The sequence below is a fragment of the Ambystoma mexicanum genome, chromosome 2p (genome assembly GCF_040938575.1).
Source record: "Ambystoma mexicanum isolate Mex_15411 chromosome 2p, UKY_AmexF1_1, whole genome shotgun sequence".
NCBI classification, from domain to species: domain Eukaryota; kingdom Metazoa; phylum Chordata; class Amphibia; order Caudata; family Ambystomatidae; genus Ambystoma; species Ambystoma mexicanum.
Window position 1 is genome coordinate 131,440,663 of NC_090923.1, and position 72,089 is coordinate 131,512,751.

Genomic DNA, 72,089 nt, shown 5'->3' on the forward strand with positions numbered 1-72,089 from the left:
TTGGGAAAAAGGCCTAAGTTATGATAGTCTTCTTAAATTAATAGCAATTCTTTGGGATACGCAAATTGGAGGCCTCCTGTCTCCAGCGACATTTGCCTAATTTGGGATGCACAAACCAGGCTGGCAGTGGGGGGGAGTCCTTTGTGAAGTTTGACCGGAGGACCACCATTTTTCCTTGGCTGAAAGGAACTCATATATTGCATGTTCTAACATCAACCTTGACTCTTTGACATACGGTGTGGTTTTAGGGTTCACTTTGATTTTGCACTGAAAGAACAAGGCTGTTTCTTTCAGTCATTAATAAAATACACTTTTAATTATCTGCTGTTCATTTTTCTGCTGAAAAGTGAGTCTGAATTGTCACAGTGCACCACCTTTTGATGGGTGGCAGTTTCAGTGAAAATGTTGCATTCATTTATTCATTTCTAAGCCAGTAGTGTGATGTGCTTTTCAATCTGCACTTGGATTACATTTTTGTTTTACCTTTCTGTGGATTTCCACTGCAGAAAGAACCCACATGGTCTGCCTCAGGCCTACAGTAAATTTTCATTGCAACAAAGTGGGCTTTTCTTTTCATATGTGTTCCGGTATTTTGAATGTGAAGCATAACATACATCACTTTTTGTCAACACACACCATTTCATTTCCCTGACATCTTTTTGTTGGCAGAGGAACGTTTTTCTCTTGTCTTGCTTTAAACTGCAAACACACATGCAAAGCCATTTTCGTGTAAGTGTTAAAAAATCAATTTTTTTCATGTGAAAAGGACCTTTGTATTTCTTCTTCCTTTGTGAATTAAAATGTTGCTTTCCTTTGGTAAAGACAGGTAGGCCTTTTTCACATGGCCCTTCACCTCCGTTGGTTTGAGGCCTTTGATTACACCTCACAAAATGTTGAATCTTGTAGCACATGTAAATACCCCAAATGTTCATGGTGTGGAATGTTTATCTGTTATTCATTGATAATTAGTGCCATTGTGTCTTGCTGTCCGATAGTCTCCCAACTACACTTGGTTACTCTACATTAGACATTGTAGCTCATTTACTATTACAAGGCACACAAACTTGGGAATGCCCAGTTAGCCATTTCTGACTATGTACAACGTTTTGTGTTCACGCACTTCTAAAAGATCTTAAAAAAAGAAAATCAATGAGGACGACAGCCATGATGAGGCAAGTATGGGAGACATCCAGACATAAACCCTCGACCTCTAGGGAAGGAAAGACAGGACCAGAGTATTGTGTACTGGTATAATTATACAAAGCTGAAAGACCCACTACTTTCATCATATGCACTGTGATGGTGGTCTTATGAAGGATCATTGAAACTATTGAGAGTCAGTGCACTAAGTGCAATGGGTGGGTTGTGTGATATCATGTGCACAATGTTATGACAGCAAGGGGCTTCACCTGAACCCTTATACCCTTCCAACAGGACTGAAAAGCTGCCTGCATGACCTTTGGTCCGGATGACTGAACAGAAAATGACATCAGTGATGTAAAGTAGGCAACAATACACTTAATATAAATAAGTCTAAAAACTAAAAGTTACTGAAGCAAGCTAAATGGTATTTTGGTTTACAACCATATATTGCATTGGGTTCCGCCTGGATATACCAGGTGTGGCGCCATAAGTGACGGCCCCAAGTCTACCATCACCCTGTGCAGGCGCTGCCAGCTCACACAATGTATTTGCATTGTAAGTCAAAAATGTCTATTAGTGAGTGGCAGAGGCGAACCACAAATCATGCCACTCCTCTGTCACTTTACATGACGGTATTGTGTAAAGGCCGCTGCCAACTCACACAATGTAGTATGTCATGAGCTGCCGTTGCCCATTTATCTGCAATGCCCCTGTGTGGCCGCACCACTTGATAACCCCTGGAGCCATCTCTTGGAGCCGTGATATCCAAGGGACATCATCATACACCCAGCAAAGCCATCATAGGAACTCTCCTCATATGCCAGCACAGCATTGCCTGGGAAGTCCCTGTCAGTTAAAGCCTTGTAGCCAGGCATGGTGAAAATATGGCAGGCTCATGATTCAAATGACAAGGTGCAGCCATTGTAGGAAAAGTGGAGCCTCAAATTCCTAGATGTCTCCTTGTATATCAGGTATAATCTTAATGCACAATGGGCAGCCTTCTAGGTGTAGGTATTTGTATCTAAGATCCTGCCTGTTGAACTTTTACGTTTAGAGTTCAATATCAAGGGTAATACAGCTGGGTTTACATCCAGGGTAACAATGTGCTACGAAAATGTACTGCCTCTTGATAATGGTACCATTATGGTTAGTTTCCATAGAGTGTTTGTTGGCCTGGATCAATTTGAAAATATGGGTACCTTTGCAAAGTTAGCTTAAGTCCAGGCTACTTGGTTCTCAACCTATATAGGTACAATAGTGAAGACTGGCAGCGATCCCGTAAAGGATGGCTAAAAAACAAATGAAGCTGTTATAGCTATGAGTCCATCCAGCCGGCCAAGTGGCACAGTGAGCGTCCATCCAGCCGGCCAAGTGGCACAGTGAGTAGAGCGCTCGCTTTGTCATCTGTGCAGCGCTTGCTAACACAGGTTCGAATCCCAGCAGGGCCAAACTCAGCCTTTCATCATTCCAAGGTCGATAAATGAGCACCACACACTGTGGGTAATAATAAGCAACTTGTCCAGCTCGCTACCAACGTAAATAGCGGCCCCTTTATACGGTATAGGATGGTGCATGAAACTTTACCAAGATACATGTTTGCTTATCAAGACAGCTATGTCATCAGACAATAACTACTGTTCAAATGTAATGTAGAAATGGCTGGTGCAAGAATTCAGATCCCTAGACCCAGACGTTTCTGCCGCCTCTCTGAGGTAAATGTTGTTGAAACTCTTGAGCACATTCTGACTAATTGTGAAAGCTTAAAGATGTTGAGAAATAGATATGTCACATCTTATAGTATTGAAATAGACTGTTTGGATGAATCATGTATGTGGAATAAGTTTATGGAAGGCAATGATATACATTGTACGTACTTTATGGTTACATTTGATATGAAATGTGAAGAAATGTTACATAATCTATCAAAGGGTATCTTTTACTGATAGTTGTGAAATGTTGTATCTACCTAATGTTTTCACTTTGGGTATTTTAGTGATTTCTTTGTTTATTTCTGTATTGATGAACTACATTAATTGGGATTTTACTACCTCCACAGCCATCCCTTTTTCCAATGTATATATAAAAAGCCATGTTGGCTATGAGTATATAAATAAATAAATAACTTTGCATTATATGTCAAGTCTATCTGCAAGTTCCCAAGCACTGCCATTTTATTCCTGTACAATCCTCATATGCCAGGTGTAAGTGATTTCAACCCAGCACTCCACCTAAGTCAATGCCTAGCGTGTGATGTACAGTTGGAACCCTTAATTATATATTTCTGTCTATAAGTTCTTTTATTTCTGAATGATGTACCCTTATAGAACGCCCCTTTCTTTGAATCCCCCCAGTCTCACTGAACCAGGAAGCAGGCTGTTTTGCAAAGTTAAATGATTTATTTTATGAATTTGAACAATATATATATATATATATCACACTATGAATATTTATACAATGATCACCATTGGGTGATGTGACAACAATCAACAATCTCTTTAAGCAGAAGGAGAATGGATAAGAAAAATAATGCAGCATAGAATAATACTTGGTATGGGTTCAATCAAATGCAATGTCACTATTCCCCCTGCACACTACTCAATTTCCCCCAATATGCAGTATAAAGAGATGGAAGGTGAGAACACAGATTTCAGGAATAAACACTCAACAAATACAGTTTCAATCCCAATTCCCCCCAGCAAGCATAGAGAGAAACAGGAATGATTTCAAAACAGTTCAAATGCTTATGAATGTGGCTTTGAATTGATGGGAAAAACACTGGAAAACAGATTTAATTCTCTAAATTGGATTCAAAACTAGTGAGAGACGCTTTGTATAGTTTCAGGTAAATACTAGCAATGATGATGGCATAACTATCAGATTGAAAACTGAATTATGAGGTCAGATGCAAAGAATAGCTATTTTACACGTGATGAAATTGAGCCAAACGAAAGATTAGTGGCAAACTTTTCTGCGTGTGAGAAACGTGATTTTGGGAAAACTGTAAGGAATGTGGTTGGAAAGCTGAGGATGTTAGATTCAATCTGACACTTAAATTTCATTTCTAGCATGTACGGTACGAAGGTTATGAAGGTTTTATTAGAGGTCGGTTTTCTCAGAAAGAGTCAAGATTTTCAAATGAAAGATGTGCTTTTGAATTACAAACAGGAATTTCTTTACACTAGGGAGGCTATGAAGATACAAGATACCCAACGGAACAGCCACCAGATGAGCGGCGCCTCTGTTCTGACTTTTGCCCGCCGAGACACTTGTCTTTCTTCAGCAGATATATTAGCGCAAAGATGATATTATCACTACAATTATCAAAGGACTATATGGAGGAGGGAAAGATTCAGGAAAACAAGAGATTTTCTACAATGCAGTTCTGGATATGATAGAATGGGTTGGATAGGATTACTTATGGACAATTCTATGCTATAGATACTCACAACTATGGTTTGGAATAGGCCCATCAAAGATCTGGTTAAAGGTTTTGGACTGGAATTCTGCTAGCCCACTGGACAGGATTCAGGGCACCCGGATTCTGCACTTAGCACGGAACTCTGGACACTGCACAGCCTCTGGACTGGATCTGACGGGTTTGTTCTGGGTTGCAGCTATCAGGTTACAGCTCTGCTCTACTGGTTTGGATCTCTGGATTCTAGCAAGAGTTCTTGGCAAGAAAGCAGAAACAGCACAGCCCAGCTGTTATATTTGGTGTTGTTCCCCTTGGAAGTCTGCGGTAAAATCAGGTTTCAAGATTTTAAAAGGCCAGCTGAGAAGGGTTCAGCTTTGGAATTGGGCCTCTCTGCTTTCAAAGTCCTGGTGTCTTGGATCTGGGTTTCTCCTGCAGAACACTTCGCCAGTAAATAAGTTGATGGACGAATCTGTGTGTCTAGGTCCTAAACTGTCCCTATTTATGTATTTCCCTAAGGGGGGGTATGCTAAATTATACTAAGCACATCCTCTAGGAATCCTATTGGTTAGGGTCTGTCCTCTCTCCTGATTTGAGAAGGAACACATGGTTTCATGATGATGCAGTATTTTACAATCCAGGGAGTACCTCCCCTTTGTTTCTGTACAGTATATCTATTTTTCACATAAATCATATTTACCATACTTCCAAATTGCTAACAATACATATTTACATCACAGATTTAGTAGAACACATATCCGTCCGAGTCCCAGGTCAGTGAGAGCTTTAGTTACAATTTTACAGTTTTTCATGCTTCAGTGTCAGATCTGTCCACATTTTTCTACATATATGCGCATGACATCTGGGCATAATCCTGTGAAGTTTCATTTTTCTAGCATTATCACAATTGCTACAATATCAACATTTCGGTAATCCTGTCTCTGAACATCGCACAGAGTAGTTTCAAACTGTGAGCAGAATTTTCATGTTAACAACCTAGAAGTTACAGATTTTTACAAATTTTTCACAGTTCTCTATGAGTCTTTTTCAAAAACATATTTTCTTGGGTTTAAGATACACAAATCTGTCTGGTCCCGCCACCATGGTTTTGCTGGGCCCAGAGCAATCCAGGGCTCTCTTCCTGCTGGCAGTTGTTTCTGTTGACACCTGAATTTGCATTCCATTTCAGTCCAAGAAGCCTATTGTCTCTCCTCAGGGAAGCAGAGCAAAATCCCCTCCTCCTTTCATTAGCATCTAACTGAGAGTTCCTGGGCAGAGAGCAAAAGGGAAGGCACCTTTGTTTGGGGCAAACTGTGGAATGTGCTTTTGAAGTCCTGTTGCCGGCATCAGTTCACTATAAAACACTTTGTTTAAAATTGTCTTTTCTAAATAAACTTTACATTTTCAACAAATATACACACTGATCTCTTAATTCAAGTCTTTTTAAAACATAGAAATTGAATAGTAACAACCTATATTGCTTTTGATGGCAAGTCTCTTCTTTTCCACAATTTGATTTTAAAACACAAGTTTTAAACTGCCAGTATAAGTAAATGGCGCTTTGACACAGGCGTGCAGTGGTACTGCGCCCATATTCTGACATATTTTTCCAGGCAAGCACCTTTTTGAAAGTGGATGTTTTTGTGATGAAATGTGCTTCTCCTCACATTGTGCTTATCGGGATTCCTTAAATAAGGTGATGGTTAACACCCAACAAGGATGTTGGATCTTTTCTGATGTTTGGGGAACCATTATTTTGCAATTTCAACAGCCAAGTAAAAACAGATTTTAAAGCACATCTGGGTTTTTCTGGCAATGGAGCACTGCCTTTTCAGGTAGTTCCATTTCACTCTGTGAGCAGCCCAATGACACGTCTTGGCAGTGTGGTTTCCTGTTTTACCACTGACACAGGCAAAATTGATTGGCGGCCTATTTTCCCAGATTCCCTGCGCACTTCTCAAAGATTTTTTGCGCGCATAGGGCTTTTTGGTGGCCATTTTGATGTTTCTGATGAAATCAGCACACAGTGATGTTGCAGAGCAGAGCATAGTGGGTCAGAACATCCCACAAGCCCCCCCTCGCAATTTGGCTCTGATCGTCCATCAATGGGAAGTCAAGAGACTGGAATGATCAGCTTCTTTTCTTTTGGTTCAAATGGCAAACTTCTTCAACTTCTCCCATCAGGGGTGGATCGACCAGATCTCCTCGCCCAGTCCTGATGTGAGCATGGAGTGATACCCTGGGCCACTTGGATCTTTCCTTCCAGTCCCTGGGTGGTCCTCCTTGGTTTTAAGCTCCATTGTTTCCAATTAACCATAGATGACAAAGCAAAAACATATTTGTAGACATTTCCCCACCACTATTGATGTAGTGGGGCGGACACATACATTTTGACAAATCAGGACACATTTTGCTATTGGCAATTTATTGACTATATAGATGGAATATTTTATTGTGGGAATTCTAGGGAGCTGGAATGACCCCCTCTGGGGTTCCAGGAGAATCCTCCAGTTGCTGCAGAGTTTGCCTAGGATGGTAACACTTCATTTGGTTAATATGGACCCACTTATCTTCCCCCTCTGCCAAACTGCCTTTGGGGATGCAGATTTTGTAGGCGACTGGTGAGATTTTGTCTACCATTTCAAAAGGACCCCTCCAGCTAGGCAAAAATGTGCGCGGTTTAGCCTGGTTCCTTTGGAAATTGTATAAGTAGACCCGGTCTCCTACATTGTATTCTTTTCTAGTAGTCTTTAAGTCATAGTGTGTCTTCATGCTGTCTGCAGATCTTTCTAGATTTAGCTGAGCATAGGCAAAAGCATGTTGAAGGTGTTTTCTCAGATTTTCAACATACTCATGAGTGGTGGAGGCATTGATCAATGTCTGCTCTTGGATTCTGTAGAGCAGATGCTGGAGAAGCACCATCCTGCATCTAGTCATCAGCTCAAACGGTGACATTTTAGTTGCAGATGAAGGGATAGATCTGATGGCCATCAGGACAAGAGGTAATTGAATATCCCAACTTGGCCCAGAATCTGTCACAAACTTTTTAAATATGCTCACAATTGTCTTGTTTTATCTCCCCACAGCAGCACTAGAGGCTAGCCGGTAGGCAATGTGTAATTTCCTTTTGACCCGAAGTATCTCCCACATCTTTTTCATTAGTTCGCTAGTGAAGTGGCTATCTCCGGCTGACTCAATCTTTTGGGGTAGTCCAAAACGCGAGAAGATGTGGTTGATCATCAGGGCAGCTGCTGTTTCTGCCTTGCAATTTGGGGCTGGGAGACATTCCACATATTTAGTGAACAAGCATGTCACGGTCAACATGTACTTTTTCCCTCTAGAGGAGCGAATCATGGGCCTGATAAAATCGACTTGCAAATCTGACCATGGCAGTGTCATCCCCCTCTTTTGGAGAGGCGCACGGTGTGTGAGGGATGTTGGCTGAAATTGTGCACACACAAGACACCCCTTCAAGTATTGTTCGAGGTCCTGCCCCATGTGTGGCCAGTATGCCACCTCTCTTAAGAATTCAAGCATTGTATGAAACCCCTATGACCGGCTGTGGCCGCATCATGGTCGTGACTTAACATCAGGCTTTGGAATGAGGTAGGGACCACCCACTGATCATGGACAGCTAGGGATCTCCTTACCAACAAACCGTCTTGGATTTGGAATTTTTTTTGACATTTCATCAACACTCTGAGGTCCTCTTTCCCTATGTAATCGAAATCCGTCAGGGAAATGAAGTGGGAGAATGGAAGAACAGGCTCCCGCCCTTCCCCTCTCGCACTTGGCCTAGAGGATCACGGCCCAGACACCCGCCACGAGAGGAGTTTGCCCATCTACCAGATGACCAAATACCCTGGTACAGGAACATACGGATGTGCCCACCAGCCTGCCCTGCACATGCCGACACCTGCGGCATGGATGGACTCGACTGAACCATCCAGCACTAAATCAACACGTCGTTAGAGATGACATGACGACCTAGCCAACGGTTAGCACACCTGTGCAAACATGCACACCGGACACTCCCACACCAATCCACACGAAGAACATACTCAGTGCTATGACGTAGGCGACAGACATACCCACGGACGTGCATCTTTATTATTTTCCACATAGGTTCTCAAAATGCAGAAACGCAAGACGCATAATGAACTTATCTAAAAAGGCTTGCTCACGCTTCTTCTAAGAACCATGTACCATAATGAAGAATATAACGGAGACACGATACTGAGGATAGAGCAATATGATACCGTAACTTAAAGCGCTCTGCATCAAACGGTTCCACCTATGCACCAGGCCCAAGTAGGCCGCAAGCAAAAGCAGCCATGAACACTGAATGAGCAAGAGCTCGGTTGCTGACCCTGCAGAATGAGCCCGGCGAAAGCACACCGCCAAGGGCACGATGTTGCAATCTCGCATGCCGCAAGCAGACGCCAAGGTCGCACCTGCAAGATAAACCAGGCACACAGTGGGAAAAACAATATTAATTGGGCTGAATTTTGCCTCAAACACGGTCCCACCTCACGTGACAAAGCTAAACCTGACAGGATGCCAAGCCCAGGAGGAAGGAGACGCCTGAATCCCACGTTTCAAGATACAGGCAGATACAATTAAAAGACTCATTGGACATCTGCAGCAGTGGGAGTAGTCGACCTCCCAACATATGAATAAATCCTCACATTGTTTACACCTACCCATAGTAAAACATTGTTGCAATTGACAGGTGCACCGCGAGCTGGGAACAGCGATAGTCTCAGACTGGGAGGCTCGCGAGCAGACCAATCAGAACATGGGGCTCTTATCACTGACGCCATTAACATTGACCAATCCTCAGAGGTCTTCATGTAACAATTTTCATGTATCAAATTGAAGGGACAGCCCAAGTATACCACCTGACTAACCCTCAACCACTAACACCGTTCTCTATATGTATGCTATACTAACCCTACCACTCGAGTAACCAATCCAGAGTGGAAATAGGTTTTTTGCTAAACTTTCTAAGGTGACGCAAGTAGCGCGTCATACTAAGGTAAAAAGGGCCTGCGAGCCCCACGATTGTGTGTGTGTCAGGACGGACGCGTACGATCCTTGACCCATCCCTGCCGTTTTGTCTAATAAACAGCAGAGTCACCTTGCTTCTTGCGTGTGTCTCATACTCTATCTCTTTTGGGATATACTGGAGGAGTTGGGGCCTCCCTGCCCGGAGGTCTACGGCCGACCCGGCCAGAATTTCCCCCCGACAAGTTGGAGGCACTGCTGAGATCTGTTTAAGATCTGCTTTTTTATTTTTATTTTTTTCCAGGTACTCCCGTTGCGAGGAGGCCCGGCGGCGCGGCCCCCTCTGCCGTTGCCCCCTTCTGAGGACTACAGGACCATTGCGGAACTGCGAGAAGACCGGACAGCGCAATCCGGATATTGGCCTTCGGGAGCCGGTTGAGAAGTATCCCGCCCGCGGTTGGCGAGTGTCCAGACGTGGTCCAGACGAGGGGAGGTGGTGAGCCGCTTGGAGGGGTGCACGCAGTCGAGCGGCCCCGCATCAAGAGAACTTGGTGAGCATGCCACGCACAAAAAGCAATGTGAAATTGTGAGGAAGGGGGGAGGAATTAAATACGGGAGGTGGGAGGTGTTGCACAGGTGCGCGGCGAAGGTTTGACAATTTAGTGTAGGCAATGAAATGAATGGTAGCCGAACGAGTGCGGAAGCAGTCGGCTACGTTACGCGAGAGAAGGAGGTGGAGCACGAAAACATCACGTGCGGCCGCTCGTAGAAACTGATTGGCCTAGTTCGCGACCATGTGTAAGGGTGTGTGTGTGTGGTTTCCTACGATTTGGCAATTATTGATCAATGAGTAGATGAGGTTCCCTATTGTTCGAGCAGGAAACTCGATAGATATATGACGTTTCCCTGTAGGCGGTAGCTAGTTAGTTGCCTAATACGGAAGATAATTGGCTGGTTAAGCCCTCCTGTCGAGGGGCGTATCACACGCGAGGCGACGCAGCGTGCGCAGTCCGATTATATTATTGATTACCTTGTTCCAGGAGAGACAGGAAGACAGCTGTGGGGTTAACGGGGGTAGATTGCAAGTGTATTTTGGCCTTAAAGAATATATGAAGAACTTACCAGTAGTTCGAAGGGATCGGTGACGTCACCAGTAGGGCCTTCATAGGATATCCCGAGCACAAGGCATCTTTCTTTCTGAGAGTGGTGGGGAAGAGAACTGTGGTAAGGGAGTGGAAACGGAGATAAACGGTAATGAGTTGATCGAGGAAAGGCGAAACGGGGGACGTGGCGGCGCACGGAGAACGCCGGCCACGGCAAGTGTAGAAGAAGGAGGTGGAGCAAGTGAAAATAGGACGACTGTATAAGAACGTCACAAGGGGTACGCAGCCGCAGGGGGCTACGTGCGCCTCGGCCGCAGGGGGCCGTAAGGGTGTTGTGTAAAGGAAGAAAGAAAGAAGAAAATATACAAATGTAAATACTATATTTTAATAATTTTCCTTAGCGGACTATCGCAAGTCCCCAAACTTACGGGGCCAGGTAAAGGTATAAGGCTGTGTATTGTAAGTGTTAGTAAGATAATAGCTACCAAGTAGGGGAAGGATAACAAGTGAAGCGCTACAATGTCATACGGGACGGGATCGGGAGGGTGGGGGAACACCCTCACTACCCCACTACAACACATATGTACAACACTGTCACCCCATAGGGAGAAACTGATCAAGTATAGCATAGAATGGACACAGGGGACGGACAACAAAATGATAACACCATGGCCGCCTAATGGTAACTTCGATCCATATACCCAACATTCACTATTAAACCATTTGCATAATACATACAAAGGGAAGAAGTTGACAAACCACGTGGAGGTGTTTAACTTATGGAGGATGTTCCAAGGGTCCCGACCAGGACCAAATGGAATGTTCACTGTGGGGGAAACACCGGAAGAAAAAGAGATTAAGGAGGAAGGAGAGAATGGGTAAAAGGGAAGTGAAGACCCAAAGAACACGGGGAACCGAAAAGAGAGAGGAGAAAAGAATAATAACCCAAAAGAAAATGAAATAAAAAAGGAACAGAGCAACGATACACCCCTAGCAAAGGTAGTGAAAACAGAGGGAGGGGGTTGTACCCTTTAAGAGAATTAGGAGAAATAGAAAGAGGACAGTTAAGGGCAGCTGAGGGGTATTCGAACCCGGCATACAGCCCGCCACCATATGTGGCTCCTAGGAAGATGCCAGCAGGGGAGGGGAGGACTGGAGAAGAACAAACTGTGGAAATAGGACATGATGAGTGGGTAGCTGCGCAGATACTATTAAAATTACGAGGTTCATTAACAGGAGAAGAGAAGGAGGTAGTAAGGAAAATAGATGAGGATAATACCAGGGAGAGTGGAATGAGAGGGGAAGAGCTGTTACGTCAAAAGGAAGAGATTTTGGAGGAACGACTAGCAGAGTTAAGGAATGAGCAGAATGAACTGATCAAACAGCTCTAGAGGGAGGAAAGAGAGAGAGCGAGGGAAAGGAAAGAAGGTAAGAACGAATTGGAAAAAATAAGGGAACGAACTGAGGAGCAAAAGAGAGAAGCTGAAAGGGTAAAAGCAGCAGCAGAAAGGGTATCAAGAGCAGTGCTACGAGAGAGGAAAAGGGAAGAAGAAGAGAAAGAAAAAGAAATGGCAATGTGGAAGAAGAGATTACTATCAGAAACGACTAAGAAATACGAAGAAGGGAGGGTGATAGAGAGTATATTAGAAAGGGAGAGGGTGAGATGGGAAAGGAAGAAAGAGGATGAAAGGATATTGGAAAAGGTGAGTAGTGAAGTAATGGAGGAATTAAAAAGGAAGAGGGAGGAAATTGGTAGAGAGATGGAGGAGAGAAATGAAGGGGAAAGAGAAGATAGGAGAAGGGAAAGTGAAGTAAGGGGGTATGTATATAGAGACACAGAAGTAGCAACAACATCAGCGCAAAGGGGAGCGGTTGACAAAGGAGAAAAGGGAGAACAGGACCTAATAGACTTAAAAACAGTAACAACCAAGGGGAAAAAGACAGAGTGGGGGCTGCCGTTTATGAATGACTTTTGTAGTGAGGAAGAAGAAGGAATGGAGAAGAAAGGAAGAAACAGTGAAAGGGAAAGCCTAGATAAACTATACACCACCCGGACTAATACAGACTCACCATGGATCTGTAGGAGAAAGGACGAACTGGAGAGAAGTGAGGAGGAAGAGCAAGGAATAGCGGAAAGACAGACACATGAAGCCACACCGTCACCATCACACCCTCTCCCATCCCACCCTACATGCTCAACCACCTCACGCTCATTACGTACAATCAAACTTGCGCCCTTCACAAATGAACTGACACCCTATGCAGGTCGGCTTAGAGACCTCCCTAGACGCAGGCAGGAAGGACGAATACACACGCCCACATTAAATACAGGAAATGATGGAAGAAGGGGAAAAGATGGAGAAGAAAGAGTTACGAGCAGGAGAAATACGGACGAAATTGACGATGTAGGAGAGAGGGAAGAAGAGGAGGGGTGTGAGGACTCGATTTTATGGAACTCAAGGGGTAAAACAAGACACAACTTAATGCCACTTCTGGAGAGGGGAGGGGTTAGACCACAGTACGTCCCTTGGAAGTATACAGACAAAGAGAATATAAAGTGCAGGCTCCCATCATTAAGTGGAGGTGCGGGTAAATGGATATATGAAATGGAAAAGCACACTGCAGGACAGAAACTGGCAGTGGGAGATGTAAAGGGCCTTCTAATATCGATATTAGGGGATGCAGCGGATGACATTTGGAAGAGAGCGGGATTCCCTGGGGTAACAATAGCAAACACATCGCATGATGGGGCACCATTCGCAAACTGCAGACATGCACTATGGCAGGCATTGAGGGTACAGTACCCAGACACATCAGACATAGGAGCAATTACCTCACGCAAGATGCGTGAGAACGAAGATCCTGTTGATTATATCCAGGAAATCCAAGAGAAGTGGCGCATGGAAACTAGAGAACAATGGGACAAAACACCAGCAATATTTTATCATATACTAGTACAAGGGCTCCCAGAAGGAGTTCAGAAACAACTGAAGAAAGTAGTGGGAATGGAAGCAAAAGCATGGCCAGAAATACAACTGACAATAGTGCATCACTGTAGGGCATGGCAAGGAAAAATGAAACAAAAGGAAGAGGACAGGAAAACGGAAGAGGCTAAACTAGTACAGAAAAAACTTACTAAATACACAATGGAAGGGGCACTAATAACTGCACCTACAACAATGACCCAAAGCCCCACACAAGTAGTGGCTGCACAAGATCCCTCCCAAATACCACCCTCACAGACTATAACACAACAGGTGCCGCCACTCCAACCATACACGACCAACATGGGAGGAGGATACTCAATGCCAGGAGCTGGGTATTATAATTACAACAGGGAAAGAGGAGGAATTATGAGAGGGAGAGGATACGGATATAACACACAACAGCAGGTGGGAGGACTTAGAAATTCCTACCCCACCGGGCAACCAGTATACCAGGACAACACAGGAAGCTTTCCATGGCAGAGTAGGGAACCATCGGTGTGTTGGAGTTGTGGATTAGTAGGGCACATGTCACGCAAGTGTAGAGTAAGACCAGGTACACCATCATGGAGCGAACAGGGACAACCAAGGCCCACACCGGAACAGCAGGGCATACAGCAACAGCAGACGTTGCAACAGGGAAATGAACAGCAACAACTAATAACACAACAACAGCCACAGACATATTCACTGCCACAACACCAGGTAGCGATAACACAACAACCCCAAGCACAACAAACACAACTGGGTAGGGTGACGGTCCCGGGACACAACCCTTACACAGGAAATGGTCAATCGTTGTACCCTCAATAGGACAGCCCACAGACGGCCTTGGTGTGTCCCATTCTGTCGGTAACACCTAATAGTGCGGAGGAACCACGCATAGAGGTAACGATAGGTGACAAAAAATTATCATTCCTTGTTGACACCGGGGCGACCCGGTCTTGCATAAGGGAAGGTAAATTTAAGATGTCGGGCGAAGCCATGAACACCCAAGGATTCTCTGGGGCTAGAGGGTTGGTTCCTTTTACTGATAACATTCCCTTATCTATAGGAGATTATGACATGTCAGTCCCACTTTTATATTATAGTGCCTCACCAGTAAATATACTGGGGAGAGACATCATGAACAGGTTGAATATGACGATCTCCTTTACGGAGATTTGCTCTACTCCAGGAATTAACATGCTCAAAGCACGACAGATTATGCAAGCATACTGCGGACAGACAGCGATTAGGGCTGAGCCAGTAGATGGCGAACTCTTCCAGTACGGGACAGACATGGCATTTGCATGGATGCCAGGGATAGAGGGAAAGATCTGGAGGAGGCCAGCAGCCTATTTGTTCAGACCAGAAACACCAGTCAATGAACCAGAAGGAAAGGTGGTTCCAGTGGACATTGAGAGCATTATAGCAACAGCTGATTACATTGCTGTACATGCCCAAGACAGAGAAGGAAGAGCATGGAGGGCAGTGATAGCACTAGCAGAAGGATGTAGACTCACCCAGGTGTCAGATGAGGAGCTGTTCCCAGAAGAAAAGGAGGAAGGTGAAATGGTGTTTATGATGAGTGTGGAAATATGGCTAAGAGTGGCGTACAAACAAGTGGCACAGAAAATGGCAATGGCACTTGAGGCACCCACATCCACCCCAGTTCCCTTCTTTGAGGAGGATATGACAAAAGTACCCACATCATTATGGACTACTAGCCCCTATGACGTGGGGTGCATAAAAAGTATAGGGGGGGTAAGGATAAAATTGAAAAAAGGTGCAATACTCCCCAGAGTGAAACAGTACCCACTATCAAAAGAGGCAGATGAGGGCATATATGAAACCATAACGGCCCTTATAGATAATGGCATATTGGTCCCCTCAGAATCACCATGTAACATGGCTGTATACCCAGTGCGCAAGGCTAGAGGGGGGTCTTGGCGCTTCATACAGGATCTCAGGCCCTTGAACAACATAGTAGAAGCAGAATACCCCATAGCCGCAAACCCGGCCACAATATTGTGTGGCATTCCAGCAGAAGCATCACGATTTACAGTGATCGACCTTAAAAATGCTTTTTTCTCAATACCATTGCACCCAGACTCACAAGATCTGACAAGCTTCACTTACAGAAACACAAAGTGGAAACACACCAGATTGCCACAAGGGTACTGCGAATCACCCTCAATCTTCAACAGAGTAATACAGATGGATTTGGGTAACATTGAAGTGGAAAGCACAGTGTTGCAGTATGTCGACGACATAATAATTTGCAGTACAAACGAAAGAACATGCAGAGAGGACTCATTAAAGATGCTGAGAATATTGGCTGAAAAAGGTTACAAGGTAGACATGGAAAAGTTACAGTACTGTCAAGAACAGGTACTTTACATTGGTCAGCTCATATCCCAACAAGAAAGATTGCACCACAAAGAGCACAGGCCATTTCAAAAACGCCAGTGCCAGAAACAGTGAGGGAACTGCAGCACTGCCTGGGTCTGTGCAACTACTGTAGAGCATGGGTATTTGATTACAGCTCAGACATAGGACCCCTGCTTGAGGCGTTAAAGGAAGCTAATAAAGGGGAGAAAAAGTTGGGGTGGACAATGGAAATGAAAGAGGCTTTTGATGAACTGAAAGATGCGATATCAACTGCTCCGGTACTGGCAACCCCAGAGAATGAGCGACAATTCTTTATATTTTCACATTGCGACTCAGCAGTAATGAAAGCAGTGTTGGCTCAAAAAACAAGCATGGGCTACAAACCAGTAGCATTTTACAGCGGCCACTTAGATCCTGTGATGTTAGGTCATTTCCCTTGCGAACAAGGTCTCGCCGCAGCTGCTTTTGCGGTAGAAAAAGCATCAGCAATCACCATGGGGTGCCCAACTACACTGTTTGTGGAACATGCACTATTTGCAATATTGAATAAACCTAAGTCCACCCTAACCACGCAAAGGGCATCAGGTTATGAGATCATCTTATCCAGAGCTGAACTATCAATTGTTAGATGTAGCACGGTCAACCCTGCAAGGTTCCTAGCAGAAGTACTTGAGGAAGTAGATTATGCCAACGATTGTACGCAAATAACTGAAATGTACTCATGTACTAGAAAGATTGAAGAAAACGCACTAGAGGGAGGTGAGCTCCTGTTCATTGATGGGTCATCAACTATCGACCAAAGGGATGGTATAAGGAGGACTGGGGCAGCAGTGGTAAAAATGATGGAGGTACCGGTGTGTGTGGCAATGAAATGTGTACAACTACCACAGCATTATTCCGCTCAAGCAGCAGAATTAATTGCACTAATTTTGGCGTTGAAGGAAAGCTTTGACAAACGAGTGACCATATATTCCGACAGCGCATATGTTACGTCCACTGTCCACTCAGGGCTGTCGAAATGGAGAAGAAGAGGGTTTAGGAGAGCTGATGGCACTCCAGTGCAACATGCCCTCCTATTGGCTGAACTAATTGAAGCAATTAATGACCCCCAAGAATTAGCTTTGGTCAAATGCACCGCACACACCAATGGTGAAGACCACATTTCAAAAGGGAATGCAGCAGCAGACGCACATGCGAAGTATGCTGCATATTTTGGTGAGATATGGAACCCCCCAGAGTCAGAGAGAGGGAGAGGGAGGGGAATGGCTAAGGAGATGTTGATAAGAGAAGGGTACACCCATCTCCCAGCCACACAGATAATGGAGCTACAAGCGGCTGCACCAATGGTAGAAAAAGAAATATGGGTAAAAAGGGGATGCACAATGTCACCAACTGACGCACTATGGCACCAGAGTGACAATGGGAAGATTGTAATACCACTGGCACTATTGAACACCGCCCTGAGCCCTGAGCCAACTACATCACCCAGCCCACACAGGCAAGGAAGTAATTGCAGCACGAATTAGGGAAGACTGGTTCTGCCCCGAGTTAAATTCTCATGTGTCAAATTTTATCAGCAATTGTCTCACATGTCAACAGTTTACGGCCGGTCACACTCTGAAGGTGATAAGAGGTACTATACCCCGGCCAGAGGGACCCTTCCGACATCTCCAAATTGACTATGTTGATATGATCAACGTATGTCAAGGAAATAGGTATATGATTGTAGTAGTATGCCCATTCTCGAGGTGGATTGAAGCAGGGCCCTGTTCACGCCTAGATGCATTCAGAGCAGCTAAATTCCTAGTGAGGGAGGTCTTCCCCAGGTGGGGAGTGTGCGAGGTACTGCGGTCAGATAATGGCCCACATTTCCCAAACGAAATGTTCCAGCACATCACATCCTTACTGAACATCAAGCATAAATTTGCATGTGCATACCACCCACAGGCCAACGGTGTATGTGAACGCCTGAATGGCCTATTAAAGGAGGCAATTGCAAAAATACAGCAAACAACAAAGAAGAGTTGGTTGTATTGCCTTCCATTAGCCCTATTTGAGCTAAGGAATAGACCAGGTCCGACCACCACCTCACCCCTCACGAGGTGGTTACCGGACGTCAAATGCGCCTTCCCCTAACGCCAACATCAAGAGCATTTACCGACCACGAGAGTACTGCAAATGTCCTTGGTGATGAAATGTACCAATATGTGTCTTCTTTGATTACTAGTGTAGTGTTTGTGTCTCAACAGCTCGAGCGCACGCGGGGCGGGTCTAACAGCGATCAGCAAGAAGACGCGGATAAACAATTGGAAAAGGAAAGACTGTGCAAAGTTGCTAAAGGTGACCACGTACTACTCCGCAATTTCAACAGAAAGTGGAACAGCCCACGCTTCACTGGCCCCCATCTGGTAGAAGAGGTATCAACGAGAGCAGTAAAGCTACAGGACAAACGTGCCTGGAACCATCTACACGACGTAAAGATCTACAAACTCCAGACCCGCCCCAGCGCCACCGACAGGGCCACTGGGAGAACAACAACAGCGTCACCAACGTAGGAAGAGACTTCTACCGCAACTAACGGCCTAAGTGTTCCCATAACCTGCCACCCCCCAGATTCCCCAGAGACAACTACTAGACAAGAAAGGGGTGATCCCCATACCGCCCACCCCATGGTTACACGATCAAAGAGTAAAGAGACTTCTGCCAGTTGAGCCCCAAACCCTCTACCCATTGACCCCCTACCCACTGTAGTAACAACTGAACTGAAGGACATTGTCTTGCACATATACACATGTAAACACCTGAATGTTCTCTTTCTTTTCTCTCGCACATGCAGGTACAGCATATTATTGTACTACTAAGAAAGTAGATAACTAACCAATTCACTGCCAAGGAGTAGATGGTACCCTCAGACGATAATTACCTGGAAGAATTGTCACACCAATTTGTATATGAAATAAAAAGGCCAACGTATCTGAAAAAAAGGAAGGTACGTGTCTACTACACAGCATTCCTATTGGCCATAGAACATTCAATGCCCCACCTCCAACCATACTTGCCTGCCCTAAGCGATAGATCGCTTAGATTGGCGTGGGAACAGCTCTTCGCCTGGTCACTGAATGACTACTTGATAGGGAGAGCTTAAAAAACGACAACTAACACTAATAACAAGCATATTAAGAATTTTCAGGCGGGCAACTGTAACGTCGCAAGAATAAGCTGCCGGACTGCAGCAAGGTAAGAGCAAAATGCCGGTGAAATTAGCATCTGTAATAAAATTGATGGGGATTTTAATGATCACCGGGTTCTTGGCTGCCTCTGTGGCAGTACAGCTATGCTATTGATATTATTGCTGTACCCCAACCTAATACACCCCCACCCCCAGCTGCAACAGGTGTTACGTCAGGTGGTACTAGTAAAATCCCACACAAGGAAAATAGAGTTAAACGCAGCACATACTCAGATAATAAAGGTATTGACAACTACATACAAGATTCAGCACACATCTCAAACAACATATGGTACCAACACATGACCCACATAGGTAAACAGACAACAGAAGACAGCTGCTACGTTTGCTCATTAATCCCATACGCCATGAGCGCTTCTCGAACATTTGTTGCCACGGAGATAGATGAAAAATTAGCACGATGTATAATATACCTGGCACTGTTCCAAACGAAAGGAAGATTTCAAGGGACAGTGGTGCAACTGGTGTGGAAAACACGAGATACATATCCATATGAAAACAACTTCCTCAAGACTTATTTGAGTTACCACAAGAGCAGTTTACATGTTGAAGGATTCAGGTACATAACAAGTTGTCCTGAAAAAGGAGAAACAAAGAAAGTAACACTACAGTACCTACCATGTGATTGGTACGCCACTGAAGTCCCTGGCAAAAACGGATGTTGGGAAAGACCACTGATGATAATAACAGGGAAGGTGTACATGAACAACAAATGGGACATAGGAGTGGTTGGCAGCAACATGGTAACAAGAGAAAATATTTCAACTATTGATGGACACAACCATAGATGTTGGATGACTTGGGTCAAGTACGTACCCATGCTCACGTGGATGGAGAAGGATGAAGACCCAATAACAATACTGCCGCTAACTGCGCCTAAGGTATGCTACCAACATAAAGGAAAAGTGGACGTAGGATACAACACCAACTGTTAAAGCGTGATGGGGTTACCTGAGGGGGGAGCAGGAACAGCAGTAGTAATGGACCATTACTGGGCCTGTGGAGACAAGGCATACCACACACTGCCCCCTCTGTGGAATGGTGTATGCACAATAGTACACGTTAATGTACCATCACTAGTGGTGCCCCAGAAACATGTGAATATGGCGAATTTCCCCAAAATGGATGAAGGAAACAAGAGGAAGAAGAGATCTGCACAGCTTCAGAAGGGGCCAGAGAACAGGAACAACGGCAACAACACCGTCCTGAATAGGAAGAAAAGACAAGGAGAACCTCTGACAGGAAATTACCTGTGGGGAAGGTCGGAAACAGCACTCACTTCAATTCCGCCAGAACACAGACTATTCAGCAGAGCAGCAATGTTCTTCTCCTCAATAATACATCCGGGACTACAGGCTTACGCAAACGCAAAATGGCTCCAGATAACTAGGTGGGAACTAATGATGACAATTAACTCTACAGTGAATGGATTCAACGCAATAAAAGAGGAACTGCGAGCTGTGAGGATGGTAGCGCTTCAGAACAGATATGTACTGGACCTCCTCAAAGCAATGGAAGGAGGAGTTTGCGCTAAAATAGGACAATCATGCTGCACATTCATCCCTGCCAACGATGCTGACAATGGTACACTGACAGAAGCAGTTTTACAATTGGCCCAGATGCACTCAAAAATGATGGATGAAAGTAAAGGTGTGAAAAAGGATGAGAGCTGGTTTTCAATATTATGGTCATGGATGCCATCTTGGCTGTCAGATGGACTGAAGATTATAGTTGGATGTACTATTTTGGCTGGAGCTACACTGATCATAATAAGATTTTGGAAGGCCCGGAAGGCACGCACCACAGACGAGATGATCGAAATGGTTGGTATGCACCTCTTGATGCCAACAGATGACGGCAAACACACAGGCACAATCATAAAAGAGAGAGAGAAGTTGCGCAACCAGATCATCACCAACCACCTGGACCCACCATCAGTGAAGCTCGAAAACCCAAGAAACCCAAGGAGCTACATAGGGAAATGGGTATACTGCACTCCTGGAGGAACCTGTGAATATATGTATTGGTCATTTGAAGACAAAAATTACAATTGAATAGGTACAAAGAAGAGTGCTCTAATGAAAACACACTGTTTCATCCCTTATTACCCTCTGCATTAAAGGAGAAAAAGAAAGAAACTCACTTTTTTTGTTGTTTGGAGAAAATAATAGTTTGTTTATCTAATTGTGTTGTTTTATACTGAAGTATATGAATCACCATAACAAACTATGTATTTTGATTGAGTTTGCGTTACTTACACGACTGTTGTGTCAAACTATGTGACCCCATGTGTTTGTAAATATATCCTATAAGCCTGTACGGTTGGTTTCATTAAACCGTGTGATGTTATGTTGTTTGGAGAACTGTTCACTCTATGTTGATTTTTTCAACTGCATAGATAAACAAACTATTATTTTCTCCAAACAACAAAAAAAGTGAGTTTCTTTCTTTTTCTCCTTTAATGCAGAGGGTAATAAGGGATGAAACAGTGTGTTTTCATTAGAGCACTCTTCTTTGTACCTATTCAATTGTAATTTTTGTCTTAAAGTAACCCTCCTGGGTAGAATAGGTCCATAACCAGGAGCCCATTTTTTTAATCTTGGTCATTTGAAGACCATGTTAACCACTATGGACATTTGGGAGGAATAACTAAAATATGGAGAGTAAGAGGAGATAAAGAAAAGGATATGTTTGTGGTCGACAAGTCGACCAGAGGGGGGACTGAAGTGGGAGAATGGAAGAACAGGCTCCCGCCCTTCCCCTCTCGCGCTTGGCCTAGAGGATCACGGCCCAGACACCCGCCACGAGAGGAGTTTGCCCATCTACCAGACGACCAAATACCCTGGTACAGGAACATACGGATGTGCCCACCAGCCTGCGGCATGGATGGACTCCACTGAACCATCCAGCACTAAATCAACACGTCGTTAGAGATGCCATGACGACCTAGCCAACGGTTAGCACACCTGTGCAAACATGCACACTGGACACTCCCACACCAATCCACATGAAGAACATACTCAGTGCTATGACGTAGGCGACAGACATACCCACGGACATACATCTTTATTATTTTCCACATAGGCTCTCAAAATACAGAAACGCAAGACGCATAATGAACTTATCTAAAAAGGCTTGCTCACGCTTCTTCTAAGAACCATGTACCATAATGAAGAATATAACGGAGACACGATACTGAGGATAGAGCAATATGATACCGTAACTTAAAGCGCTCTGCATCAAACGGTTCCACCTATGCACCAGGCCCAAGTAGGCCGCAAACAAAAGCTTCCATGAACACTGAATGAGCAAGAGCTCGGTTGCTGACCCTGCAGAATGAGCCCGGCGAAAGCACACCGCCAAGGGCACGATGTTGCAATATCGCATGCCGCAAGCAGACGCCAAGGTCGCACCTGCAAGATAAACCAGGCACACAGTGGGAAAAACAATATTAATTGGGCTGAATTTTGCCTCAAACACGGTCCCACCTCACGTGACAAATCTAAACCTGACAGGATGCCAAGCCCAGGAGGAAGGAGACGCCTGAATCCCACGTTTCAAGATACAGGCAGATACAATTAAAAGACTCATTGGACATCTGCAGCAGTGGGAGTAGTCGACCTCCCAACATATGAATAAATCCTCACATTGTTTACACCTACCCATAGTAAAACATTGTTGCAATTGACAGGTGCACCGCGAGCTGGGAACAGCGATAGTCTCAGACTGGGAGGCTCGCGAGCGGACCAATCAGAACATGGGGCTCTTATCACTGACGCCATTAACATTGACCAATCCTCAGAGGTCTTCATGTAACAATTTTCATGTATCAAATTGAAGGGACAGCCCAAGTATACCACCTGACTAACCCTCAACCACTAACACCGTTCTCTATATGTATGCTATACTAACCCTACCACTCGAGTAACCAATCCAGAGTGGAAATAGGCTTTTTGCTAAACTTTCTAAGGTGACGCAAGTAGCGCGTCATACTAAGGTAAAAAGGGCCTGCGAGCCCCACGATTGTGTGTGTGTCAGGACGGACGCGTATGATCCTTGACCCATCCCTGCCGTTTTGTCTAATAAACAGCAGAGTCACCTTGCTTCTTGCGTGTGTCTCATACTCTATCTCTTTTGGGATATACGGGAGGAGTTGGGGCCTCCCTGCCCGGAGGTCTACGGCCGACCCCGGCAGAATTTCCCCCCGACAGAAAGCTATCAGGGTCCTCAATGTGGTGATAAAACTTCCCCAAAGTAGTCAAGTGGCAGAGTTGATGGCTGTGCATCAAGCCATCCTCACTGCTGTCCAACATCAACTCCAAAAACTGGTCATAATCACTGATTCGGATTATGTACGGAATGGGTTCGTGGAGCACCTGGTTAACTGGAAAACCAGAGGCATGCTATGTGCTAATAATGAACCCTTGAAACATTGGAGCCAATCTTGTACCCAGAGGAAGGTTCTGGGGCATCATTCACCCATGCATTCCCTACGCCGACCACAAGTTCTCTTTTCCTTGCTTGAGGGGACTCTTCTTGTTTTGGCCATATCTGACCTCCACAGGAAAGCCTTGCATTGACAGAATCCAGCAAGTAATTCAGGAATTACTTACATTTCCGGCCCGGATTCTGTCACTTTGGAGATATTGCTGAGGCTGGTGTGGAGTCTCCACTATGATGTGTTCCCCCTGGATAAACGGGCGGTAATTCTTCAATGCCCACACTGTTACCAGGAGTGCCTTCTCACAATCGTTGAATTTTTCCTCCACAGAGGTTAAAGTTTTACTCGCGTAGGAGATTACTTTATTGACCTTGTCGTGCTTTTGGTATAATACTGCAGTCAAGCATGTATTAGAAAACCATGTCTCAAAGAAGAACTCGTTGTTTTTGACAGGGTAAGCTAGGCAAGGCACTTGTGAGAGGCTTCTTTTGAGTTGTCTTACTGCCTCAGCTTGTTCTGGACCACACTCCCACTTGACCCCCCCTTCAAAAGATGGATCAGGGGTCTTGTGATCTCTGCGTAGTCCTCAATTAATTTTCTACTGTAGTTAGTCCATGGAGGCTCCTTAGTTCCCGCAGAGTTGTGGGGTCTTTTATTTTCTGGAGGGATTCCACTTTCTTTTCCTGGGGACAGAGACCCTGAGGAGTAATCTCATGCCCCAAGAAATTTACATGGGTTCTAGACCACTGTGCCTTCTGAAAGGAAAGTTTTGCTCCTGCAGCCCTCTACTGTGTCAGAACATAACAGATCTCTGCTATGTGTTCCTCCATGGTTGAGCTTTTGATTAAAACATCATCTACATAGGCCAGGTTACCCCTTTCACCCAGGTCGGCCATGGCCTTATGTAGAAAAATGTTGAATTCATTGCCGGAGTTGATGTATCCGAAGGGAGTCCGGGTCCATGTGTACTGCTGTCCCCCGAAGGTGAAGGCCAGCTTGTATTGGTCCTCCCTACTGACAGGTACAGTCCAGTATCCATTGGTCAGGTCTATGGCAGTGAATACCTGTGACCTCTGGATCTGGGCCAGCCCTTGGTCAATGTAGGGAAGAGGCCATCGGGAAGTATGGACCCGTTTGTTGAGGTCCCTAAGGTCGGTGCAGAGTCTCCACTGTCTGTTTGGCTTCAAAATCCCCAGCACCAGATTATTGAAGGTGCTGTGGACTGGGCGAATTATCCCACGGGACTCAAGGTTCTTAATTAATTCAGTAAGGGACTCCATTGATGCGAGAGGCAAGTGGTGATATTGCTTCACAAACACTGGAGTCATGCCAGGGTCCGTGGGAATTGTTGTTGTCTGTATGTCGGTGTGACCACAGTCATATGAGTCCACCACAAAGAGATCTTGAAAATGAAAGAAAACATGTTTCAATTTTTGCTTCTGCTCCAGAGTCTCACAGGCATCAGCTAGGTTGACTCTCTCTTCAACCATCTGCATGAAGCCTGGAAAGTCTTCTGGTTTTGTTATCTCAGCGGCCTCCTCCAGCTGGGTGGAGAAGTCCCTGGTCAGAGTGCTGATTTGGACTTGTGGCTTCAGGTGGGGAAGGCAGTCCTCCCGGACTTGGAAAATCACCTCATCCCTCCTGAAGTCACAGGTCACATCTTCCTTACCATAAGGGCAGGAAGTGTACACCAGTAAGTTCCCCCCATGCCGGGAAAAGATCCTGTCTGGTGTTGTGTTGTCATCACTATCACTGTCAAAACAGTCCTTGGGGATTGGTCCTAACAGTTCATTACCTAAATCTATGGCAAAATGTTGGTCATCAACCGCCATTACAATAATGGTGCCTGCGGCTAGAGTGATACTCTTTAAGTCGCTGTTATCCACCTCTATTGGAATGGTGTCATGTTGTATATCGATTAGTGGCGTTGGGTTTACCCCCAACCCTTGCTGTTGGAAGTAAGCATTTAGATAGACAGAATATAGGCATCAGGGTTTTTCAATTTCTGTCCTCTTTTAACCTTCAATTCCAGGGAGAATTGTCAGGTCCTTTCTGGGATGGTGACTCCCTCTCCAATCTGAATTTCAACTGCATAAGGCAGCAGTTGAGCTGACCTAAATGCTTTCTCTTGGTCATCAAAGCCCATGGGATTATCCGCTAATCGGGACCAAGCTTTGAAGTTTATTAGGTCCAAACTAATGGCAAAGCGATTGTGAATGTCACTGCCTAAGTAAAAGGCAGCAGTGACGTCTCGCATGACCCAACAATTATGGACTATGCTCTTGTTGCCTATGGAGATTTTGAGCATACACCTGCTTGGCAGGAGATGTTTGGCATTTGGTGTTTTCAGATCCATTTCCCATTCCTCTATCAGTTTAAATGTGGGACTGGCTGGATCTTTTGGGAGTCGGCGGAACATGGCTTCGCTGATGAAGCTCTTCCCGTTGTTCACACACACTCAGGCGAGAACAGAGTCCTTCCCTTCATTTAACTGAACAGGGATGAACAACTGCTCTCCAATTTGCTGATATCAGCCAGTCTCTGAGCTGATTTCTCATCTTTTTGGACTATAGGAGTGGGTTGTCTGATTGTGGGTTGGTAAAGAATTTCAGAGTGTTTCCTTCCAGTGTGGAATTCCACCTTAGACTGGAAGGAAGGTTGATTTTCAGAATAGAGAGGACCCCCCCATCACCAGTTTGTTGTCCTACTGCTATTACTGTCAAGTCTGGGATTTGGTTGTTCTGGAAGTGAAATTTTACTTGGTCAGATTTTTGTTCAACCATGTGGCAGGTGCCGTTTAAACTAACATGGTTGACACTCCGTTTTAATTTTATTGGTCAGTTAATCTGGGTCCAGAGGAATTTGTTTACGCAATCTATTAGGGGTGACAACCTTCGCAGGGGGTCATTCCCTAGTAAACAAGGGGTGCCCTCTGGAGTTACAACTATGACCAGGTGCTTCACCTGGTGTGGCCCAATTTTAATGTCCAAATTCGCAGTTCCCTCGACGGGAATTTCCTTCCCGTTGAAGTTCTGAAGTTGTCCAGGAAGAGGGGTGAGAGGAATTTGGTAATTCTCCTTTCTTCCTGAATTCAGTTCATCAAAGTCCACCAGTGTCAAAATTGTACACTGCCCCTGTATTTGGACCGGGGCATAAAATCTTCCCTCCTTGTCCCCAAGGGGTCACAGATAATGTACATTTTTGGACAACTTGTGGGTTAGTTCTCTAGTTTTGGACACTGATAGAGAAGGGATTTGGCCAGAATTCTGTGGGAAGTCTTGGGAATCTGAAAAGAAAAGGAGTCAACTAGAAATGGGAGAAGTTTTGGGTTCCCCTGGTTCCGGTTCTGGGCCACCCACCCCTTTTTGGAGGCAGTCACCAGGATGGGTTTGAACCAGGGGATTTTCATATTGTTGTTTCTGTGATTGAATGATGGGCGGCGCTAGCTCAGTCCCCACATCTACCCAGTCTGGATTTGGATCTTTTGGCACCCATTTCTCTTTGGGAGGAGTTCCCCCATCTCTGAAGGAGAAGATCCTTTTCCCAGGATCCTCTGAGGATCCCTCTCCTTCAAATTGGAAGATTTGTACCTCCTCCACAAAATGGGTCTGTTTGGGTTCTTTGTTTCTCCTACCCCCTCTCTGCTCCTTGGGTGGCAGACTTTCAGAGGTGGGAGATTTTGGTTCCGGCTCCTGGGTTTCCAGGGGCTTTTTAAAAGTAGGGAAGGAAGCTTCCTCCAAGGCTTTCACCCCCCTTCCCCTTGTGCCTCCTCCCTGGGAACCGGTGGGTTGTTGGGGTTCTGCCACTGTCATTGCTCCGGAGCACCAAGTCCGGAGTTTGATGTATTTTGCGCCGGTATGCCGATCTGAGGGTTCTGTTGAGCGATCAGCATGCGACCCAGATCCTGTGCCATGTTTTGGACCTGGCGCTCTAGTTGTGATACGGGGTTCTATTGTCTCCCCTGGGCTGATCCCGGGACGGCTAGCTATGCCTTCTCTGAAAATACCCCGGGTTTGGAAAATTTGGGTACCCCTCCACCCTTGGCCTCCCCTCTCCCAGATAGGGTTGTCTGGGCTCAGGAAATTGGGGAAAGAAGGACGGATGATTTTGGGGTTGAAAGTTTTGCTGGTACCTGGGGAAGAAGTTCAGTCCAGAATTTGGGGAATGTCTGCCCTCCTGGGGGAAGTGAGGATGGAATATCCCTGGGTTAGCTGCTGTTTGATTGGCCCCCCCCCCCTTGGGCTGGAGGATTCCACACATAACCCAGGATGGGCCTGTTCCCCTTGTAGCAGGGACTTATGTAGTCAGGGGAGTGAGGGATCCCATTTGTCGGACTACCTCCTTGGCTCCCTGTCTGTGACTGGCCCGAGGGCCTTCTAGGCTTGGGATTATTCTGATTTTGTGCAGGCAGGTTTTTAGGCCCCCCCATCTCCAAATCTAAAATGGGGGCAACTTTCACCTCTGCCACCTTAGCAGCAGCAGGGGTATTGGTTGGTTTGGGGCTTTTTGCATTGTTTTTGTTTTCTATGGGTTTTTGCACCTCATAAATTCATGTGGCCTGTTCAATGACCCAGTCTAGTGATCTTTTCTCATGAAAATCTCTCACTAGCTGGGTCATGATGTACTTGGGGAGAGCGTGGAAAAAAGTATTCACAAATTCTTTGCTGTCCGTGAGCACCCTTCTGGTGGTCTGCGCAAAGGCATGCTTTAATTCCTCCACAAATTCTTGTGGGGCCTGATCCTCCCCACATTGCAAGTTGTAGGCTGCCTTGCGAGCCTCCTGAGGGTTTCTGTGAACAGAAAAATGCTTCAAGATGGCCACCCTATAGGTGGACCATCTAGAATGATTTTGGTCCTCCAGCCCGGCAAAGAAGCTGGAGTATTCTGGTGAGAAGCTCGATTTCACATATTGAATACAGCTTTGGCTGTCCTTCAAATGGAAATTTTCCATCATTTGCTAAAAGAGCTCTAAGTGCTCCCAAACAGAATATTTAGCGTTCTTATAATAGGGCGTGATGACGCTCCTTATCGCTTTGATTTGCTTAAGGGGATCTTTGAGCAAGGCCCTTTTTGCCTTATTGGACTTCTTGGTTCGGGTAACCCTGGTCCACTCCTCCTCTGACTCAGAGGCACTGCTTCCAGAGGTGCCCGTCTGGTCTTCTAGGCTCTCCCGGATTCTGCGAGCCTGGGAATGGCTGGCAGAATGTGGGGACCTAGTCTCCTGTGTCCTGGGGCGCTCAGAGGAGTCTTCTGATTCCTCCTTGCTCCCAGGATTTGTTGAGTACCCCCTCCACTGTTCTAGCTGGGCAGAGGTTTTCAGGATGCCCTTAGTGGGTCTATTCTCATGGAGTTCCCCACTAAATTTCACAGTACTTAGGAACCCATACCCAGATGCCTGCCCATCCATTCCTGGGAGGTGCTGGTCTATGAGCTCCATATTTCTGATTGGATTGATATCTGCCAACCCCGTGGCCCTTGGCTCATGTGTGCCAGTGGACATGGGGGAGGCAGAGTCCAGGGATTGGAAGGGATGAATGGCTCTGGTACTAGGGTTCCTGAGGTTATGCTCAGGTGTTTCCCTTTCCCAGTGAACCTCATCTCTGTCAGCCCCTGCTCCCTGTTGCCATGCAAGAATCTGAGCTTTCCGTTCCTCTATCAAGGCCTTGCTAGTTTCTATCAGTCTCTCTTGCATGGCTACCTGTCTGTGGAGCCTGTCATTGTTCTCACAGAGCCTCATTTTCTCTCTGTGCTCCCTGTGCTGTTTTAAAGTACTGGGTCAGTCTTTGCTGTAGGAAGTTTACCTCCTGAGTCCGATCCAAACTGGCCTGGTCCTTCTTTGCTAGAGCCTCCTCCACCCTCCTGGTGTGCTCTAACAATCTTTCATGCTCTTTTTGGAGGTCACCCAGTCCCTGAAGGGCCAGGTGATTTTCATGTATTTTCTCTTTTAATTGACAGACTTCCTGGCCTAAGGTGTCCCTTTCCTGAGCAAGAGCCTGCCTCTGTGCAGCCAGGTCGGCCCTCTGTCTTTGGAGCGCACCAGCTTTCTGGTGCTCTTCATCACATTCTGCCTGGGTATCCAGGTCTTTCAGGATTCATTTATTACTCTCCTCTTTCTCTCTGTCCAGGTGGCTTTGCAGGGTGACTACATGCACTGTGCATGCCCTGTTGAAATTTATTTGTTGCTCCAGCTTTTTCTGGCTCTGCAGTAGAGAGTCCAAACTTTCTTGGTACTCCTTCTGCAAGGCCAACATTCTGTTATCCTGTTCTGTCTTTTCCTGCTGCAGGAAACCCATGTCCTCTTTTATTTTGATTAGGTACTGCCTAATTTCATTTTCTGATTCCTGGCTCCTCTGCAGCCTCTGCTCAGAAGAGTCCAGGTCAGTTTTGGCTTTTCCTAATGCCTGCAGTTGTTTGTTTGGCAGATCTTGGCCATCGACATATTTGTCCTGTATTGCTCCAATATATAGATATGCTGCTATTTTGGCAATCTTGTTTTGCTCTTCCTTTGCCTTAAGGGCCATATATAGTTCACTCAGGGTCATATGTAATGGACCCTGGTCTTGCCATATATCTACCCCTGTTGCAGTGATCTGTTCTGTGATTGCCTGCAACCACACATTCTGATCCTGCTCTGTCCATTCACCTCTTACAAATAATTTATGCAATAGGTGTTCTTTAGCCATATTCATCTCTACCACAGTCGCCATTCTGGAAATATTAATTTCCTTCCTGACTTACAGAAGTTTATTTTATTTTTGCAAAACAGACCAATTCCTTAGAGTGTTCCTTTTGAGGGGCGCTTTTCACAGTGTAACACAGCGTGTTAGCCCAGTGGGGATTATGACCCCACTAGTTAGCACACTGTATTAGACTGTCATAAGTGGTACATCTAATTCAGAAATCCCGGACGATCCCCCAATCTTGTAAGTGATTTCAACCCGGCACTCCACCTAAGTCAATGCCTAGCGTGTGATGCACAGTTGGAACCCTTAATTATATATTTTTGTCTATAAGTTATTTTATTTCTGAATGATGTACCCTTATATCACGCCCCTCTCTTTGAATCCCCCCGGTTTCACTAAACCAGGAAGCAGGCTGTTTTGCAAAGTTAAAAGATTTATTTTATGAATTTGAACAATATATATCACACTATGAATATTTATACAATGATCACCATTGGGGTGATGTCACAACAATCAACAATCTCTTTAAGCAGAAGGAGTATGGATAAGAAAAATAATGCAGCATAGACTAATACTTGATATGGGTTGAATCAAATGCATGTCACTTTTCCCCATGCACACTACTTAATTCCCCCCAACATGCAGTATAAAGAGATGGAAGGAGAGAACACAGGTTTCAGGAATAAGCACTCAATAAATACTGTTTCAATCCCAATTCCCCCCAGCAAGCATAGAGAGAAACAGGAATGATTTCAAAACAGGTCAAATGCTTTTGAATGTGGCTTTGAATTAATGGGAAAAACACTGGAAAATGGATTGAATTCTCTAAATTGGATTCAAAACTAGTGAGAGCCACTTTGTATAGTTTCAGGTAAACACTAGCAATGATGATTGGATAACTAGCAGATTGAAAACTGAATTATGAGGTCATATGCACAGAATAGCTATTTTACACGTGATGAGCCAAACAAAAGATTTGCGGCAAACCTTACCGCGCGCGAGAAACGCGATTTCGGGAAAACTATAAGAAGTTGGAATGTGGTTTTGGGTTTGTTGGAAAGCTGAGGATGTTAGCTTCAATCTGACACTTCGTTTCTAGCATGTACGGTACGGAAGTTATGAAGGTTTTAGTAGAGGTCGATTTTCTCAGAAAGAGTCAAGATTTTCAAATGAAAGATGCGCTTTTGAATTACAAACAGGATTTTCTTCACACTAGGGAGGCTATGAAGATGCAAGATACCCAAAGGGACAGCCACCAGATGAGCTGCGCCTCTGTTCTGACTTTTGTCCGCGGAGACACTTGTCTTTCTTCAGCAAATATATTAGCGCAAAGATGATATTATCACTAAAATTATCAAAGGACTATATAGATGAGGGAAAGATTCAGGAAAACAAGAGATTTTCTACAATGAAGTTCTGGATATGATAGAATGGGTTGGATAGGATTACTTAAGGATGAAATACTGGCTATGGACAATTCTATGATATAGATACTCACGACTATGGTTTGGAATAGGCCCGTCAAAGACCTGATCAAAGGTTTTGGACTGGAATTCTGCTAGCCCACTGGACAGAATTCAGGGCACCCAGATTCTGCACTCAGCATGACACTCTGGACACTGCACGGCCTCTGGACTGGATCTGATGGGCTGGTTCTGGGTTGCAGCTATCAGGTTACAGCTCTGCTCTACTGGTTTGGATCTCTGGATTCTAGCAATAGTTCTTGGCAAGAAAGCAGAAACAGCACAGCCCGGCTGTTTTATTTGGTGTTGTTCCCCTTAAAAGTCTGAGGTAAAATCAGGTTTCAAGATTTTAAAAGGCCAGCTGAGAAGGGTTCAGCTTTGGAATTGGGCCTCTCTGCTTTCAAAGTCCTGGAGTCTTAGATCTGGGTTTCTCCTGCAGAGTGCTTCGCCAGTAATCAGTTGATGGATTAATCTGTGTGTCTAGGTCCCAAACTGGCCCTATTTATGTATTTCCCTAAGGGGTGGGTATGCTAAATTATACTAAGCACACCCTCTAGGAATCCTATTGGTTAGGCTCTGACTTCTCTCCTGATATGAGAAGGAACACATGGTTTCATGATGATGCAGTATTTTACAATCCAGGTAGTACCTCCCCTTTGTTTCTGTACAGTATATCTATTTTTCACATAAATCATATTTACAATACAACCAAATTGCTAACAATACATATTTACATCACAGATTTAGTAGAACACATATCCGTCTGAGTCCCAGGTCAGTGAGAGCTTTAGTTCCAATTTTACAGTTTTTCACGCTTTTGGTTGGGTACCCAGTGTCAGATCTGTCCACATTTTTCTACATATATGCGCATGACATCTGGGCATAATCCTGTGAAGTTTCATTTTTCTAGCATTATCACAATTGCTACAATATCAACATTTCGGTAATCCTGTCTCTGAACATCGCACAGAGTAGTTTCAAACTGTGAGCAGAATTTTCATGTTAACAACCTAGAAGTTACAGATTTTTACAAATTTTTCACAGTTCTCTATGAGTCTTTTTCAAAAACATATTTTCTTGGGTTTAAGATACACAAATCTGTCTGGTCCCGCCTCCATGGTTTTGCTGGGCCCAGAGCAATCCAGGGCTCTCTTCCTGCTGGCAGTTGTTTCTGTTGACACCTGAATTTGCATTCCATTTCAGTCCAAGAAGCCTATTGTCTCTCCTCAGAGAAGCAGAGCAAAATCCCCTCATCCTTTCATTAGAATCTAACTGAGAGTTCCTGGGCAGAGAGCAAAAGGGAAGGCACCTTTGTTTGGGGCAAACTGTGGAATGTGCTTTTGAAGTCCTGTTGCCGGCATCAGTTCACTATAAAACACTTTGTTTAAAATTGTCTTTTCTAAATAAACTTTACATTTTCAACAAATATACACACAGATCTCTTAATTCAAGTCTTTTTAAAACATAGAAATTGAATAGTAACAACCTATATTGCTTTTGATGGCAAGTCTCTTCTTTTCCACAATTTGATTTTAAAACACAAGTTTTAAACTGCCAGTATAAGGAAATGGCGCTTTGACACAGGCGAGCAGTGGTACTGCGCCCATATTCTGACATATTTTTCCAGGCAAGCACCTTTTTGAAAGTGGATGTTTTTGTGATGAAATGTGCTTCTCCTGACATTGTGCTTATCGGGATTCCTTAAATAAGGTGATGGTTAACACCCAACAAGGATGTTGGATCTTTTCTGATGTTTGGGGAGCCATTATTTTGCAATTTCAACAGCCAAGTAAAAACAGATTTTAAAGCACATCTGGGTTTTCCTGGCAATGGAGCACTGCCTTTTCAGGTAGTTCCATTTCACTCTGTGAGCAGCCCAATGACACGTCTTGGCAGTGTGGTTTCCTGTTTTACCACTGACACAGGCAAAATTGATTGGCAGCCTATTTTCCCAGATTCCCTGCGCACTTCTCAAAGATTTTTTCGCGCATAGGGCTTTTTGGTGGCCATTTTGATGTTTCTGATGAAATCAGCACACAGTGATGTTGCAGAGCAGAGCATAGTATGTCAGAACATCCCACAAGCCCCCCCTCGCAATTTGGCACTGATCGTACGTCAATGGGAAGTCACGAGACTGGAATGATCAGCTTCTTTTCTTTTGGTTCAAATGGCAAACTTCTTCATCTTCTCCCATCACGGGTGGATCGACCAGATCTCCTCGCCCAGTCCTGATGTGAGCATGGAGTGATACCCTGGGCCACTTGGATCTTTCCTTCCAGTCCCTGGGTGGTCCTCCTTGGTTTTAAGCTCCATTGTTTCCAATTAACCATAGATGACAAAGCAAAAACATATTTGTAGACATTTCCCCACCACTATTGATGTAGTGGGGCGGACACATACATTTTGACAAATCAGGACACATTTTTCTATTGGCAATTTATTGACTATATAGATGGAATATTTTATTGTGGGAATTCTAGGGAGCTGGAATGACCCCCTCTGGGGTTCCAGGAGAATCCTCCAGTTGCTGCAGAGTTTGCCTAGGATGGTAACACTTCAGTTGGTTAATATGGACCCACTTATCTTCCCCCTCTGCCAAACTGCCTTTGGGGATGCAGATTTTGTAGGCGTCTGGTGAGATTTTGTCTACCATTTCAAAAGGACCCCTCCAGCTAGGCAAAAATGTGCGCGGTTTAACCTGGTTCCTTTGGAAATTGTATAAGTAGACCCGGTCTCCTACATTGTATTCTTTTCTAGTAGTCTTTAAGTCATAGTGTGTCTTCATGCTGTCTGCAGATCTTTCTAGATTTAGCTGAGCATAGGCAAAAGCATGTTGAAGGTGTTTTCTCAGATTTTCAACATACTCATGAGTGGTGGAGGCATTGATCAATGTCTGCTCTTGGATTCTGTAGAGCAGATGCTGGGGAAGCACCATCCTGCATCTAGTCATCAGCTCAAACGGTGACATTTTAGTTGCAGATGAAGGGATAGATCTGATGGCCATCAGGACAAGAGGTAATTGAATATCCCAACTTGGCCCAGAATCTGTCACAAACTTTTTTAATATGCTCACAATTTGACCCGAAGTATCTCCCACATCTTTTTCCTTAGTTCGCTAGTGAAGTGGCTATCTCCGTCTGACTCGATCTTTTGGGGTAGTCCAAAACGCGAGAAGATGTGGTTGATCATCAGGGCAGCTGCTGTTTCTGCCTTGCAATTTGGGGCTGGGAGACATTCCACATATTTAGTGAACAAGCATGTCACGGTCAACATGTACTTGTTCCCCCTAGAGGAGCGAATCATGGGCCTGATAAAATCGACTTGCAAATCTGACCATGGCAGTGTCATCCCCCTCTTTTGGAGAGGCGCACGGTGTGTGAGGGATGTTGGCTGAAATTGTGCACACACAAGACACCCCTTCAAGTATTGTTCGAGGTCCTGCCCCATGTGTGGCCAGTATGCAACCTCTCTTAAGAATTCAAGCATTGTATGAAACCCCTATGACCGGCTGTGGCCACATCATGGTCGTGACTTAACATCAGGCTTTGGAATGAGGTAGGGACCACCCACTGATCATGGCCAGCTAGGGATCTCCTTACCAACAAACCGTCTTGGATTTGGATTTTTTTTTGACATTTCATCAACACTCTGAGGTCCTCTATCCCTATGTAATTGAAATCCGTCAGGGAAAGCTCTCAGGGTCCTCAATGTGGTGATAAAACTTCCCCAAAGTAGTCAAGTGGCAGAGTTGATGGCTGTGCATCAAGCCATCCTCACTGCTGTCCAACATCAACTCCACAAACTGGTCATAATCACTGATTCGGATAATGTACGGAATGGGTTTGTGGAGCACCTGGTTAACTGGAAAACCAGAGGCATGCTATGTGCTAATAATGAACCCTTGAAACATTGGAGCCAATCTTGTACCCAGAGGAAGGTTCTGGGGCATCATTCACCCATGCATTCCCCACGCCGACCACAAGATCTTTTTTCCTTGCTTGAGGGGACTCTTCTTGTTTTGGCCATATCTGACCTCCACAGGAAAGCCTTGCATTGACAGAATCCAGCAAGTAATTCAGGAATTACTTACATTTCCGGCCCGGATTCTGTCACTTTGGAGATATTGCTGAGGCTGGTGTGGAGTCTCCACTATGATGTGTTCCCCCTGGATAAACGGGCGGTAATTCTTCAATGCCCACACTGTTACCAGGAGTGCCTTCTCACAATCGTTGAATTTTTCCTCCACAGATGATAAAGTTTTACTCGCATAGGAGATTACTTTAATGACCTTGTCGTGCTTTTGGTATAATACTGCAGTCAAGCATGTATTAGAAAACCATGTCTCCAAGAAGAACTCCTTGTTTTTGACAGGGTAAGCTAGGCAAGGCGCTTGTGAGAGGCTTCTTTTGAGTTGTCTTACTGCCTCAGCTTGTTCTGGACCACACTCCCACTTGACCCCCCCTTCAAAAGATGGATCAGGGGTCTTGTGATCTCTGCGTAGTCCTCAATTAATTTTCTACTGTAATTAGTTAGTCCATGGAGGCGCCTTAGTTCCCGCAGAGTTGTGGGGTCTTTTATTTTCTGGAGGGATTACACTTTCTTTTCCTGGGGACAGAGACCCTGAGGAGTAATCTCATGCCCCAAGAAATTGACATGGGTTCTACACCACTGTGCCTTCTGAAAGGAAAGTTTTGCTCCTGCAGCCCTCAACTGTGTCAGAACATAACAGATCTCCGCTATGTGTTCCTCTATGGTTGAGCTTTTGATTAAAACATCATCTACATAGGCCAGGTTACCCCTTTCACCCAGGTCGGGCATGGCCTTATGTAGAAAAATGTTGAATTCATTGCCGGAGTTGATGTATCCGAAGGGAGCCCGGGTCCATGTGTACTGCTGTCCCCCGAAGGTGAAGGCCAGCTTGTATTGGTCCTCCCTACTGACAGGTACAGTCCAGTATCCATTGGTCAGGTCTATTGCAGTGAATACTTATGACCCCTGGATCAGGGCCAGCCCTTGGTCAATGTAGGGAAGAGGCCATCGGGAAGTATGGACCCGTTTGTTGAGGTCCCTAAGGTCGGTGCAGAGTCTCCACTGTCTGTTTGGCTTCAAAATCCCCAGCACCAGATTATTGAAGGTGCTGTGGACTGGGCGAATTATCCCACGGGACTCAAGGTTCTTAATTAATTCAGTAAGGGACTCCATTGATGCGAGAGGCAAGTGGTGATATTGCTTCACAAACACTGGAGTCATGCCAGGGTCCGTGGGAATTGTTGTTGTCTGTATGTCGGTGTGACCACAGTCATATGAGTCCACCACAAAGAGATCCTGAAAATGAAAGAAAACATGTTTCAATTTTTGCTTCTGCTCCAGTGTCTCACAGGCATCAGCTAGGTTGACTCTCTCTTCAACCATCTGCATGAAGCCTGGAAAGTCTTCTGGTTTTGTTATCTCAGCGGCCTCCTCCAGCTGGGTGGAGAAGTCCCTGGTCAGAGTGCTGATTTGGACTTGTGGCTTCAGGTGGGGAAGGCAGTCCTCCCGGACTTGGAAAATCACCTCATCCCTCCTGAAGTCACAGGTCCCATCTTCCTTACCATAAGGGCAGGAAGTGTACACCAGGAAGTTCCCCCCATGCCGGGTAAAGATCCTGTCTGGTGTTGTGTAGTCATCACTATCACTGTCAAAACAGTCCTTGGGGATTAGTCCTAACAGTTCATTACCTAAATCTATGGCAAAATGTTGGTCATCAAGCGCCATTACAATAATGGTGACTGCGGCTAGAGTGATACTCTTTAAGTCGCTGTTATCCACCTCTATTGGAATGGTGTCATGTTGTATATTGATTAGTGGCGTTGGGTTTACCCCCAACCCTTGCTGTTGGAAGTAAGCATTTAGATAGACAGAATATAGGCATCAGGGTTTTTCAATTTCTGTCCTCTTTTAACCTTCAATTTCAGGGAGAATTGTCGGGTCCTTTCTGGGATGGTGACTCCCTCTCCAATCTGAATTTCAACTGCATAAGGCAGCAGTTGAGCTGACCTAAATGCTTTCTCTTGGTCATCAAAGCCCATGGGATTATCCGCTAATCGGGACCAAGCTTTGAAGTTTATTAGGTCCAAACTAATGGCAAAGCGATTGTGAATGTCACTGCCTAAGTAAAAGGCGGCAGTGACGTCTCGCATGACCCAACAATTATGGACTATGCTCTTGTTGCCTATGGAGATTTTGAGCATACACCTGCTTGGCAGGAGATGTTTGGCATTGGGTGTTTCCAGATCCATTTCCGATTTCTCTATCAGTTTAAATGTGGGAATGGCTGGATCTTTTGGGAGTCGGCGGAACATGGCTTTGCTGATGAAGCTCTTCCCGTTGTTCACACACACTCAGGCGAGAACAGAGTCCTTCCCTTCATTTAACTGAACAGGGATGAACAACTGCTCTCCAATTTGCTAATATCAGCCAGGCTCTGAGCTGATTTCTCATCTTTTTTGACTATAGGAGTGGGAATGTCTGATTGTGGGTTGGTAAAGAATTTCAGAGTGTTTCCTTCCAGTGTGGAATTCCACCTTAGACTGGAAGGAAGGTTGATTTTCAGAATAGAGAGGACCCCCCCATCACCAGCTGTCCTACTGCTATTACTGTCAAGTCTGGGATTTGGTTGTTCTGGAAGTGAAATTTTACTTGGTCAGATTTTTGTTCAACCATGTGGCAGGTGCCGTTTAAACTAACATGGTTGACACTCCGTTTTAATTTTATTGGTGAGTTCATCTGGGTCCAGAGGACCTTGTTTACGCAATCTATTAGGGGTGACATCCTTCGCAGGGGGTCATTCCCTAGTAAACAAGGGGTGCCCTCTGGAGTTACAACTATGACCAGGTGCTTCAACTGGTGTGGCCCAATTTTAATGTCCAAATTTGCAGTTCCCTCGACGGGAATTTCCTTCCCGTTGAAGTTCTGAAGTTGTCCAGGAAGAGGGGTGAGAGGAATTTGGTAATTCTCCTCTCTTCCTGAATTCAGTTCATCAAAGGCCCTTTTTGACAGAAGGGTAGCTTGGGATCCAGATTCCACCAGTGTCAAATTTGTACACTGCCCCTGTATTTGGACCGGGGCATAAAATCTTCCCTCCTTGTCCCCAAGGGGTCACAGATAATGTACATTTTTGGACAACTTGTGGGTTAGTTCTCTAGTTTTGGACACTGATAGAGAAGAGATTTGGCCAGAAATCTGTGGGAAGTCTTGGGAATCTGAAAAGAAAAGGTGACAACTAGAGATGGGAGAAGTTTTGGGTTCCCCTGGTTCTGGTTCTGGGCCACCCACCCCTTTTTGGAGGCAGTCACCAGGATGGGTTTGAACCAGGGGATTTTCATATTGTTGTTTCTGTGATTGAATGATGGGCGGCGCTAGCTCAGTCCCCACATCTACCCAGTCTGGATTTGGATCTTTTGGGACCCATTTCTCTTTGGGAGGAGTTCCCCCATCTCTGAAGGAGAAGATCCTTTTCCCAGGATCCCTCTCCTTCAAATTGGAAGATTTGTACCTCCTCCACAAAATGGGTCTGTTTGGGTTCTTTGTTTCTCCTACCCCCTCTCTGCTCCTTGGGTGGCAGACTTTCAGGGGCAGGAGATTTTGGTTCCGGCTCCTGGGTTTCCAGGGGCTTTTTAAAAGTAGGGAAGGAAGCTTCCTCCAAGGCTTTCACCCCCCTTCCCCTTGTGCCTCCTCCCTGGGAACCAGTGGGTTGTCGGGGTTCTGCCACTGTCATTGCTCCGGAGCACCAGGTCCGGAGTTTGAGGCATTTTGCGCCGGTATGCCGATCTGAGGGTTCTGTTGATCCCTCAGCATGCGACCCAGATCCTGTGTCATGTTTTGGACCTGGCGCTCTAGTTGTGATACGGGGTTCTGTTGTCTCCCCTGGGCTGATCCCGGGACGGCTAGCTATGCCTTCTCTGAAAATACCCCCGGGTTTGGAAAATTTGGGTACCCCTCCACCCTTGGCCTCCCCTCTCCCAGATAGGGTTGTCTGGGCTCAGGAAATTGGGGTAAGAAGGATGGATGATTTTGGGGTTGAAAGTTTTGCTGGTACCTGGGGAAGAAGTTCTGTATAGAATTTGGGGAATGTCTGCCCTCCTGGGGGAAGTGAGGATGGAATATCCCTGGGTTAGCTCCTCTTTGGTTGGGCCCCCCCATTGGGCTGGAGGATTCCACACATAACCCAGGATGGGCCTGTTCCCCTTGTAGCAGGGACTTATGTAGTCAGGGGAGTGAGGGATCCCATTTGTGGGACTACCTCCTTGGCTCCCTGTCTATGACTGGCCCGAGGGCCTTCTAGGCTTGGGATTATTCTGATTTTGTGCAGGCAGGTTTTTAGGCCCCCCATCTCCAAATCTAAAATGGGGGCAACTTTCACCTCTGCCACCTTAGCAGCAGCAGGGGTATTGGTTGGTTTGGGGCTTTTTGCATTGTTTTTGTTTTCTATGGGTTTTTGCACCTCATAAATTCATGTGACCTGTTCAATGACCCAGTCTAGTGATCTTTTCTCATGAAAATCTCTCACTAGCTGGGTCATGATGTACTTGGGGAGAGCGTGGAAAAAAGTATTCACAAATTCTTTGCTGTCCGTGAGCACCCTTCTGGGGGTCTGCGCAAAGACATGCTTAATTCCTCCACAAATTCTTGTGGGGCCTGATCCTCCCCACATTGCAAGTTGTAGGCTGCCTTGCGAGCCTCCTGAGGGTTTCTGTGAACAGAAAAATGCTTCAAGATGGCCGCCCTACAGGTGGACCATCTAGAATGATTTTGGTCCTCCAGCCCCGCAAAGAAGCTGGAGTATTCTGGTGAGAAGCTCAATTTCACATATTGAATACAGCTTTGGCTGTCCTTCAAATGGAAATTTTCCATCATTTGCTAAAAGAGCTCTAAGTGCTCCCAAACAGAATATTTAGCGTTCTTATAATAGGGCGTGATGACGCTCCTTATCGCTTTGATTTGCTTAAGGGGATCTTTGAGCAAGGCCCTTTTTGCCTTATTGGATTTCTTGGTTTGGGTAACCCTGGTCCACTCCTCCTCTGACTCAGAGGCACTGCTTCCAGAGGTGCCCGTCTGGTCTTCTAGGCTCGCCCATATTCTGCGAGCCTGGGAATGGCTGGCAGAATGTGGGGACCTAGTCTCCTGTGTCCTGGGGCGCACAGAGGAGTCGTCTGATTCCTCCTTGCTCCCAGGATGTGTTGAGTACCCCCCCACTGTCCTAGCTGGGCAGAGGTTTTCATGATGCCCTTAGTGGGCCTATTCTCATGGAGTTCCCCACTAAATTTCACAGTACTTAGGAACCCATACCCAGATGCCTGCCCATCCATTCCTGGGAGGTGCTGGTCTATGAGCTCCATATTTCTGATTGTATTGAAATCTGCCATCCCCGTGGCCCTTGGCTCATGTGTGCCAGTGGACATGGGGGTGGCAGAGTCCAGGGATTGGAAGAGATGAATGGCTCTGGTACTAGGGTTCCTGAGGTTATGCTCAGGTGTTTCCCTTTCCCAGTGAACCTCATCTCTGTCAGCCCCTGCTCCCTGTTGCCATGCAAGAATCTGAGCTTTCTGTTCCTCTATCAAGGCCTTGCTAGTTTCTATCAGTCTCTCTTGCATGGCTACCTGTCTGTGGAGCCTGTCATTGTTCTCACAGAGCCTCATTTTCTCTCTGTGCTTCCTGTGCTGTTTTAGAGTACTGGGTCAGTCTTTGCTGTAGGAGGTTTACCTCCTGAGTCTGATCCAAACTGGCCTGGTCCTTCTTTGCTAGAGCCTCCTCCACCCTCCTGGTGTGCTCTAACAATCTTTCATGCTCTTTTTGGAGGTCACCCAGTCCCTGAAGGGCAAGGTGATTTTCATGTATTTTCTCTTTTAATTGACAGACTTCCTGGCCTAAGGTGTCCCTTTCCTGAGCAAGAGCCTGCCTCTGTGCAGCCAGGTCGTCCCTTTGTCTTTGGAGCGCACCAGCTTTCTGGTGCTCTTCATCAAATTCTGCCTGGGTATCCAGGTCTTTCAGGATTCATTTATTACTCTCCTCTTTCTCTCTGTCCAGGTGGCTTTGCAGGGTGACTACATGCACTGCACATGCCCTGTTGAAATGTATTTGTTGCTCCAGCTTTTTCTGGCTCTGCGGTAGAGAGTCCAAACTTTCTTGGTACTCCTTCTGCAAGGCCAGCATTCTGGTATCCTGTTCTGTCTTCTCCTGCTGCAGGATACCCATGTCCTCTTTTATTTTGATTAGGTACTGCCTACTTTCATTTTCTTATTCCTGGCTCCTCTGCAGCCTCTGCTCAGAAGAGTCCAGGTCAGTTTTGGCCTTTCCTAATGCCTGCAGTTGCTTGTTTGGCAGATCTTGGCCCTCGACATATTTGTCCTGTATTGCTCCAATATATAGATATGCTGCTATTTTGCAATCTTGTTTTGCTCTTCCTTTGCCTTAAGGGCCATATATAGTTCACTCAGGGCCATATGTAATGGACCCTGGTCTTGCCATCTATCTACCCCTGTTGCAGTGATCTGTTCTGTGATTGCCTGCAACCACACATTCTGATCCTGCTCTGTCCATTCACCTCTTACAAATAATTTATGCAATAGGTGTTCTTTAGCCATATTCATCTCTACCACAGTCGCCATTCTGGAAATATTAATTTCCTTCCTGACTTACAGAAGTTTATTTTATTTTTGCAAAACAGACCAATTCCTTAGAGTGTTCCTTTTGAGGGGCGCTTTTCACAGTGTAACACAGCATGGTAGCCCAGTGGGGATTATGACCCCACTAGTTAGCACACTGTATTAGACTGTCATAAGTGGTACATCTAATTCAGAAATCCCGGACGAGCCCCCAATCTTGTAAGTGATTTCAACCCGGCACTCCACCTAAGTCAATGCCTAGCGTGTGATGCACAGTTGGAACCCTTAATTATATATTTTTGTCTATAAGTTATTTTATTTCTGAATGATGTACCCTTATATCACGCCCCTCTCTTTGAATCCCCCCGGTCTCACTAAACCAGGAAGCAAGCTGTTTTGCAAAGTTAAAAGATTTATTTTATGAATTTGAACAATATATATCACACTATGAATATTTATACAATGATCACCATTGGGGTGATGTCACAACAATCAACAATCTCTTTAAGCAGAAGGAGTATGGATAAGAAAAATAATGCAGCATAGAATAATACTTGATATGGGTTCAATCAAATGCATGTCACTTTTCCACATGCACACTACTTAATTCCCCCCAACATGCAGTATAAAGAGATGGAAGGAGAGAACACAGGTTTCAGGAATAAGCACTCAATAAATACAGTTTCAATCCCAATTCCCCCCAGCAAGCATAGAGAGAAACAGGAATGATTTCAAAACAGGTCAAATGCTTTTGAATGTGGCTTTGAATTAATGGGAAAAACACTGGAAAATGGATTGAATTCTCTAAATTGGATTCAAAACTAGTGAGAGCCACTTTGTATAGTTTCAGGTAAACACTAGCAATGATGATTGTATAACTAGCAGATTGAAAACTGAATACAGAATAGCTATTTTACACGTGATGAGCCAAACAAAAGATTTGCCGCAAACCTTACCGCGCGCGAGAAACCCGATTTCGGGAAAACTATAAGAAGTTGGAATGTGGTTTTGGGTTTGTTGGAAAGCTGAGGATGTTAGCTTCAATCTGACACTTCGTTTCTAGCATGTACGGTACGGAAGTTATGAAGGTTTTAGTAGAGGTCGATTTTCTCAGAAAGAGTCAAGATTTTCAAATGAAAGATGCGCTTTTGAATGACAAACAGGATTTTCTTCACACTAGGGAGGCTATGAAGATGCAAGATACCCAAAGGGACAGCCACCAGATGAGCGGCGCCTCTGTTCTGACTTTTGTCCGCCGAGACACTTGTCTTTCTTCAGCAAATATATTAGCGCAAAGATGATATTATCACTAAAATTATCAAAGGACTATATGGATGAGGGAAAGATTCAGGAAAACAAGAGATTTTCTACAATGAAGTTCTGGATATGATAGAATGGGTTGGATAGGATTACTTAAGGATGAAATACTGGCTATGGACAATTCTATGATATAGATACTCACGACTATGGTTTGGAATAGGCCCGTCAAAGACCTTATCAAAGGTTTTGGACTGGAATTCTGCTAGCCCACTGGACAGAATTCAGGGCACCCAGATTCTGCACTCAGCATGACACTCTGGACACTGCACGGCCTCTGGATTGGATCTGATGGGCTGGTTCTGGGTTGCAGCTATCAGGTTACAGCTCTGCTCTACTGGTTTGGATCTCTGGATTCTAGCAATAGTTCTTGGCAAGAAAGCAGAAACAGCACAGCCCGGCTGTTTTATTTGGTGTTGTTCCCCTTAAAAGTCTGAGGTAAAATCAGGTTTCAAGATTTTAAAAGGCCAGCTGAGAAGGGTTCAGCTTTGGAATTGGGCCTCTTTGCTTTCAAAGTCCTGGAGTCTTAGATCTGTGTTTCTCCTGCAGAGTGCTTCGCCAGTAAATCAGTTGATGGATTAATCTGTGTGTCTAGGTCCTAAACCGGCCCTATTTATGTATTTCCCTAAGGGGTGGGTATGCTAAATTATACTAAGCACACCCTCTAGGAATCCTATTGGTTAGGCTCTGTCCTCTCTCCTGATATGAGAAGGAACACATGGTCTCATGATGATGCAGTATTTTACAATCAAGGGAGTACCTCCCCTTTGTTTCTGTACAGTATATCTATTTTTCACATAAATCATATTTACAATACAACCAAATTGCTAACAATACATATTTACATCACAGATTTAGTAGAGCAAGTATTCGTCCGAGTCCCAGCTCAGTGAGAGCTTCAGTTCCAATTTTACAGTTTTTCACGCTTTTGGTTGGGTACCTAGTGTCAGATATATCCACATTTTTCTACATATATGTGCATTACATCTGGGCATAATCCTGTGAAGTTTCATATTTCTAGCATTATCACTATTGCTACAATATCAAAATTTCGGTAATCCTGTCTCTGAACATCGCACTGAGTTCAGAGTAGTTTCAAACTGTGAGCAGAATTATCATGTTAACAACCTAGGGTTTAAGATACACAAATCTGTCTGGTCCTGCCTCCATGGTTTTGCTGTTGACACCTGAATTTGCATTCCCTTTCAGTCCAGGAAGCCTATTGTCTCTCCTCAGAGAAGCAGAGCAAAATCCCTTCCTCCTTTCATGAGCATCTATCTGAGAGTTCCTGGGAAGAGAGCAAAAGGGAAGGCACCTTTGTTTTGGGGCAAACTGTGGAACTGTTGGACCTGTGGAATGTGCTTTTGAAGTCCTGTGTCAGGCATCAGTTCACTATAAAACACTTTGTTTAAAATTGTCTTTTCTAAATAAACTTTACATTTTCAACAAATATACACATATATCTCTTAATTCCAGTCTTTTTAAAACATAGAGATTGAATAGTAACAACCTATATTGCTTTTGTTGGCAAATCTCTTCTTTTCCACAATTTGATTTGAAGACACAAGTTTTAAACTGCCAGTACAAGTAAATGACAGCTTTGACACAGGCCAGCGGCGGTACTGCGCCCATATTCTGACATATTTTTCCAGGCAAGCACCTTTTTGAATGTGGATATTTTAGTGATGAATTGTGCTTCTCCTGACATTGTGATTAAGAGGATTCCTTAAATAAGGTGATGATTAACACCCAACAAGGATGTTGGATCTTTTCTGATGTTTGGGGAACCATTATTTTGCAATTTCAACAGCCAAGTAAAAACAGATTTTAAAGCACTTCTCGGTTTTCCTGGCAATGCAGCACTGCCTTTTCAGGTAGTTCCATTTCACTCTGTGGGCAGCCCAATGACAGGTCTTGGCAGTGTGGTCTCCTTTTTTACCACTGACACAGGCAAAATAGATCGGCGGTCTATTTATCCGGTTTCCCTGCACACTTTTCAAAGATTTTTAGCACGCATAGGGCTTTTTGGCGGCCATTCTGTTGTTTCTTATGAAATCAGCACACAGTGATGTTGCAGGGCAGAGCCTAGTGGGTCAGAACATCCGACACAGGAAAAGTCATCAAGTGCAAGGTACTGCCTCACAAGCCCAGGAACTACCATCAGTTGCCAAGTGCAGCTTCATATGCTCCAGTATACTTATCATAAACTTAGGGGCAACCTTCGTAAATATAAAATGGGCATGGGATTGTTACTCCCAAGCCAATTAAACTTGTACCTGGGAATCTGAAGCTGTACACTCACGTTTGATACTGAGCACACATGGGCTGCCAGCTTCATGTATCTTTCTGTTGCTTTCATCCGCTCATCCGTGTTCCTGCCCACTCTTATCTTTAGAGATCTCCTGCCTTTGCCACATTATGGGTTTGGAGAGAGGTGGCCATCCAGTTTTTTTTTAAGATAGTCAGGTGTGATGCTGCTGGCCAATGAGAGATAGAACGTTTGTTCCTCACCCAGCATCTGCAGAGGCCAACATTCTCATCTGTGCCTTCCGCATAGAGAAGTATTGCCACTTCGCCAGTCTGGGAAGGAGCCCTTTTTCGTCTTCACTGTGGCTGGTAAGGAACATTCACACAGAGGTTGGCTGTGCTGACATGTGGTCTCTTCACATGGCAACAGGGCTGGGCAGGTCCTCCCTTTGGTTTCCTGCTGTGTGCCCCATCTTTTCCTCCCTTTATTCCGTTGACCAGGAGGAAAGGTGAATAGGCCGGTGGGTAGAGGGCCAAAGGTGGAAATGTCTACACTTTCTCATATCGTGTACCGGCTGTTGGGTTACTATGGAAGATAAAAAGGGCAGGGAAAACTGCATTCTGTACCTGGGTGGGGAAGGAACGTACGGATGACTCTTAGAGAGCTTAGCTTTATACTGTACCTGGGTGGGGAAAACAGAAACTTACACATGGCCCTCAGAGAGCAGTGCTTGCTTAATGTACCTGGGAGGGAAAAATCAGAAAGTGCACATCACTCTCAGATAGCTGTGCTTGCTTACTGTACCTGAGTGGGATAAACACAAAGTGCACATGGCTTACAGAGAGATGTGGTTGTTTTCTGTGTCTGTGGGTGGAGAAAGAGCATGCACATGACTCTCAGAGAGTTGTGCTTGCTTTCTGTACCTGGGAGAGAAATATCAGAAGCACACATGGCTCACAGAGAACTATGCATGCTTACCGTGCCTGGGTGGGTAAAACATAAAGTACACATGGCTCACAGAGAGCTGTGCTTGTTTTCTGTGTCTGGGTGGGAAAAACAGAAAGTAAACATCACTCTCACACATCTGTGCTTGCTTTCTCTACCTGAGTGGGGAAAACAGAAAGTACAGATGCAATCAGAGAGCTGTCATGATTTTTGTACCTGGTTGGGAAAACAGAAAGTACACACGTTTCTGTACCTGGGTGGGGAAGTAAGGTACACATGACACTCAGAGTGTTCTGCCGGCTTTCTGTACCTGGATGGGAAAACCAAAAAGTACACACGACCCTCAGAGATCTGTTCTTTGTACTGTATCTTGGAGGGGGAAAACAGAAGTTACACATGACTCTGAGGGAGCTGTGCTTGCTTTCTGTGTCTGAGAGGGAAAAACAGAAAGCACACATGACTCTCAGAGATCTGTGATTGCTTTGTGTACCTTGGAGGGAAACACATTAATTACACATGACTCTCAGGGAGCTGTGCTTGCTTACTGTACCTGAGAGGGAAAAACAGAAATCACACATGGCTCAGAGAGCTGTGCTTGCTTACTGTACCTGGAAGGGGAAAACAGAAAGTACACCTGACCCTCAGGAAGCTGTGCTTGCTTTCCGTGCCTGGGCTGGAAAAATCTGAATGTACACATCACTCTCAGATAGCTGTGCTTGCTTTCTGTATCTGGGTGGAGAAAGAACGTACACATGACTCTCATAGAGTTGTGCTTGCTTATTATACCTGGGAGGGAAAAACAGAAGCCAACATGGGTCACAGAGAGTTGTGCTTGCTTACCGTACCTGGGAGGGAAAAACAGAAGCAAACATGGCTCACAGAGAGCTGTGCTTGTTTACCATACCTGGGAGGCAAAAACAGAAGCACACATGGCTCACAGAGAGCTGTGCTTGCATACTGTATCTGGGAGGGAAAAACAGAAGCAAACATGGCTCACAGAGCGCTGTGCTTGTTTACTGTACCTGAGAGGGAAAAACGGAAATCACACATGGCTCAGAGAGCTTTGCTTGCTTACTGTACCTGGAAGGGGAAAACAGAAAGTACACCTGACCCTCAGGAAGCTGTGCTTGCTTTCCGTGCCTGGGCTGGAAAAATCTGAATGTACACATCACTCTCAGATAGCTGTGCTTGCTTTCTGTATCTGGGTGGAGAAAGAACGTACACATGACTCTCATAGAGTTGTGCTTGCTTACTATACCTGGGAGGGAAAAACAGAAGCCAACATTGGTCACAGAGAGTTGTGCTTGCTTACCGTACCTGGGAGGGAAAAACAGAAGCAAACATGGCTCACAGAGAGCTGTGCTTGTTTACCATACCTGGGAGGGAAAAACAGAAGCACACATGGCTCACAGAGAGCTGTGCTTGCGTACTGTATCTGCGAGGGAAAAACAGAAGCAAACATGGCTCACAGAGCGCTGTGCAGGTTTACCATACCTGGGAGGGAAAAACAGAAGCACACATGACTCTCAGGGAGCTGTGCTTGCTTACTGTAACTGGAAGGGGAAACCAGAAAGTACACATGACCCTCAGGAAGCTGTGCTTGCTTTCCGTGCCTGGGCTGGAAAAATCAGAATGTACACATCACTCTCAGATAGCTGTGCTTGCTTTTTGTATCTGGGTGGAGAAAGAACGTACACATGACTCTCAGAGAGTTGTGCTTGCTTACTATACCTGGGAGGGAAAAACAGAAGCAAACATGGCTCACAGTGAGCTGTGCTTGCTTACCGTACCTGGGAGGGAAAAACAGAAGCAATCATGGCTCACAGAGAGCTGTGCTTGCTTACCGTACCTGAGAGGGAAAAACAGAAGCAAACATGGCTCACATAGAGCTGTGCTTGCGTACTGTATCTGGGAGGGAAAACAGAAGAAAACATGGCTCACAGAGAGTTGTGCTTGCTTACCGTACCTGGGAGGGAAAACCCGAAGCACACGTGGCTCACAGAGAGCTGTGCTTGCTTACCGTACCTGGGAGGGAAAAACAGAAGCAAACATGGCTCACAGAGAGCTGTGCTTGCTTACCGTACCTGGGAGGGAAAACCCGAAGCACACGTGGTTCACAGAGAGCTGTGCTTGCTTACAGTACCTGGGACGGAAAAACAGAAGCAAACATGGCTCACAGAGAGCTGTGCTTGCTTACCGTACCTGGGAGGGAAAAACAGAAGCAAACATGGCTCACAGAGAGCTGTGCTTGCTTACCGTACCTGGGAGGGAAAAACAGAAGCAAACATGGCTCACAGAGAGCTGTGCTTGCTTACCGTACCTGGGAGGGAAAAACAGAAGCAAACATGGCTCACAGAGAGCTGTGCTTGTGTAGCGAAGTGTGCCGATTACAAACTGAGTCCAAAGCTTTGTTTAACAAGAGGCACCTTTATGGACTTCTAGTGCTAGTTGTATTAAGTTTACATTCAAGATAGGTCGGAGCTATGAACACCCAGCAGCCCCATCATCCGATCTTTCTCACTCCCTCTCTCCAACCGTCCTCTTCCGAATCCTCTGATGGTCCTTCTGGTCTTCTATACATTCCACACCATGACATCACACTCAGTCATAGACACAGTGCAGTGTACCAACAAAGCAATATCAATAAAGTATTGTTCCTCATTACAAACCCAAGCTTCAGATCATTACATGTCTCCCTTCCTTATAAATAACAAGAGAAAAGAAACACCTTCAAATCAGGACTACCTAAAGCAAGAACTCTTTCCTACACCAATTATAACAAATACTGATCCCCACTCAACACCCTCAACAAACTGCGGGCCCTGCAGTAAATATCTATATAGAGACCGGCTCTATGCTATTCCTTCGCACAACAAAACCAAACAACAACTTCTGTCCCCAGCTAATAGTATTCATGCAAAACGCCACTTAACTTGGTTACAAACCTCAAAGAGAACCCCATATTCTCTCGCACTCCAATTTCTCCCAATGACTCCAATGAGGCTAACGAGATCCCTACAGACAGCATCAGGTGACCTCAGAAACAACTAATTTCCAACCAAAACTCTGTGCTAAGTGAAACTCACCTCAAAGTCATCCTGTTTCCTGGATGCTTAACATAACACTCATTAGATCTAATTCCCAAACAGGAAGCAGATACTACTTAAACAAATACTCAAGTTCTACAAAAAACTCATCCCAGAATTCTCCTGTATGTTCAACATAAGACCTTAGTATTTATGGTGTCGGTTGCTGGTCACCTGAACAGAAAAAAACGTTTTCACTACAGCTACCAGAATCCTTTGAGTCTAATTAGACACACCTGCTCAACAGCCTCCCTGATGATTATTTGAGATAAGAAAGCGCTAGGAGGAGAACAACTACAGACCACAGAACTGAAGCTGAGGGATCTAACCCTGTTATTACTGAGTAACTGATTTGCAGCAAGGGATCTAACCCTGTTAATACTGAGTACCTGATTTGCAGCAGAAGGGATCTAACCCTGTGAATATTTGTCCATTTTGGGATGTGACCCAGCTACTTATTTTTTGCAACAGGTTCAATTGACCAGGACCGGGAGTGCGCGCCTCACCCACCTTCTTTTTTGTACTTAAAACTGGAGCTCTACCTCGGTGTATCTTACACCCAGAACCTCTTACACCCAGAACCTGTAGTGAACCTGTACCCTGCAGTAAATATCTATATAGAGACCGGCTCTATACAGCTTGCTTACCGTACCTGGGACGGAAAAACAGAAGCACACCTTGCTCACAGAGAGCTGTGCTTGCTTACCGTACCTGGGAGGGAAAAACAGAAGCACGCGTGGCTCACGGAGAGCTGTGCTTGCTTTATGTATCTGGGAGGGAAAAACAGAAAGTACACATGCCCATCAGGAAGCTGTGCTTGCTTTCCGTACCTGGGCGTGAAAAATCTGAAAGAACACATCACTCTCAGATAGCTGTGCTTGCTTTCTGTCCTGGGAGGGAAACAGAGAAAGTAAACACCACTCTCACACAGCTGTGCCTGCTTTTTCTAACTGAGTGGGAACAAAAGAAAGTACACATGATGTCAGAGAGTTCTGCCAGCTTTCTGTACCTGGATGGGAAACACACAAAGTACACAAGACCCTCGGAGATCTGTGCTTTATACTGTACCTGGGTGAGAAAAACAGAAAGCACACATGGCTCACAGAGAGCTGTGCTTGCTTACTGTACCTGGAAAACAGAAAGTACACATGACTCTCAGGGAGCTGCGCTTGCTTACTGTGCCTGGTTGGGAAAACATTAAGTACACATGCTTCACAGAGAGCTGTGCTTGCTTTCTGTACCTGGGAGGGAAAAACATTAAGTTCACAAGGTTCACAAAGATCTCTGCTTGCTTTCTCAGCCAGGGAGGGAAAAACAGAAAGCACACATGGCTCACAGAGTGCTGTGCTTGATTACTGTAGCTGGGTGGAAAAACAAAAAGCACACATGGCTCACAGAGTGCTGTGCTTGATTACTGTAGCTGGGTGGAAAAACAGAAAGCAAACATGGCTCACAGAGGGCTGTGCTCGATTGCTGTAACTGGGTGGAAAAACAGAAAATACACATGGCTCACAGAGGAATGGGCTGTATTACTGTACCTGGGTGGGAAGAAACAGAAATAACAAATTACTATCATAGAGCTTTGCTTGCTCTCTGTGCCTCGGTGTGAAAAACATAAATTACACATGACTCTCAGAGAGCTATGCTTGCTTCCTGTACCTGGGTGTGCAGGCTTTCTCTACCTAGGTGTGAAAAACACAAAGTACACATGACTATCAGGAACGCGTGCTTGCTTATTGTGAGGAAATCGACCATCCACCTGGTGGGCGCACACTCTCCTGGGAATTTTGAAATGTTTAATTAAATGGAATGATGGTACACCAACCTTAGGAAAATGTGCGGGGTTAACCCACATGAATTTTCCTATGGTCACACCATTACAAACACATAGACCTGTGCACTCTGGACGGACACAGCCTACAGGCACAGTCTGTCCTGTCACATTTAGTTGGAAAGTGACCGCCAGGAGTGCCCTATGTCATCTCCAGGAAACTTTCCCTCTGCCATGGCCAGACTTATTAACTAACAAAGGGTCCATGGATCCAACCTGCTCTTTTGTTAGCCCTGTAGCTGGTGCCACTGAATAACATAACAACAGAGGATCCTTCAAATAGGCCAACATGCGGCCTGGCTGCAGAGGTTAACAAAGGAGACAGGAAAACCAACCACCTTTCATATGTAACTCTGTCAACCTGAAGCCAGCTCCTGCCCTCATTATCAATGACAGTGAGCTGTCATGTCTGGGACTGCTGTTTACATTAAACCACCTCAATAGCCACCATACGAAATGAGCCCCCACTAAATAAATAGAGTTGTGCCTGGTTGGCATTACTGGGTCTGTGCATATTGCCCCTAAACCAGCCAATCTACAGAATCTACGTTTAAGAAAATCCTATATGATTATCCCTAAGGACGGCTCAATTAGAGACATGGTCACTGACCATAGAAACTTTATAAATACCAATGCTGATGAGCCCTGTGAGAAAGAACCGAGGGAAGCTCTTCAGAGCCATATACTGGCATGGCTTCACCTAAGAACGGATCTGGGCATAGTTAGAAGCTCGGATCTGAAGTTTTTATGCAAAGTAAACATTGATGGCTGGTGTACCTTGAAGAACAGGGATTGTGTGGTGGTTGGGTGTGGAACTAGCAACCTCCCTAGGTTTCTAATTATGTGTAAATATATGCCAATTGATTCTTCAAATCTAAGACTTGTAGTGTGAATCTCAATCACTTTAAAATGTTCTCTGCTTTCAGAGTTCTCTCCAATGTTTTTTTGGTTGCTCTTATATATTTTTTTGCTTATTTATTATGTTTACATTGTTTGTAAGTTTTTGTTTTGTGTAGCACTCTGAGGCCTCTGAGTTTGTAGCACTTTATAAGAATAAAAATCAAATAAAATAAAACCACCCCGCTAGGAGGACTCCATTCATAAGGTATGAGAATATGTTTTTCAGGAGCCAGAGAGTCTGGTTTACCGCAGCTTCAAGGGAGACTTGCCGCTTTAACAGGGACCACATAGAGAGGACCATTAACCAGAGAGTATCTTTGAACACAATAGAAAGGAAGATGGGTGGGACTTGGTGTCACAAGGGAGTGTGGTCAGAGCTTTCTGTTGAGAAAAGATTTTCAACATTTTAGCTCTGGGGCAAACCTTGCTCCCAAATTTCACCCCTTAACCTTTCCTGTTGCAAAGCACTCTGGTTATGACCTCACACATACAGGAGATTGTTGGTAGGGATCCCAGGTTTGGTTCATTAAAGCAGGCCAAGCCTATTTGGGATGTTTTGACCCACTTTTGCTCTGCCATGTGGCATCACTGTGTCATGATGGTGCCAAAAATAGTAAAATGGCCGCAAAACCTTTGTGCATGCCAAAACCTCTGAATATCGCGCTTTGCAAAGCACAAAAAGATGGCTGCCCAATCTGCCATGCATGTTGTCAGTGGTGGAACAGAGATCTCACTCCTGAAACATGTCACTGGGCTCCTGTCATGCCTGCGCCATGGGCACATCCATTTACGCTCAATATGGACTATTTGTTTATCATTTATTTGCAACAGACTCTTGGATCCATCTATATTTACTTTGGGAACTTTATTATTTTTCCCACAAACTATGTATACCACAATGCACCTGGCTACAAGCATCGATTCCTGGCTGTTCCTATGGGTTATCAAAGGAACTACACCCCCCAGAAGCCCAAGGGACTTGCCCTGCTTCCACCAGCCCAGGAACAGAAAGGGAGGTGGCCGATTGCCTGCAGGTGTGCTTAGCCAGGTGCAACCAATTAGCCTGCCTCTGTGCTGGGCTAGGCGGTATAAAGGCTGCTGCCTGCAGTGGCTCAGCCTCTTGCATCTGAGAGTCCTTCCTCCACCTTTCGCGTCTTCCTACGGATCCTGTATGCTGTTCTTGGCCTAGCAACCCTCTACAGTCCTTTGCTACCTTCTACGTTCAGCGGCCCTGTCCCTCAGGGTTCACTCCTTACTGCCCGGCCCTTATGGGATCCTTGCGGTGCAGTCTGCTTTACTCTGCTGCCCTAAGCCCTTTTCCTCTGGGCTTTCTACCTTACAGTCCTACTCCTGTGGGCTTACTCATTGCTTTCCTGCTCCTCTGAGCTCTCAACCTTGTTCCTTACTGTCCTCTGCTATCCTATCCTGTTATACGACTTTCCCTTCATTTCCTTCTGCTAGTTTGCTATTACCTCCTTTCCTGGATTTGTCTGTAGTATCTTCTCTTGTCCTGTTTGTAGACCCTTTTGTACAGAGCTTGTCTGTTGGTTCCCATCAGTCAACCTCTGCCCCTTCCCTTGTCTCGTTTCTACATTACAGACACCCATAGCTGCTGTTCCAAGTCATGAGCAAACAGCGTGGGCCTCTGTTATAGCAAACTGTGCAGAAGGCTTGAGTATTTCCTAAGGTTCGTGGAATACTCTTTTCCTATATCTGCATACACCCCAAGAGGGAATTCATTCTGTACCTTTCCTTGCTACTCTTGCCTACTCTTCGTTCTCTTTCCTTTCTGCTGTGTGTGTGCTTCTCTGTCCACTTTATTTAGGCACCACCACCCAAACCCTTTTTGGGTGTCCTGTGCCACTCTTAATAGAGTGCCATCCTTGACAGAATGCAAGAGCCAAAAATGTCTTGTTCCATAGGCCGGAAAGGCACACACAGACCAAAGATGCTTTCCTTTCGGGTTAAGAAACCTATGCATAAACCTATGGTTTCCCTAAAGACAGCAAACAAGAACCTTAGTCTAAAGGACAGTCTCGCCTTAGTAAACCAAGATTTACAAGCACGGTACTATACTCACTGGCTAGCTGACCCTTCTTCCATGTACAATTATTATGACATTTGCGACTATGACCCGCAGTCCTTATCTGTTGCAGAGCTACAGCAAGATAATGAATTCTTACAGATCTTGTTAAACCAAACAGTGAAAAACACTCCTGCCTCTTCTGACAAGCCTTCTAACACCGCAACAGACAAGGATATAGCACTCATTGTGAGAGACTCTAACCCAGAATACGCTGTTGCCAGAGTGATATGCGCAAGATCAGCTTGGCAAGCTCCCCAGAATGCTGACAGGACAAGGCAGTCATTATCCTGAGGTTTGTGCATCTGGTCCTGGGTACAAAAGACCTATACTAACCATCGGTTATCTTAATGCTTCCACAGTATCTACTAACCACAATAACCCTAAGGTCAGTCTTCCCATTGCTACAACCGAATTTTCTGCCACACCAGCTTCTGAAGCTTTAGATCAAGCTAATGATACTTACCTGCTACACGAACAACTCCTACGCCTTAAAAGAAAGACCGAAGACCTCTATGATGACTTTGTTTATTTGCATTATAAGAATCTTATGAAGGGACACAAGTCACCAGACCATCTGACACTATGTCCAACACCTGACATCTTATCTTTAGAGATCAACATGATAAGGCCTGGAATTGCCACGCAGAAAAGTATACAGACTTATACCGAGCAGATGGAAGACCTAAATATAGCATATGTATCCCTTCTAAAGACTGACACAGCTCTTTCACCTTCCAGCCACAGAAACTCAGGTTGTTGTACTGACAGAAAAGAATTAGCTCCTCTGGTGGGTCAAATCACTCACACAGCCATTACACCACAAAACAAGGGTGGTCTTCTGATTGGAAATCCCTCTGAGTCAAAGGATGGTTCCGCCCTCACCCTTGCCTATTGTCCAGTACTCACACTTACAACCTCTTCTGAAATGACAACGGCAGCTGAAGAGACTGGCGCAATTCACACCGAGCATGCTGAGTTGGCAAGCGGGGCTTGCCAAAGTGTGGCTGTGCTATCAGATAACACTCTTGAGCAATCAACATCTTCAGTTTCTTCGATACCCCCTGAATCGCCAGTGGTTGTGGTACCTGATCTACTAGTAGTTGCAACCCCTGAACTGTCTGTAGCTGCTACAGCACCCGAATTTCCAACTACAATTCATGATCTTCCTGCTGCTGTGGTTCCTAAACTCCCTGCCACATTTGAGACTCCTCAAGTCCTTGCTGCAAATCTTGAAGTTGCTATAGCTACTGTGATTCCTGAAGCTACCGCTAATTCTCATGCTCCCGATGCCCAGATTTCTACTTCCTTCGCAGCTGTGCTCGCTGCAGCAGAATCCTCTGCTACACAACCTGATCCCTCAGCACCTTCTCTTCCTGATCCTACATCCGCCATGCTAACTGTTGCAAAGTCAGCGAAGGGTTTCCCTGTTAAGACTACTTCTCCAGTTGTTCCTGCTGGTGTATCTGTAGCTCTAAGACTGCCAGACTCTACTCTACCAGTCTCAGGTGCGTTCCAAGCCGCTGGTTCTCTCATGACACCCACACACCCAGTTGCTACAGCCTTGATACTCTCTACAGCCATTCAAGATCTCACTGCTGCTGTAACCTCTGAACTGTCTACTAATCATGGGAAAACCGCCGCTGTGACTCCTGAACTCTCTGCGGCTAACCCTAACGTTGTCATTGCTGCTCCGGATGTCTTGGAAAACCTTCCTAAAGCTACCAACTCTGCTGTACCTATGGCTCCACTTTCCAGCACCATACGGTTGCCCGTCAAAGCAAAATCTATCAGGGAGCCTGCAGCAGTTTTTCGCAGTTCCTCTCTTCAGGCACACACAGTTGGGGTCTGTGTTCCAAAGACTTTGTCTATTCTGATTTCTACATCAAAAGTTCAGAACATTGGTACTATCTCCGTCGTTCAAGACTCTCCCCTTGCAACCCGTTTCTGGTGCTTCATGATGTGCCTTTTTGGATTAAGACTCTTGTACGGTGTGACAGACATTCTTCCTATAGGTCGGTCTTCAGGGAGCCCGGAGAGGGGCCTGGAGAGGGGCATACTGTCATGCCTGTGCCATGGGCGCATCCATTTACGCTCAATATGGACTATTTGTTTATTATTTATTTGCAACAGACTCTTGGATCCATCTATATTTACTTTGGGAACTTTATTATTTTTCCCACAAACTACGTATACCACTATGCACCTGGCTACAAGCATCGATTCCTGGCTGTTCCTATGGGTTATCAAAGGAACTACACCCCCAGAAGCCCAAGGGACTTGCCCTGCTTCCACCAGCCCAGGAACAGAAAGGGAGGTGGCCGATTGCCTGTAAGTGTGCTTAGCCAGGTGCAACCAATTAGCCTGCCTCTGTGCTGGGCTAGGCAGTATAAAGGCTGCTGCCTGCAGTGGCTCAGCCTCTTGCATCTGAGAGTCCTTCCTCCACCTTTCGCGTCTTCCTACGGATCCTGTATGCTGTTTACCTTCACTCCTACTTGGACCCTGCCTTGTTGCTTGCTACACCCTGCTGCCTACAGCCCTAGCCTTCTGGGCTCCCTGCCTCAGTCCAGCTCCTCTGGGCTTCCTGCCGTGCAGCCTGTTACACTTCGCTGCCTACAGCCATAGCCTTCTGGGCTCCCTGCCTCAGTCCAGCTCCTCTGGGCTTCCTGCCTTGCAGCCTGTTACACTTTGCTGCCTTCCAGCCCCCGCCCTTGCCCTGCCGGGCTCTCCACATTGCAGCCGATCACGCTCTGCTGCCTTCCAGCCTCCGCCCTTGCCCTGCCGGGCTCTCCACATTGCAGCCAATCACGCTCTGCTGCCTTCCAGCCTCCGCCCTTGCCCTGCCGGGCTCTCCACATTGCAGCCGATCACGCTCTGCTGCCTTCCAGCCTCCGCCCTTGCCCTGCCGGGCTCTCCACATTGCAGCCGATCACGCTCTGCTGCCTTCCAGCCTCCGCCCTTGCCCTGCCGGGCTCTCCACATTGCAGCCGATCACGCTCTGCTGCCTTCCAGCCTCCGCCCTTGCCCTGCCAGGCTCTCCACATTGCAGCCGATCACGCTCTGCTGCCTTCCAGCCTCCGCCCTTGCCCTGCCGGGCTCTCCACATTGCAGCCGATCACCCTCTGCTGCCTTCCAGCCTCCGCCCTTGCCCTGCCGGGCTCTCCACATTGCAGCCGATCACGCTCTGCTGCCTTCCAGCCTCCGCCCTTGCCCTGCCGGTCTCTCCACATTGCAGCCGATCACGCTCTGCTGCCTTCCAGCCTCCGCCCTTGCCCTGCAGACTCTCTACATTGCAGCGGATCACGTTCTGCTGCTTTCCAGCCTCAGCCCTTGTCCTCTGGGCTCCCTGCCCTGCAGCCTGCCTCACTCCGGCTGCCTTCAGCCCTTGTCTTCTGGGCTCCCTGCTCTGCAGCCTACCTCACTCTGGCTACCTACAGCCCTTGTCCTCTGGGCCTTCCTACTTTGCAGCTTATCACGCTCCGCTGCCTACTACCTACCTTTTCCGCTGGGTTCTCGGCCTAGCAGCCCTCTACAGTCCTTTGCTACCTTCTACGTTCAGCGGCCCTGTCCCTCAGGGTTCACTCCTTACTGCCCGGCCCTTATGGGATCCTTGCCGTGCAGTCTGCTTTACTCTGCTGCCCTAAGCCCTTTTCCTCTGGGCTTTCTACCTTACAGTCCTACTCCTGTGGGCTTACTCATTGCTTTCCTGCTCCTCTGAGCTCTCAACCTTGTTCCTTACTGTCCTCTGCTATCCTATCCTGTTATACGACTTTCCCTTCATTTCCTTCTGCTAGTTTGCTATTACCTCCTTTCCTGGATTTGTCTGTAGTATCTTCTCTTGTCCTGTTTGTAGACCCTTTTGTACAGAGCTTGTCTGTTGGTTCCCATCAGTCAACCTCTGCCCCTTCCCTTGTCTCGTTTCTACATTACAGACACCCATAGCTGCTGTTCCAAGTCATGAGCAAACAGCGTGGGCCTCTGTTATAGCAAACTGTGCAGAAGGCTTGAGTATTTCCTAAGGTTCGTGGAATACTCTTTTCCGATATCTGCATACACCCCAAGAGGGAATTCATTCTGTACCTTTCCTTGCTACTCTTGCCTACTCTTCGTTCTCTTTCCTTTCTGCTGTGTGTGTGCTTCTCTGTCCACTTTATTTAGGCACCACCACCCAAACCCTTTTTGGGTGTCCTGTGCCACTCTTAATAGAGTGCCATCCTTGACAGCTCCACAACATGTGGAAATGGAGCACAGAAGGAAAAATCAGTGCTTTGATAAAGGAAACCCCAAAATCTTGCTTTAAATCATGTTTCTTTGTTGCTGAAACGGCAGAATGCCGGTACAAAACACCCTCAAAAATCCAAAATTCTTGCTGGGTGCTACAATTCAGTTAGTGTAAGAAATCATTGTGAACTTACAATGTCCTGAAAAGCTGAAAGCATCAAGGTATTTCAACAGCAAAAGTGGCATGTCTGTGAATCTGTCAAAATCTGGGTGCAGTACCCCAGGCCGCCTGAACGACAGCTGTCAGTAGCCTGCCTGATTAAACTTTAAACATGTATAAACTGAAATCAAATGTTTGCAATCTAAGAGGCCTGTTGTTGAGAGTAGCCCATCTTGTAATTGTTTAGATTCCATGGTTTAAAATCTTTAATAAGTATGTAGCTGTGATTTGATCCCACAAGTTTGTTTTATGATAAGGGAAAATTCAACAGAAGTAACAAAGTAAGCTGGCTAAAGCTACCAAACTGGAATAACAGCTTTCCTTACAGAGACAAGGCCTCTCCTTCCACCAGGAAATTACACCAAAGCGATAATTATAGGGTTTGGGAAGAACCTGGTCTGCAGTGGGGAAGGAAACAATGGCAAACTGCAAAGCAGGAAATGCTAGGTGTTAGGACAGTCGTAAAATGGCCTCTGCCAAGAGAACAGGGAGGAGATTGCTTCTGAACTGAAGGGAGACAAAAAGAGGCGGACCCAAACAGCCATCTGTGGCTGAACATTCACAAAGAATATTTTATTTAAAGACTTCTAACTTACCACTTAAAATAGTCAAAAATACAAAAATAACAGAATTGTAAATCTAAATTTTGGTTGCACCTTTCAAGAGGCGGAAAGATCGTGTGACACGTTCTGGAAAGAAACGGCAGAAAATGTGGTTTTACACCAAATTTATTTCTGCTAGAAGTATGAAACTTTATACATGTATGCCCAGGTAATACACGCACAATTATAGAAATTTGCTGATAAATTGGACATTGTGTTCCTGATGAAAAGGGCGAAATTCAGTGAAAAGCAATCAGATCCCACAGCGACAGGGTTTTTAGGAGTAGCTGCTACACAAAATATGTAATCTGTATCTGTGATTGTTATAGAGGTTACTCGCGTGTAAATATGTCTTGTGTCAAAAGTAGTTTTTGGGTTCAAGAGGCTAGGGGTGGACTCTAAGCCTCATACATCCACACCATAATGGTGACACACTGTTTATCTCTTCCTATCAAGGCAGAGAGGAGACTCTGACCAATCGGCTGTCAAAGAGGCGAGCTTAGGCTAAACCAGCACACACACCCCCTTTATCATAGCATAAATAGAGACAGCAGAGGGCAGATAGGGACACACAGATTCACTCACTATCCTAATGCTGGTGGAGCACCCTGCTGCTGAACTTTCCATCTTCCTTGCTCCAGACTCCAAAAAAGAACCATTTTCAGCTAGGCCTCAAACTCCAGAACCAAAATCCCACAATTCTAAGGGTAACCAAAAGACAGCCTGGCTGCGCTTTACTGCTTGCCTGCTGAAAATAATTTAATCATAACCAAGAAGTTCAGATCTAGTCCAATCCTGTGCCGTGCTGTGACCAGAGCGCCTTGACGCTGCCCAATCCGATGTGCCCAGCAGTCTGTCCTAAAACCAGATCCAGTTGACGGACCAGAATCCTGACGGTTCCATATAAAAACATATCTAGTGAGTATATATAGAAATAACTGTGTAACTAGCATATGTACTGTCAATAGTCAATCCCTATCTTAAACCCATCCTATCTTGTATCCAGAACCTGTGTTGTTAGGAGTATTTTTGAATTGTCTGAACTCTCCATAAAAAACCATCCTATCTTCCTCCTGTACTAGTATTGTTAAAACTATCTTGGAGCTGATTTATTTTTTAAATCTTGGAGCTCCTCTGCAGGCAGTCACCCTGATCAAGTGGCTGTGTTCCTGTGTGGTATTCGTTTATTCATAGTCATCCTCTAGTGTAAGCATCCCATTTGTCATTTTAAAAACGCATTCCTGTTTTCCATTCTTGCGCCTGTTTCGAAAAACGACCTCCACTAAAATGTCTCTTACTTCCTCAATATTTGTGCTAGAAACACGGGTTATCCCGTTATCCCGATTATCGTGCAGTGAAAAGTTTGCCGCAAATTTTCGTTTAGGGAAATTCTGACATGTGTAAAACAGTTTTTGACTGCTTCCAACTTCAATTTTAAGATTTCAAATTGTTTCTTGGTATTAAGTCATTGCTAGTGTTTGTGTGCCACTATCCAAAGCGGCTCCCATAAGAATTATAGCAATTTCAGCAATTTAAACCATATTTAGTGTTTTTACCCAATCCATTCTAAGAAAACTTTAAAAACCAATCTGACAGCTTGCCAGTCAATTCCGTTTCTCTCTTGTGTTTGCTGGTGGAAAGTTGGATTGATATTCTGTTTGAATTCTGCCATTCCTGAATATCTACTCTCTCCTCCTATCTCTTTACATTGCTTATTGGGGGGTTGAGGGGCATACAGGAACAACTAGTACCCACAGTGCTATTTTGATCTGAACACACACACACAAAAGTATTATTTCTGTGCTCACTATTACTCCTTGTGTATTAAAGAGATTATTCAGTGTTGCATCACCCCATTGGTGATTATTGTGTACCCATTAAAACATAGTGCGCTGCACTCTGGACTTCAGTACCCTCCGGATCCTCCTCCCACACAGACCCTCCGCTGGCACTCCAATCTTCAGTGCCCTTCTGAGCCTCTCTCTGCTCAGTTCCTGTGCTGGCACTCTGGACTTCTGTGCCCCCCAGCTCCCCTCATCTGCCATTCTCCCGTCCCACTCCTTGCCTTCGAGGGCCCCTCTTCGGCAGTCCTCCACAGTTTCTGCGAGGGCATCCTGGTCCTCACTCCCTTCCTCTGCTCTCCTCATTCCCACTCCCCTGACCTCTGACACACTGCCCCCTCCTTCACGAGCCGAGGCGTCCATTCCACAGGATGCCCCTCCTCTGCTGAACCTATTTCGGCCAATGCACCCTCCTGACCTCTGCTCCATCCAGCCCCTCAACTACCTGCTCTCTTGTCCCCTCTAACCTTTCCTCATCCCAGTCCCACAATCCCTTTATCCGCCAGCCTTCCTCTGCATCCTGGTCTATCCACAAGGTCACTCCTTGCCCTACTCCACTTGCAGGTCCAAACCGCAGAGTGCCCCACCTCAGCTGATCCCATCCCTGCTCCCAGTACAGCCCGGATCTCTGTACCCTCCAGCCCCTCTTCTGGCAGCTCTCTGGTCCTAACTGTTCTGTTCACATGCAAGCCCATTCCATGGAGTGCCCCCCCAGCTGACGGCAACTTGCTCCCCAGTGCAGATTCCGGACCTCTTTCCTTCCTGCCCCTTCTACCAGCTCCTCGGAACTCACTGACCTGTCTGCCTTCCGAATCCCTGCTCCCTGTACCCACCTCCCCTCCTCTGCTACTGGCTCTGTGAACCTCAGGGTCAGACTCCCCACTGCTCCTCTCCCCCTCCTTCCTTCTTCTACACCCACCTTCCCTTACCTACCTCTTTATCCCTCCTCGGTTATGCTCTTGGACATAACTCTTCCCCAGCGGCCTCCTTAACCTCCCCCAACCAACCTCCCCCTCTCCGCCTCCCCTGTCCTCTCCTACTCTCCTTCTCCCTCCGCCTCATGTCCACTCCCCTCTTTAATCCCCTCCCACACTCTTCCTGTTCCCCTCCTACTCTTTCTCACCATCCTAATCTTCTCTACCCCCCCCACTGTCCTACCCTCCTCACTCATCAACGTTGCTCTTTGGAACGCTAGATCCCTCTGTAATAAGACCGCAGCAGTTCTACACATGTTCCTCCGACTCAACCTTCATTTCCTTTGCCTTACTGAAACCTGGATCCCTCCTCACAACACTAGGGAGTCCCAGCTTCCCTAACCACCTCTTCTTCCTCCTTCTCCCATAGCTCTCGTCCTACTGGCCGTGGCAGAGGTCTTGGCCTCCTCTTCCACCCCAAATACCTTTTCTCTCCTTCCTCTCCATCTCTTCCTTCTTTCCCCTCTTTCGAGTATCTTTACAAATCCTTCTCCTCTCCTCACCCCATCTCCTTCCTAATCATATATCGACCACCTGGCCCTCTCTCTTCCTTCTATGATGACCTCGATCACCTCCTTTCTCTTATCTCTCCCTCGCCTCTAACTGTACTCGGTGACTTTAATCTTCACTCCCCTTCTCCCACTCACTCCTTTCCCCTTTCATCCATCCTTGACTCCTACCTTCTTTCCCCTCTTCCTTCCTCTCCTACTCACTCCTCTGGCTCCACTCTTGACCTCATCTTCAACTCTTCCTACCCCTCTTCTACTGTCTCTACACTTCCTCTCTATCTCTCAGATCATGCTCTACTCTCCTTCTCGCTTACTCCCCTTCCCCTTTCTTCTTCACCTAAGCCTTCCCCTTCTATCTTTTCACGATGTGACCTTTGTAGCTTTGACCCCTCCCTCTTTCTTGAAACTTGCTCTTCTTCTCTCCCCTCTCTTCTAGATTTCTCCTTACTATCGGCCAATGAGGCCCTTTCTACTCTCTACTCTTCTATCTCCTCCTCACTTGATCTGCTCCACCCCCTTTCCTTCTTCCGTCCAACCCGGAAACCCTCTCAACCATGGCTCTCTCCTCAACTCCTCTCCATGCGACGTCTCTGACGTCTTGAGAGACTCTGGCTCAAATCTCCCTCGCTTTCCAACCAAACCTCCTACTTCTCTTGCCACTCCCTTTACGACCCTTGCCTCTCCTCGGCAAAACACTCCTACTACTCTAACCTTCTTCTATCCCAAGTATCCCACCCCCGCCGTATCTTCCAAACTCTCTCTCGTCTTCTCTCTCCCCAACCCCTGATCTCTCAACCTCCTCCACCCTTTCTCCCTCTGATTTTGCAAACTTTTTCTCCTCCAAGATTCTTGCCCTTCGGCAAAAGATCAATTCCTCCTCTTACTCCCTCCCTCCCCCTTCTCCCTTATCCCCCACAACCTGCATGATTGACTTCTCCCCTGTCTCCTCTTCTGATGTCTCCATCCTCCTCTCCAAAACTCACCCCTCGTCTGCTCCAACTGACCATTTCCCCTCCCTTCTTATTCCTAAGATCTACCCTCTTCTTATCCCCTACCTAACTTCTTTCTTCAACACTTGCCTTTCCTCTGCCACCTTCCCTTCTGCTTTCAAGCATGCCACCATCATTCCTATTCTGAAGAAACCTTCTGCAGATCCCCTGATCACCTCTAACTTCTGTCCTATCTCACTCCTCCCATTTCTCTCTAAACTTCTTGAGCGCCTCGTCAACTCTCAGCTCTCATCCTTTGTGACTAATCTCTCTCTCATTACCCCTACTCAATCTGGCTTCCGCCCTCCTAAACACTCTCCTGAAACAGCCCTCACTTAAATCCTTAACTCCCTCCTCACCGCTCGACACTCTAAGCAATCCTCTGTCCTTATTCTTTTTGATCTCTCTGCTGCCTTTGACACTGTCGATCACCCCCTGTCATGATCTCTGCTTCCAAAAGGTCAGGGTTTTCCCAACTCCCTTGGAAGCAGATCCATAACCCAGGTTCCGAGTGCCAACCAGTCCCAATTGGGACCTTTTGGACCCAGTCCTGGCGCCAGTGGCACCAGGCTCATAAATATGCCCAGTCCCAGCGCTGGAAGCGCCGGGCTCATAATGCTTGGGTGGACTTACCTTCAGCAGACCATGCTGCTTACTTGCCTGCCAGTTGAGCCTCTGATCCTCTTCTGTTTGGAACTACTTTTCCTGTTGGGTGGGGCTGGAGCCACTCCCTAGATTCAGAACACTGGAACTCTTCTGGAAGGCAGGAACTCTTTTCTTACCAGGAACTCTTTTCTTACTTAGGCGTGGCTGTGGAAGGAGACACCTAAGCACTACAGGAGGCTATTTAAACCACACCCGGTGGATGAATCTTGCTTTGCGTTATTCTGCAACCTCTGCAGCAGAACGCTCATCGTGTCTTCTGCATCCGGTCCTGGGCCTAAGGAAAAAGGCTTACCATCCTGAATCCAGTCTTCAGCAACACCTATAAAGACAAGAAAGAACAGGTTAGCATTCCGGCATCTGAAAGGCAAAGGCTTACCATCCTGAATCCAGTCTTCAGCAACACCTATAAAGACAAGAAAGAACAGGTTAGCATTCCGGCATCTGAAAGGCAAAGGCTTACCTACTCTTCGTGCGCTCCGGAGGTCTTCACACTGCATTCCGGCATCTGAAAGACAAAACAAGGTGCGTTTAAAGACAATGGGGAACTTTAATACTCACGTGCCATTACTCCTTTCCACATCTAATCCAGTGGGTATTCCGGCACCCTGCAGCCGCTCCGAACTCGTACCTGCAAAATAAAAAGACAGTTAGAGCGCATAGTGAAGCAGGCAACAAGCGCTTACTTACGTGCTTCCAGGCGCTTCTATTCATCACACGGGCTCCATCTTCAACTCACTTCAGCCCGTCATCCGCCATCGCCGGAACCCTGCAAAACAAGAGACATCATTACTAAAGACTTAAAAGACATTTGAATGACTCGAAACTTACCGTTCGTGTAGTAAACGACGGACAGCAGTCCTCTGAAGTCAAGAGGCCTGCGCTACCTATCCAGTGAAGAAACTGGTTACAGCACCCTGCCCCGAGGCAGATGGAGAGCTCGGCATTCACTTACCTAAGGTGAGAGCGTTAACCTTTGGGGGTCTACAGGAGAGGAGAAGAGGAAAGAGATAGGGACACCCCAATAACCCCAGTTCATTAACCCCATATTTTCTATCTGCAGACATCTTACTCTACACGTCAGGCATACAGTGCACAGAGGTCCAGCCCAAAGAGCCAACCGGGTGCTACAAATCACCTTTGAAGATACGGTAGTCGCCCAGTCAAGACCGGCGCCTCTGCGAGAATCAGGTGAGCGTTACACCCCCTTCTTCTCAACACTCTCTCTTCCTTTGGTTTCAAAGGCTCTGTACTCAACTGGCTATCCTCTTACCTCTCCTCCCGCTCTTTTACCATTTCCTGGTGAGGCCGCTCCTCTCTTTCCCAGCCTCTGGAATACAGAGTTCCCCAAGGCTCGGTTCTTGGCCCTTTCCTATTCTCTCTCTACACCTCCTCTCTTGCCCCTGTTATCTCCTCATTTGGCATCTCTCACCATTTCTATGCCGATGACACACAACTCTTTCTTTCCTTCTCTTCCTTCTCTCCTGACCTCCACCTTAAACTCTCTTCCTTGTCTTACTGCATTCAATAACTGTATGTCTTCTTGCTTCCTTTCCCTTAACTCTGACAAAACTGAAGTACTTTTCTTCCCCTCCAACTCCCTTTCCCGTCCCGCTCCTCCTCCTTTTATTCATTTTTCCCCCTCTAATCTAACTTTCTCCCACCATATCTCACTCACCTCTCGCACCTGTCGCTACCACCTCCATAATATTTGCAAGGTCCGCCCCTCTCTCACTTTCCATGCCACCAAACTTTTAATTTCCTCCCTTATCTTCTCTCGACTCTTCTAGTGCTCCTCCTTACTCTTTGGTCTACCTACTTCACATCTCGCCCCCCTCAAATCCATCTACCATTCTGCCATCCGTACCCTCTCTCTCCTCACCTCCCAAGACTCTATCTCTGCTTCCCTATCCCCTCTTGGCTGGCTTCCCTTTCACTCCCAACTTAAATTTAATTTCCTCTGCTTAGTCTTCAAATCTCTCCATGATCTCGCTCCTCCTTATCTCTCTTCCCTTCTCTCTTTCTACACTCCCTCTCGCTCCCTTCGCTCTGCTGACCACTTCCTTCTCACTGTTCCTCCTTCGTCTTGTGCCTCCTCTCGTTTCCGCTCCTTCCAACTCCTAGCTCCTCTCCACTGGAAATTCCTACCTCTCTCAATCCGCTCCATTCCTACCTTTCCCTCATTCCGCACCTCCCTTAAATCTCTCCTTCTCCATTCTCCGCCATGATTCCCCTCCCACTTATCACTCTCCCTCTCCCACCCTCTACCTCTTCCCCTTAATCACCTCCCTCCTCACCCTCTTCAACTCCTTCCACACCCCCTTCACTCCTCCCGTTCCCCTTCTCCTTCTCCTACCCATCCCTCCCTCTTCCTCCCAGTTCTACTCCTCTACTCTCCCCACACCCTCTCCCTAATTGCTCTACATACTGTTTTGTTGGTCTGATTCAAAATTCGAAATTGTTATTCGCTTCTACTGTTACTGTTAATTTTGTTATTGTTAAATGTACCCTGTTGTGAAAATGTGCAGCGCTTTGGTGTAAAGCGCTATATAAACCTAATAAATACAAATACAAAATACAAATACATAAATACATATTTTAACTTTGCAAACCAGCCTGATTCGTGGTTCAGTGTGACCGGGGGGGGTTCCAGGAGAGGGGTGTGATATGAGTGGTATATCATGGTATGAGTGGTATATCGTTCAGAATAAAAATCGTTTAGACAAAAATAAATAAGGATTTCATTTGTGCATTACATGCCAGGCGTTGACTTGGGTGAGTGCCGGATTGAAATCACTTACAGCTTGGGGGCTCGTCGTGGCATCCTGAATTAGACATACCACTTGTGACAGTCTAACACAGCATGCTAACTGACGGGGTACATACACCTTGTGGGTTACCATACTGTGCTACACTGTAAAAACACCCTTCAATAGAATCACTCAAAGGAGTTTGGCCTGTTTGCAAAGGTAAAAATAACCCTGAGAAAAGTCAGAAGGAAATTAATATTTCCCTAATGGCGACCCCAGTGGAAATTAATATGGCAAAAGAACAACTACTGCATACATTGTTTGTCAGGGGTGAATGGGTTGAGCAGAATGAGAATGTTTGGCTGCCGGAAATCAAATAACAAGCCACTGCCACAGAATTAGATATATGGTAGAACCAGGGTCCATTACACCAGGCACATATTGAACTGTATATGGCCCCAAGGGTAAAAGAAGAGCAATGTAAAATTGCCAAAATAGCGGCGTACCTGTACCTCCACATTAGAGTTATACAGGAAAAATATGCCAAAAACCTAGACCTGGCAAAAAGGCAAGTACAATCCCTAGAAAAGACCCAAGCTGATCTGGGCTTCACAAGAGCCAATATTCAGACAGAGAAGCCAGACAGTACCTGACAAAATTAAAGGAAGATTTGGATCTCCTGCAGCAAGAGAAGGTAGAGCAGGATACCAAATTACTGACACTACAAAACGATTGTCAAGAAAGGTTGGATTCTCTACTACAGAGCCAACAAAAGCTGGAGAAACAATTAACTTTAATAGAGCTTGTGGAGAGCAGGTAGTCACGTTACAGAACCACCTAGAATCCTTGAAAGAGGAGAATAATAAATTAATTATTAAAGATCTTGAATCCCAAACAGAGTTTGATGCAGAGTGCCAGAAAGCTGGTGCATTCAGAAAACAAAGGAACGACCTGCCTGCACAGAGGGGTGCTCTAATTCAGGAAAGGGATGCCCTAGGCCAGGAAGTCAACCATTTAAAAACCAAGGTGGAAGAAAATCCCCTGGCCCTTCAGGGACTGGGTGAACTCAAAATGGACTATGAAAAGCTGTTAGAGCATACCAGGAGGGTGGAAGATGCTCTGTAAAAGAATAGTCAGGCCAGTAAGGACAGAACTCAGGAGGTGAGTCTCCTGCAGCAAAAGTTGGCCCAATACTCCCAATGCAGGCAAGAAACACATAGAGACAATGAGGCTCTCTGTGAGAAAAATGACAGGCTCCATAGACAGATAGCCATGCAGGAAAAACTAATAGAGACCAGTAAGGCCTTAATAGAAGAACAAAAGGTTCAGATTCTTGCATGCCATCAGGGAGTAGAGGCTGAGAGAGATGAGGTCAGATGTTTGTTTGTTTGTTTGGTTGTTTGTTTGTTTATTCATGTGTTAAGCGCACCAGACTCGTAAATAAAAGGGCGCAGCAGTATGGAAATGCAAAGCTTAGAAAGTTACAACATAAGCATGGAATACAATAATTACATACTTACAAGATAGATGGGAGAGGGAAACCCCTGAGCATAACCTCAGGAACCCTGGCACCAGAGACTTTAATCTCTTCAATTCCATGGACTCTGCCACCCGCATGTCCGCTGGCTCACATGAACCAATGGCCATGGGGATGGTAGACTTCAACCCAATGGGGAATATGGGGCTAATAGGTCAGTGCCTCCCAGAAATGGATGGGTGGGCATCTATGTATAGGCTCCCAAGTGCTAGGGCCATCTTCTCTGATCAGGGAGACTCCAGTGAGGGGAGAATCAGAGAAATGGATCCTCAGAAATATACCTTACCAATCGATCAGGCAGTGAAATTTGGTGGGGAATTCCATGAGACTAGGCCCACTAAGAGCATACTAAAAACCTCTTCCCAGCCAGGACAGTGGGGTGGGGGGTACTCAACTAATCCTGGGAGCAATGGAGAATCAGAAGACTCTTCTGAGCGCCACAGGTCCCTAGAGACTAGGCCCCCACATTCTGCCAGCCATTCCCAAGCTCGCAGAATCCGGGAGAGCCTAGAAGACCAGACAGCAACCTCTGGTAGCAGTGCCTCTGAAACAGAGGATGAGTGGACCAGGGTGACAAGAACTACAAAGACCAACAAAATGCCAAATATTCGGTTTGGGAGCACCTTGAATTATTTGAGCAGATGATGGAGACTTTCTATCTGAAGGACAGCCAAAGCTATATTCAGTATGTAAAGTGGACGTTTTCTACTGAGTACTCCAGCTTCTTTGCAGGGCTGGAGGATCAGAACCCTTCCAGATGGTCCACCTATAGGGTGGCCATGCTGAAACATTTTTCCATTCATAGGAACCCTCAAGAGGCTTGCAGGGCAGCCTGCAACTTACTATGTGGGGAATACAAGGCCCCACAAGTATTTGTTCAGGAATTGAAGCGTGCCTTTGCGCAGACCACTAGAAGGGTGTGCACCGACAGTAAGGAATTTGTGAACACCTTCTTTCGTGCTCTCCCTAAGTACATTATGACCCAGCTAGTGAGGGACTTTCATGAGAAAAGATCACTAGACTGGGTCATTGAACAAGCAACGTGCATCTATGAAGTACAGAAGTCATTGGAAAGTAAAAATCTGGGCAAAAGCCCAAACCGACCAACACCCCTGCTGCTGCTAAGGTGGCAGAGGTGAAGGTTGCCCCCGTTTTAGATCTGGAGATGGGGGGCACCTAAAAACCTACCTGTGCAGAATCCGACCAACCCCAAACCCAGAAGGCCCTCGGGCCAATCCCAAACAGGGAGCCAGGGATGTAACCCCACAAATGGGACCCCTAACTCCCCTGACTACATCAGCCCATGCTACCAGGGAAATAGACCCATCCTGGGATATGTGTGGACTCCTCCAGCCCAGGGGGGGGGGGGATCCAACCAGACAGCTGGAAACCCAGGGAACTTCCCTCCTCACTTTCACCAGGAGGGCAGTAATCCTCCAAATGCCGGAACAAATTTCTTTCCCCAGTACTCGCCAAACCTCAACCCCTAAAACAACCCTTCTTTCTTTCCCCACTTTCCTGAGCCCAGACAGCCCAATCCGGGAGAGGGGAGGCCAAGGGTGGAGGGGTACCCAAACTTTCCTAACCAGGGGTATTATGCGAAAAGGGATAGTTACCCTTCCCGGGATCAACCCAGGGTAGATCTGAGGACCCCGTACCAGCCAGAGCGGGTGTCCCAACAAGAGCACCAGGTCCAGAACATGGCACAGGATCTGGGTTGCATGCTGAGGGCTCAACAGTACCCTCATATTAGCATGGTGGTTCAGAACTCCTCCAATCCAGGGTCTGGTGCTCCAGAACAATGACGGGGGAAGAACCCCGACAACCCACCGGTTCCCAGGGAGGAGGCACAAGGGGAACTGGGGTATAAAGCCTTGGAGGAAGCTCCCTTCCTCACTTGTGAAAAGCCCCTGGAAGCCAAGGAACCGGAACCAAAATCTCCTGCCCTCGAAAGTCTGCAAACCAAGGAACAGAGGGGGGGTAGGAGAAATACAGAGCCTAAAAAGGCCCATTTTGTGGAGGAGGTGCAAATCTTCTAGTTTGAAGGAGAGGGGTCCTCAGAGGATTCTGGGAAAAGGATCTTCTCCTTCAGGAATGGGAGAACTCCTCCCAAAGAAAAATGGGTCCCAAAAGATCCAAATCCAGACTGGGTAGATGTGCGGACGAGTTAGAACCGCCCATCATCAAACCCCAGAATGACCTGCATGAAAATCCCCTTGTTCGAACCCATTCTGGTGACTGCCTCCATAAAAGGGGGGGCATCCCATAATCAGAAGCAGGGGAGCCCAAAACTTCCCCCATATCTAGCTGTCACCTTTTTCTTACAGGTTCCCAAGATCCCAAACAGACTCCTGCCCAAATCAGCTCTCTGTCAGTATCCAAAGCAAAGAAACTAACCCACCAGTTGGCCAAAAATGTGCATTATCTTTGCCACCTTGAGGAAAAGGAGGGAAGATTTTATGCCCTGGTCCAAATACAGGGGCAATGTACAATTTTGGCACTGGTGGACACTCGATCCCAAGCTACCCTTCTGTCAAAAAGGGCCTTTGATCAACTGAATTCGGAAAGGTGGGAGAAATAACAAATTCCTCTCACCCCTCTTCCTGGACAACTTCAGAACTTCGATGGGAAGGAAATTCCTGTCGAGGGGACTGCGGATTTAGACATTAAAATTGGGCGACACAAGGTGAAGCACCCGGTCATAGTTGTGACTCCAGAGAGCACACCTTGTTTACTAGGATATGACATCCTGCGTAGATTGTCTCCCCTCATAGATTGTGTAAACAAGGTCCTCTGGACCCAGACCAACCGACCAATAAAATTGAAGCAGAGTGTCAACCATGTTAGTTTAAATGGCACATGCCACATTGT